Here is a 72,089-nt window from a genome sequence, read left to right as displayed (position 1 = left end):
TCTTTAGTCCTGCAGTGGACGTATCTAGGCTGACGATAATGCTGCTGGTGAGGACTGTGGTCAGGGGCCAGTTTGGGCTTACTGGTTTTACTGTTTTCTAATTATTTAGTTCATTATTTCGAAAAGGTATTAATTCCAACTAGGACCAGATATATAATAAGAAACTAAACCCAAAATCTTCGAAAATATTGTTGCGGGAAAGAATATATTTACAGATATTTACAAATAGACAAGTACAGCTGCGAGCGGCACCGAGAACACAGTCCGAACTTCGTTGTCGTGTTCTACTCTTCCCACTCGTGCCATCGCTCTTTGTCGTCGTCGTCTACGCGCATCAGGACCCCCGGCTGCTGAAACGCCGTCTCGGCGTTAGGGCGGCGACGTATGAGCGTCGTGATAAGGTTTAAGGCGACACACGTGGACGATGTCGGTGGTGGCGCCAGAGGACGATGGCGAGGTTTCAAGGGGAGCAATTTCATAGTTCACGTCGGTAACACGGCGCACGACACGGTAAGGGCCACGGTAGTGCGAAAGGAGCTTCTCGGAGAGACCGACGCTGCGAGAGGGCGTCCAGAGAAGGACGAGTGATCCTGGGGTAAATTCGACGGCCTGGTGACGGCGGTCGTAGGCTGACTTCTCGGAAACTTGAGATGCTTGGAGCCTACTACGCGCTATTTGGCGCGCCAGCGTGACCTGGGAGATGGCGTCCCGAGCGTACGCAGTGGTGGGGGCTGAAGAAGGCGGCAAGAGTGTGTCCAAAGGCAAGGTGGGATGCCTACAAAACAAAAGGTAGAAAGGAGAATAGCCTGTTCTGTCATGAAGGGAAGAGTTATATGCAAATGTCACATAAGGCAAGGCTGCGTCCCAATCTCGGTGGTCTGGCGATACGTACATGGCTAACATGTCGGTGAGCGTGCGGTTGAACCTTTCCGTAAGCCGATTGGTTTGTGGGTGGTAAGCTGTCGCGAGCTGGTGCTGCGTGTCACACGAACGAAGAATGTCGTGAACTACTCTGGATAGAAAATAACGACCGCGGTCGGTGAGCAGTTGACGAGGGGCGCCGTGGTGAAGGATGACGTCTTGCAGAAGAAAATCGGCAACATCGGTAGCGCAGCTGGACGGCAAAGCACGCGTGATGGCGTACCGAGTCGTATAATCAGTTGCGACAGCGATCCACTTATTGCCGGAGAGGGACGTCGGAAAAGGGCCAAGAAGGTCGAGGCCAACACGGTGAAAAAGTTCCGGAGGTATGTCGATGGGTTGCAGAAGACCGGCAGGCAAAGTGGAGGGCCTTTTCCGACGTTGACACAGGTCGCAAGCGGCCACGTAACGCTTGACGGAACGATAGAGACCAGGCCAAAAGAAGCGATGCCGCACCCGAGCGTACGTGCGGGACACGCCAAGGTGACCGGCTGTCGGCAGATCGTGCAGTTCTTCAAGGACAGAAGAGCGTAGACGTTGGGGTATCACGAGCAGGAGCGGAGGGCCATCGGAGCGTAGGTTTCGGCGATACAAAATGCCGTTCTGGAGCACATAAAGGTTCAGAGACGGAGATAGGTTTGCAGAACGGATGTCATCAAAGATAGGACGTAAAGATGAGTCGTGGCGCTGTTCGTTGGCAATATCGGCAAGATCGGAGATAGCTAAGAGGCAGGGCAGGGTCTCAGCGTCATCTAGGTCAGGCAGTTCCACAGGGTATCGGGATAAAGAGTCAGCGTCCTGGTGACGGCGCCCTGACTTGTACACGACGGAGTATGAGTATTCTTGGAGGCGCTATGCCCAGCGACCAAGGCGACCGGTGGGATCTTTTAGTGAAGACAGCCAACAGAGAGCGTGGTGGTCAGTGACAACAGCGAATGAACGGCCGAACAGGTAGGGTCTGAATTTAGCTACTGCCCAGACACTCGCGCTCAGTAATGGTGTAATTTTGCTCTGCGGCTGAAAGTAGGCGGCTAGCATAAGCGATGACTCGATCTTGACCCTGTTGACGTTGGCTAGGACGGCGCCGATGCCATATCCGGAGGCGTCCGTGCGAACCTGTGTGGGAGACGACGGGTCAAAATGTGCTAAGATGGGCGGAGTGGTCAGCAAATAGACGAGGGATGAAAATGAGTTGTCTTGAGCAGGGCCCCAGGTAAAGGGGGTGTCGTTCTTCAGAAGATCGGTGAGGAGACGAGCGATGCCGGCGAAATCTTTGATAAAACGGCGAAAATACGAGCACAAGCCGACAAAGCTGCGCACATCTTTCGACGACCTTGGAAGAGGAAAGTCCTTCACAGCTTGAATTTTGATGGGATCTGGGCGTACACCAGAAGCGTCAACGAGGTGTCCGAGAATAGTGAGTTGGCGACGACCGAACTTGCATTTCGATGAGTTCAGCTGAAGTCCGGCGTTACGAAACACTGTCAGAATATTGGAGAGGCGCTCGAGGTGCGTGGCAAAAGTAGGCGAGAAAACCACAACATCGTTTAGGTAACAGAGGCAAGTGGACCATTTAAAGCCACGAAGAAGGGAGTCCATCATTCGTTCGAAGGTAGCCGGGGCGTTACAGAGGCCGAACTGCATGACTTTAAACTGTTATAAGCCATCAGGCGTCACGAAGGCGGTCTTCTCGCGGTCCTTTTCATCAACGGCAATTTGCCAGTACCCCGATCGAAGATCAATTGAAGAGAAATATTTGGCGCCGTGGAGGCAATCTAATGCATCATCGATCCTTGGGAGTGGATATACGTCTTTTTTCGTGATGCGGTTGAGGTGCTGATAATCAACGCAGAAGCGCCAGCTGCCGTCCTTCTTTTTCAGCAGGACGACTGGTGAAGCCCAAGGACTTGACGAGGGCTCGATGATGTCTTTTGCGAGCATCTTGTCCACCTCTTGATTTATGACGGTGCGTTCGGCGCTGGAAACTCGGTACGGACGTCTGCGGAGAGGAGCGGAATCACCGGTGTTTATGTGATGCGTCACCACAGAGGTCCGAGCCAAAACACGGCTATCAAAGTCGAAGATGTCGCGGAAAGATGATAAGAGGCACCTAAGATCGCGAGCTTGCATCGGCGGTAGGTCAGAAGCGATCACGTCGGCGTAGTCGTCCATTGGGTTCACTGTTGATGGGGCCGCAGGCAGCCGGCATTGCTGAGTGGAAGGTAAGCAGCTGTCCACCACTGATATCACACATTCGGCAGCAGGGCACAGCGTGGCGAGTGAGATGCCTTGCGGGAGCGGTTGGACGGATGAACCAAAGTTCAGGACCGGAAGGTACGCTCGGTTGGCCGACATTGTAAATACAATGTGTGGAAGCGCAATGCTGCGCGTCAGGGCGACGTCAAGTTCCGGAGTGACTACGTAGTGACCATCAGGTACAGGGGGAACAGGTGAGAAAGAAATGTAAGTTGCGGCTTGAGGCGGTAGACGGACAAAGTCGACAGCACAAAGACGGTGTATAACTGGGGACGGCGACTCAGCAGAAAGAGGAAGGTCAAGCTGAACAACATTAGTGGCGCAGTCAATGAGGGCAGAATGCTCAGACAGGAAGTCGAGGCCAAGAATGACTTCATGAGGGCACTGGTCCAGAACAGAGAACAGAACGGATGTATGGCGGCCGGATATGGTCAAAAGGGGTCTGCATAGTCCAACAACATGAGGCGTTCCGCCGTCGGCAACGCGGAGAACGGCTTTGGGTGCAGTGGTCAGTACTTTTCGTAGGCGGCGTCGTAGGGCTGAACTCATGACGGATACGTGCGCGCCTGTATCGATCAGGGCTCGCACAGGCACTCCATCGACATGAATGGCGAGCAAATTATGGTGTGCGCGAATGGCTAATCGAGGATTTTGGGACCGGGGCTGTACTGCAGCATCACCTCCAGACACTGCAGCGTCTAGTTTTCCGCTGGCGAGCGTCCGTAGGGGCCAGGAGAGGAGCGACGGCGGTGGGGCGAACGAGACTGTCGACGCAGGGGGGACGGGGAGCGGCTGGAGCGGGGAATCTGGCCATCGACTGTAGCACTGTGCTGGGCTGGAGGGGGCGTGTAGTGGCTGGGCTGTTCGTCGTCGCGGTGGGAGCTGAGAGGACGGTATGTGCTGCGACGGGACCAATAATTTCGACAGTGGCGGGAGATGTGGCCAATGCGCTGGCAATGGATACAAATGGGCCTGTCGTCGGTTGTCCGCCAATCGTTAGGGTTTCGGCGACGTGGAGAGAAGTACGAAGGTCGTCCAGGAGCAATCGCAGTGATTTCGGGTGGTGGTGAAGACCGTACAGGGCTGACGGGCTGGAAACCAAGGTTTGCAAGCTCTTGGCGGACGACAGCTTGTACCAGAGAGATGGTAGGCAAGCGGTTGTCGCCATCATGTAGATGCAGGGGGGCAGGGGACATAGCTTCGAGCTCGCGTCGGATGATGCGGGTCACATTTTCTGGGGGCGCTGGAGTTTCCCGGTGTCGCAGGTCTTCACATGAAGAAGTCGCAGCCGTGTTGGGGAGGCGTGTGTACGGCTGGCTAATACGCCTGCTTTTGGCTTCCTCGAAGCGTCGACATTCCTTAATAATTCCGTCGACTGTAGTGCAGTTCTTGTATACGAGCAAGTTGAAAGCATCGTCGGCGATTCCCTTCAACACGTGGCCGACTTTGTCAGACTCGGGCATGTTGGCGTCAACTTTGTGACAGAGGGCCAGCACATCTTGAATGTACGACACATAGGACTCCGTAGATGTTTGAGCTCGGGAGGCGAGGTCCTTCTTAGCGGCAAGCGTTCGGCCGAGCGGCCGTCCAAACAATTCGCGGAGTTTCTCTTTGCACACGTCCCAGCTGGTCAGATGGTCTTCGTGCGTCTCATACCAGACCCAGGCGGTGTCTTTTAGATAGAATATTACACTTGTGAGCATAAGGGTCGGATCCCAGCGGTTGTAGGTACTCACTCGCTCGTACATGTTGATCCAGTCATCGACGTCAGTGTTGTCGGTACCAGAAAATGTCCCAGGGTCACGAGGGGGAGAAAGAACGAGTAATGTCATGGCCGGGGCTGAGGTTTGCTGGGCGGCGTCTTGGGTCATGATGAGTGAAGGCAACTGGCGGCCGCTGCGGAGCTCCGTCGTCGGTAGACGTAGGGGAAATCCGCACCTCCACCAAATATGTTGCGGGAAAGAATATATTTACAGATATTTACAAATAGACAAGTACAGCTGCGAGCGGCACCGAGAACACAGTCCGAACTTCGTTGTCGTCTTCTACTCTTCCCACTCGTGCCATCGCTCTTTGTCGTCGTCGTCTACCCGCATCAATATTAAGGCGCTTTGCGGTCCATATTGCGTTGTAGTTATGACGTGTGTGTTCTAAATAAATAAAAAACGAAACAAAGGCCCGCGCTTGTTTCGTTTTCATTTTTCTGACTCAAGCTTGAAAATTTTGAATTTGAAGTCCACGAACAATAAACTGTTGACTTAAATGACGTACCGATGTTCATTATAACTATGTTCTTGCAATTGCAGACAAACAAAGGAAGTAAAGAGAGATGAAGACAACAAGAGAGAAAGTGAAAAATAAAAATTTTGAAAAGAAACTCCGAGCAGTTGAAAGAAATGCAATTCTTGGAAATGGCCGCACCGGTAGCCAGTGGTCTGAGCACACGCCTCGCAAACGCTACGTTCACGGTTCGGTCCCCAGTCCATTGGGTTTCCACCGTTGACAAAGGGGTACAAGCGCTCCTCTCGCCCGGTGCTTTGCTTCTTAGCAAGGAAATGCTAGGAAAACGGGCCTTTGACCCTATCTTGATTGAAGACAAATAGTTTGTGCCATGATACTATCTGACCGAAGCTGCCATTGCGCAGTTGAAATCTAACGTCATTATCATCATTCATTGAAATGATGTCCTTGAACAAAAAACTGCACAATTTTCGTCGCTGGAAAAACCAATAAAATGGTCTCTTCTTTTTCAGCAGCAAGCGAGAAGTCATAAGCCTGCGTAATACTTTCGTGCATTCTAAAATTAGTAATTCAAGTCAAAGCGGTCTTTAAGCCTATGGTAGAAAAAAAAAAACGTATGAGACGGAAAGTCTGTCTGAAAGCCAGAGACAAACAACAGTAACCAAATTACCGCGATGCACCACATTTTTCTGCGAAGGCACTGCTACTGACCCCCACTACCCCTTTCTTCCCCCTGACTCTTGCATCCGTTGAAGTGAAGCACGAACCCGCAATACCAGCCACAGCGGGCTCCGCACGACGCAGCTGCTCCGAGGCGCGGTGAGTCACCTTGTGTGACGTCACAGCACCCCCCCCCTCCCCCCCGCTCAGCCGCTTGAAGGTCATTCTTCGGAGCGACATGACCTTGAGGTTTTGCATGCGAGGAGTGCTCTAAAAGAAGGGAGAGGAGCGACAATGGCTCCAACCGAGAGAGGCTGCCAGGTTGATATGGACGCTCGCGACAAGACGAGAGGTAAGAAACGAGCAAGGAAGCGGCGCCAGAGGAGAGAAGCCGGGCAGCACGTTTTATTTCCAGCAATTACAGCCGCCATTTCAGCGTCACAAACACGAAGCTATGCTAATTTCTGGCATGTTTGCAGTCACGTACGGATGTCGCACTTGCTTTCTTCAACAGTGCCACAAGACCAACTCGCATTTCAGGCGCCAACAAGACATTATAAGCCTTTAACATCTTTTAACTCTTCTGCACTGCCACGTACTATGAGGGGCTGGAATATTCTTCTGGAGCACATTGCTAACATACGCGGTCAATTGAAGTTTAAAAAAAGAGTGGAGCACGTTCTTGCAGTCACATGCGTTCACCAGGTGGATGTTCAGTCCGCGCATTACCGCTAACTATTGTATAGGGTTATATTTTTTGTGTCCAAATGTCACGTTTCTATCCCACGCTTTATTAATTCGTGGCATTCCAGATTGTGTAGTAATTTTTCTGAAGTATTTTTAGAGTGTGCGCCATTTTTTGTCTCCAGATTACTGTAACCTCTCCCACTCACATACTGTTCTAAGTTTAGAACCTGTGAGGTGCTTTATTAAATAAATAAATAAATAAATAAATAAATAAATAAATAAATAAATTGCCCTGTAAAGGACGCTTTACGTCATGTAACTGCTCACAAAATTTAGCGCATAAAGACAATTGCTGTGGGGTTTCTATAAGGATATTGTAAGGTATGCCCAATTCCTCATCCTCACTTGACTAGAAATAAAAAATTGACAGACTTCTTTTGAAGAGCGCAAAAAAAATCTACGATTCATATTTTTTTGAACGAAACTCGAGTGGTCCTTCAAAGTGCAGAATTACATTACAACAACTCTCGCAATTATCGTCAACTGAAGGTACAGTCGGGGACAAAAGTCTCCGGACCACGTGTTCCGGTAACGAAGCCGATAACTCTGCTATTAGTCGGCGAGATGTGTTATCCGGACTCTGCAGCTGCGGTGGCGCTGGGGCTTCGTTGGCCGTGCTCGAGCATATCGGCGACCGTTGGCTTGGTATGGGCCGTTGTCCCGCACTTCTAACGCGATACATCGTGAGAGGGGACAGTCGGGGAAGGCCCCGGGGGGTCACGACGAAATTCCTCGCTGGTCGACTGCGATGTGCCGTTCCAACTAAATCACCTATCGAGGGTGATTTAGTTGGAACGGCACGCCACAACAATCACAGAGTACAATAGTGATGAGGTACGTCTTCAAGAAAATTCCTCGTTGTTCTGCACCGGTCATGAGATCATTCCACCACCACTGCTTAGTGCATCTGAAGAAAGCAAAGCAGTTGCTCTGAAAAGAAAGATGGTCGAGTCGGGATTCGAACCGCTGCCACTTGAGTTTTGGGCCGGAAGTGCTTTCCCTTGGCCAGGTAGGAACGGCTGTTCACTGCTATAGTACATAGTTCAGGGGCTTATACGACCATATCGTACAGCGTAGCAACTCTAGGGCATTAAACGGTTAAGGCTACCTAAGCCCTCCAGAAATCTTACTTCTTGTTACGATGCTGTCTGGCGTCTGGAGGTGACCAGCTGCATTCTAAACGCATTTACACCTGTATGTGAGTACAAAGGGTTTAAGCCGCCTTAAAGCGTACTTCCTTACAGGGTCAGGGTATGCTGCCCATGTTCTGGAGCTGATGTCGATCGCTAAATATGCGGAATGCTTACTCTTGGCAGCGGAGGCATATTACCACCGGAAAGCACTTGATGCAATTAGCAATGGCGGGAGGCTTCCAAATGCGGTACCGACGGTCTTGAGGTTTTCAAACGGAGGAGGTTGAAACATCTTTGAAAATCTTCGTAACTGCTAGATCTTCTCATGTTTTGAAGAGGGAATTTATTTCCGTTGCCAACCAAAGGTACAGGGCTGTTCAAAAGTTGCCGAAGCCACAGGGTCTGCCTTTCATCTTCATATCCTTGCACTTAAGATGGCGATAAACCTATCAAGGATCTCAGAGGTTAGAACTGTACTTCTTCTATCTTCTGCGGATACTTTGAGCTTCGGAGGTGTCGTGACCACCCAGCTACACTACTCAATAGCAGACTCTGTGGCCTGGAAACTTTTGAACGTCCCATGTTTTGAAGAGGGAATTTATTTCCGTTGCCAACCGCAGGCACAGGGCTGTTCAAAAGTTGCCAAAGCCACAGGGTCTGCCTTTCATCTTTATATCCTTGCAATTAAGATGACGATAAACCTATCAAGGATCTCAGAGGTTAGAACGGTACTTCTTCTATCTTCTGCGGATACTTTGAGGTTAAGAGGTGTCGTGACTACCCAGCTATACTGCTCAATAGCAGACTCTGTGGCCTGGAAACTTTTGAACGTCCCTGTACGTATCGCGCAATTTTAGTGGTGGAAATCTACCCCGTTGTTCTGGAAGTATACACTGCCCGTACAGGGAGTGCGCGAGAGGAGAGCATACTCACTTTTTGCTCCTTTCGTACTGAGAGTGTGCACAGTTTACATTTCTCTTTGGCTTGAATAATTGCATGATAAAATCAACCCACTGCTACTGTAGAGTGCCAAGCGCATGTTTTGAGGAATATCCTCCGGATGACGAATATTCACACCTGATTAGCCACATTTGTCTACATTTTAAATCGGAAATTATTGCTCCTGTGCTGACCATGAATGCTTTTTTGATATCATCACATTGACAAGGTTCTCCGAAGAGCAAGGCTTCGGGCTAGTTGGTAATGCATTTAAAAGGAAGAAACAGCGCTAAGAATCACGGACACACGAAGAAACAACAGACACACGAGCGCTCGTGTGTGTGTCGTTTCTTCGTGTGTCCGTGTTTCTACACGCTGTTCCGTCCTTTTAAGCTTCTCCGGCTGGATAGATGTATGCATGAGCCAACACTATTTTTTGCTTCCAAGCTTCTGCTTAAAATTCAAGAACCGTCCTCTGCGCTTCCCCTCACTTTCATTTCTGAGCAACAATAGCATTCTCCCAGCCTCAAACAAGATTTTAATCTTTAAACCGCACATTCGCCTTCTTACTTTTAAATGTAAATATACTGTTTTGCACTGCAGGAGAAATTTTACCCTTGTGCGGAGCAAGCACTGACATTCTATTTCTGAATACTTAAGCTATGGTATGTGACATGGTATACGGGCTGTGAATATGCGCTTCCGCAAGTGAGCCATGGCCGATGACACGGTGTAGGTCTCCGTATTTTGACCCCCTGGTGGAGTTTATGATTCACTAGTGTCATAAAAAAGAAATCACAACCGTTTTCTGGATTCGCCCGCATTTAAATGACGCTTGCGCAATTGCGATCAGATTTCGCGATCTCAGGCTGAGTAGGAGCTCCTAAAAGATGGTATCTTACCAAAGTATGGAACAAAACATTTTGCGCTTCAGGCTCATTAGGGGCTCCCAGATATCCTACAAAAATATGGAGCAAAACATTTTTCAGAAGTACAGATGACTAAGCGAGTTGTTATTTATTTTATTTTGCAGTACTGTCGGCCCCATTTTAGCGACGAAAGCAGGACTGGCCAGAGTACAAGCGGCTACACAAAGACGCGCGTGTGTGGTATACACCGAGTTGTGGCGCAAAATAAACGGAAGAAAAGGTAAAACCAAATAAATCAAAAGTGATGCGCCTCTGCGAAGTTCTGGGAAGCCTTGTGCTTCTGCCAAAAGAGATAAGAGATTGCCGCCAAGATTCGCACGACAGAACGCAAGATCATGCACACTGCAATGACGGAAAGCAAGCAAAATGTTTCGACAGATGCCAATTGGCTACCTCGAAAGGCAGCCGTTCCAGTGAAAAATTTTTCGCGGCAAAAGAGAACGTCGAAAAGCGTTCGTTCTGCATTTGAACATGAAATCTAGTCTGCTCAGTTTTCCAGTTATTTATAGAACTGTTTTCGTTCTGGCTTCAGTACTTTTACCAAACTGACAAAATTCATTATCTGGCGACCTATACTGGCGACCTACATTGTACTGAAGAAATCATCCACGGCTAACTGGATATCGAACATTCTTCTCCAGTGTTCTCAATACGTACAGTTGAACTTCACTAATCCATGCGTTGATAATGTTTCATCTGGGGCTTCACGCTTCGGTAAAGATACGCCTTAACGTTTGTGAGTGTGTTTTATATCACACTATAAAATCACTGTGAAAGAAGCCAACAGCCACAGAAACCAAGTAGCACAGGGGATTTTTAATTAATTTATTTATTTTGTGGTGTTGGTCAATTTAGAATATTACTGAATATGTTATCGCTTAAAGCTAATTGATTAGAAAAGCAGAAGAAAAAACAACCACATGCCGCCGGTGGGATCCGAACCCACGACCTCCGAATTACGCGTCCGGTGCTCTACCTCTGAGCTACGGCGACGGCTGTCAAACCTTCTGCTTTCGGGGGTATTTATGTTTACAAGTAACCTAACCTTGAGAGTGTTCATCAGCGCCACCCACGTTCATAAGCAGCGGACGTAGAACGTCCTGAGTTACCGCAGGTGTGACGTAGAACGTCATCGAACGGAGAGGGTGGAAGCTGCGTGAGAACCCTCTTATGCTTCCTATGGCGTCAAGGCTGCCAGAATCGAGGCCTTCGCTAAGCAATTAAGCAATCAAGGGAAGGGGAATGAGGGGCTCATTATAAATATGAAAGAAGCCAACAGCCACAGAAACCAAGTAGCACAGGGGATTTTTCACTGGTTGATCATGATCACTGGTTGATCACTGGTTGATCAAAATCACTGGTTGATCATGATGTCGTTAGTAATGCATTCGCTGATTTGTTCAGTTGCTCCGAGATATGAAAAATTAACATCCTCTTCTAAAGCCACCTTTAGGTGATTGTCAAGACGTTCGTGCCTTCTTGAATATTAATTTAACGCTACACAGATACAAGTATTTCGGTATCCAGCTAACACACGACGCGTCGTGGCGAAAACATATCTGTGTGATGTGTAACAAGTTCTTTAAACCACTTAGGATGCACACATTGCACCCTATAGGTTGGGCCTAAAGAAAGTAAGCTTTTAACTCGCCAGATCTCATTCGCCCCAATTTCGTATGCGGTAGTGTTGTTTGAAATTCATTTAAGTAGCGTGATATTAACTAACTTGAATCAGTGCAGAAAAAAAAACAGTACGTTTTGCTGCAGTAGACTCGACATTGATTTTTCGCTTTCTTCAGTTCTTCCTCAACTAGGCCTCACTACTTTTTCCAGACATCGTCGCCTGGAATGCCTGAATTTCATCTACACTTTAACGAATTCATTTCGCTTCTCTTTGCAAGATAACTGCCTGACATTTTCCACGCTGTCATCTCCAAGGAGTCACTGTGGCACAAACATATCGCCCTTTAATGGCCGCACTATTTTCTTTCAGTACAGTTTTTTCCGTCACACCATTTAAGTTTGGAATTCTTTAGCACAGGGCATCCGTTCCTTGTCGCCAGAAGAATTCTTGCCAGAATCTCTTTTTTTCTATTCCTTTGTTTGTTTGTATTGTACCTCACCCCAGAAACAGCACTGACGAGGTTGCAGCATGTATTCGCTGTCAGAGACCTCCGAGGTATTATAAATAAATAAATAAATATAAATTCGAAACGAAAAATATTCAAACAATTCAAATCAGGTTTGTGAAGTAAAAATAACAAATGCTTCTCGAGATTTTAGGCGGCGCAGTATTGGCATGGTTAGCCCTTCGCACATGATACATGATGTTTCGCTAGTTAAAAGAACTGTGGAGAAGGTTCAGTATTGAGAGACTTTCTGGTGCGTTTTCCGTCGCATTACAACCGGTTTCTTTCGTGGAAGAGCTCTGTGGTGAGGACACACTCTGTACGCCGCCTGCTCCGCGTGACGTCATGAGCACGCTCTTATTATGTGCCGCATGATGATGTGGGATGTCGTTTCTGCCGAAGGACGGATCCCAGCATAAAAACGTAACAACTGTTTATTCCGTTAGCGGTGGCGGCGGGAGCATACCAAAGCTACGCTCGTCTCGGTAGCGGAAGGAAAAAAATCGCTGTGGCTTAGCCCGGTAATTGCGAAAGCAATATCCGTACCTACGCCATGGTACAGCTGGTAGTGTAGCTGGTGGTGGTGCTTGTGGTTAGACTTGTGGTGATGCATCGGTTACGCAATCCAATCCAATCCAATTCAATCCAATCAAATGTAATCTAATCTAAACTAATCCAATCCAATTCAATCCAGTCCAGTCCAATCCAATCCAATCCAATCTAATGCAATCAAGGTCAAATGAAGGTCGATGGTGGTCACCGCCGCGGCACGGCAAAGGCGTGAAAGTGCAAGTAGTATTGCTTTCGCAATAAAAAGCCGCCCTTCCCAGCCGGGCAGCCTGTTTTTGTAGCCACCGTCGTCGACGCATGCGTCGGGTGACGCAGCGGTGGCGCTGTGTTTGATCGCTAACGCAGTCCAGCGTGTAGCCGTGTTACGCTCGGCCGGATGATAACAAGGCGGAGGCTGCGCGGAAATATGCGCAGAGTGTGTCGCCACAATGCTTACGGAAACTGGAAGATGCGACTTAGACAGGGAGCTGAGCCACCTGTTAAATCCCACCTGCAGCGAAGCATGGAAGCTTTTCTTTAATGCGTTAGCATTAGAACGCAGCACAAAAAGCGTCTGGCGTTGGCTTGGAGTGTGAAGCCTCGGTTGGCAGGTGGCAAAGTGAAAAGAGCAAAATCCTCCTCTCCACTTTAAGGGGAGTTCAGTTAATGATTGGTCGCCAAAGGTTGTTCAGAAAGAGAAGCCTGGGCCTCACAAGCCCCACAGGTGGCAGCACCTGTCATCTTAGGGCAGTGGCGCACCGCTTAACCGCTGCACCACTGCGCCAGGAGAGGTACGAGGAAGGAGATAGAGAATGACAAATTCCGCATATATGGGCATTAACCAATTAACGCTCTCGTCTCATACCATTAATGCGGAGCTTATGTGTACCCTGCAGTTTTTTAGCGTGATAGCAATGGGAAGGCCATGAAGGCGAAAACTTGCCGGCGGCGTCGGCCTCTGTGCGAAGCCCCCACACGCTAGGTGGTGCTTAGGGAGATTTACCTTTCGAGACCTGCAACCTGTCAACCGTGCACATGACCTCTTGATCCTCACTCCTACCCCCTTTCCACCTGTAGAGGAGTAGAGGAGACGCCGTACGAAGAGTGACTGAGGAAACATGAAAATAACTAAGAAGAAAATGGCTCGGACAGCAGCAGGCCTACGTGAAAAATATACAGCCTCCCAAAGAACTAAAAATTATTGTAACCCCTTCCCCTCACACAGTGCTCCAAGTTCATAACCTGTGAGAAGCCTTAATAAATAAATAAATAAATAAATAAATTACCTATATCGGACGCGTTACATCAAGTAAGTGTATACGAAATTATGCGCATAAAGACTATTGCTGTGAGGTTTTTACATGGATAATGGAAAGTATGATCAATTCCTCATTATCACTAAAGTAGAAACAGATCACCGCTAGACTTCTTTTGAAGAACGCCGAAAAAGTGCACGACTCAGATTATTTGACATTTATTTCACCGAAACTGGAGTTTGCCTTCAAGGTGTTGTGCCAGATTATAACAAATCTCACAATTATCATAAACTGAAGATACGTAAAAATTATTACCGCAGAGAATTGTTTAAACACCCATTTTCTCGCGGACAATTTCTGAGTGCAACCTGCATATTGCCACCATACTACGGAACTGTTTCTCCATGGTTTGTGCCCCGCACTGTAATTCTCCGATGGCGCTCCTGGCTGCGGTGGTACGATGCCGAAACACAGCATCAGAAACAAAGTCGGAGATACAAAAGGCGGAAGTCAGTGAAGAGAACCACTGCTGGTCGTGTGAAGGACCACGCGGGCGTTTATCATTTCGATTAAAAATAAATATTTTTCGCCTAAACATCGCATCCAGGCTTCATGAAAGCAGTGCGGTAGAGTAATGAACAGCGCGAAAGGACCAGGATGAGGAAACAAACAAACACATGAAGCAGCTGCCACGTTGTCTCAGTGGTTGCGGCGCTCGGCTGCTGACCCGAAGGACGCGGGTTCGATTCGGCCCGCGGCTGCCGCATTTCGATGGAGGCGAAATGCTAGAGCATCGTAGACATCATTTGGGGAACCAGCCAAAGCTGACTCATACTTTACCAGTGGAGTAACTATATTTCAGATTTTTGTCTCATACATCTTGAATTAGGGCTCATTAATTTTTTTGTTATTTTTTTGCGGGGGGCGGGGGATGGGTGTGGGATTATGAGAAATATTTCATGCAAGATTTTTTTCAATTACCACGTAACTCCTATAAAGCTCTCACCAAGGGAGGCGCGCTGTGTACTTTGATTCATTGCGCTTCATCTCCTTTTTCAAATTAGGCAAAATTATATAACCCGACTCACGTTACTTCCTTGATATCCGTGTGGTATTTGAATGCTTTAAACTTCCGCGGGGCCACCCCTCAAAAACTGCTCAAGAGATTTCAGTAAACATTGGCTGAGTTGCGTAAACAGTTTTTTCTGCTTCTTCAGTCTCGTCGACTTTGCTCCGGATATGTCTTCCGTCAAGTGCCAGCCAGAAATTATTGAACAAATGTAGTGGGGAACCCACGCATGTACTACAGGTACAACATCTTGCGCACTGAAGGGGAGGCTACCGATACTTTTACGCGTAGAGGCGGACAGTTGTGGTATGAACGCGAGCACACCTCATACCTTAAAGACGGAGCTAAAGTGTCCACCTTTAAGTACCTTTGAGTATTTCTACGACGACTTCCTAAATTTAATGTCCCATAAATTTGTACTTCGATCATTTACAACAGTATGTAAGACACTTGAGAGCAGACATCACATAGTTATAGCAACAGTTTCATACCTCGAACATAATTTTTCTATCCAGTTCATTGTATTTATATCTCCGTTGTTGGCATTCTTTTTACAAATCTGCGAAAGGTCGAATGATATTTCCAGAGCTGCTAGCACTTATGAATGCTGCTCGACCCTAGCATTTGTACACACGAGGTCAAGTAAAACTCGTCTATTTGAATTAAAATGTCCGACGGTCGACAAACTTTCACGACGCGTTTTGAAAAAAGTGGAAACCGAAACCGTTCTCACTATTTTTTCACAGTCACAAGTATATAAGAACTGGGCGCCAACAGGAAAGTTACTAAACACTTGGGACTTTAGCGGTGCTAAGTGAAGTTAGGAAATAAAATGATCCTTTATTTTCTTGCTCTGAGTCTCGTCGTGGCTGGTAAGTGCTTCTGTCCAATCTTTTTCATTTGAATGGTTGCTAATTAATGTAGAGGTAGCTTCGGAGTATGCTTAATTTTTACGCTTCTGGCAATAGGCACAATGTGGCCACTATGGTTAAAGGCTTTGCATTATTCACATGTAGCCTAATTTCTTCAAATAGAGGATACCACTTGAAGCAGTCGTTTGCGATAGATGCTTTATACGGATTTGGATTGTCGGTTTAAAATACCATCGCTTGCCTTCCTACTTCATCCGGCAATATTAGGCGAACTTTTGAAGAAATGACATCACGCGACAAGTTTTGAGGCAAAGAACAAATGAATAAGGCTGATATGATAGCATGTGGATTTTGAGTATTCCGTCCCGAATTAATGTCGGTCATCTTCGTGCACGTTGACTGCTGCTGGTCCGCCAAGCCGTGCAATCCATGGTTTGTCCGGGACCAAGCAGTTAATAAGTTTATGTCCAGCAGCCGTCTGCGCATTTTGAGGTCTTATCGTTCTAAGGACAAGCGATAATGAAGTACGCTAAGTTTAACTGCCACTGGATCCTTGCGGTGGTTTTACCGCGTTGTGGTTCAGAATTCGGGCTGTACGTCGCAGGGGGAAGATTTCAGCGAGCTTCATAACGTTCCCATTCAACGTACGCTGCTTTTATAGATCATGAACAAGAATTGGTACATTGTAAATAAGCAAGCTTCTTCAACATTGAACACTGCGAAGCCGTTATTTCTTGTTTTTATAGAAAAGAACTTAGATGTTTCCCGCTTCAAGTGTTTTTAAAATATTAAACTTGGCGGAAGCAGGAAGACTCCATACTCTCCTTGTTTTGGTGTGTTCTAGATTTGCTACACATTTCGCGTTAAGCACAGTCAAAGGCGGATGACGCCTCGTCGCTTGCTCTTTGTTTCCGCTCTTTTTCGTGGCGCTGTAGTTCTCAAACATGTACCAAAAATGAAGCATTTTAATTACTTGCCCTTTTCTATGTCTGTGCGCTGCTTTGGCTACCATGCCGTTCCAGTATCGTTTCCTTTGCTCATTTATTCATATTTTATTGATCCTGTTGCCCTCGCAAGTTGCGTCTCTTCACCAATCTCCTCGCCCGTTTGAGTCCTCCATCCCCTACACTGATAATCGTATTTCGCATATAGTGCAATGCTCCCCCATGTGCAGTTGTGAGACAAGGGTGTAGCGGGGTACGCTTGCAAGCGCCGCAGTAAATGTGCTAATTATAGGAAGAGGAAATACAAAACCCGGGTAGACGGGGATGACATTTGACGTAGTCGCCCTGCTTTTGAATCCCTGTAAAATCAAAAGAACAAGGTAAATAGTTGATACGAAGGATTCTTCCCCGGACATAGAGAGAAACTGACTCGAAGAGGGCATCGTAAAGAGAATTGCTGCAAAATTACTTGATTGCAACGGCTTTAACTCTAAAGGCTGAACTCCATGTACGCGAAAACTCACGCGAACGCGAACGCGACAGCGGCAAGCGACGAGCGGCACCGTCGCGCGAAGCGAAATGCCCGTGTCGCTTGTCGTGTCGCTCGGATCTGCACTCACAGAAAATTTCGCTCGTCGCCCGGAAGTTGCCAACGCGATTAGCCAATAGCAGCTAACCTGGCAGCGTACGTCACTACCGAGCCTCTTGCCGGCTCTGGCAAATATAGCGCTGGCTCTGGCCGGGAATCTTGCTTCACCACCGATTCGTCGTTGTCGCTACGCTGTGCCCCACGTTCACGGCAAACTAAATGCTCACGAAGCTTTCACTTTCTCTGAACTTGCGTCAACCACAAAATTTTAGCAATAAAACACCCCAGATTTTCAGATTGCTTGTGTTTACTGTGCTGCTAGGCTTAGCAAGTATGCGTCGTTTGGTCAGAAAGCGCGCGAGGTTCAAACAGGTGTGCGCCCCACGTTCAGGCAACATGGCGGCGCCCGTGACAATAACATAAAATGACATGCAATGACATACAATGACAAAGCTGTAAACACGTTTTATTTGACATTTTTCTGCCCAAAATTTTAATCCTTGCAAATAATGTGACTCTTGTTATAAACGCAAACAGCTTTGCGGTGTATTATGCCAGCAACACTGATTGTCGTCTCCGTTTCGCGTTCGCGTTGTCGCTATGCATGGAGCTTGGCCGGTGGGCGAAGGAGCGACAGCCAGCCGTCGTCGCCGCGCCGCCTCGTCGCGTCGCTTACTTTTTCGCGTACATGGAGCTCAGTCTTAATGATGTGCGTATCCAAAAAAATGTTTCAATAACTAGCGTCGTACAGCCTAACATGCAATACTCGTTGTGCGTAGTCGGCTTGCAAATAATTTTTGCGTCATGCAACTTGTAGATTAGTGAGCGGAAAGTGCAAAGCAGTATCAATTGCTTTAGAAAGTGAGCTAGTGAAAATGGATTTGGGTTCTGTCGGAAGAAATCCGTTTCACTTCATTTTTGATGCAAACGAGGTCTGCTTTGCAACCACTCCTTAACCTCAACAAGGAAAGCATCCCTGTGGAAGAACAAAAATTTCTTGAGTTCTGTTTACCTTTATTTTTAGCATTTCACAATGTTGACGGACTCCCTGAAAAAAAAAAAACTGTGAGGACAGCTTCAAGAGGTCAGGGAGCCAGCGACAGGCAACAGTGACGGCAATACTGAATTTTTTTAGGAGCATCTGTTGCTAATCTGAGGAAGGAGTCCTTTTTATCGCATGTTTACAAAAATAATAGACGACCCAAAGGTAGCAAATGTATGAATGATTTATGCAAAAAATACTGTTTCTGAACATGAAGTAACACAAAAAATGACGGGTTGTACACATGAATGACAGAAACTCGTATCTTCAGGTTTATTGCATGCGGTACTATTGCGCGATAAAACGAAAACACAGGTCGCTGTAGAAGTAGTGAGCGAAAAACTTTACACATTATTGTAAGATGACTAATATCGGAAAGATTAAGCTTATTTAGTTGAATTGGAACTGTATAGGTTAGGGACTGCAAAAGTTAATTTATTCAGTGGTGCGGAATGAACTATTTTTCAGAGGCACTTGTTTTACAATTAGAAGGTAGTGTTGCACCTGATAGAGTTCCTCAGAACTGCTGATATTTTTTATTAGCAAAGTGCAATTTGTAAAGAAGACGGTAACTATGAAGAGAACTGATAATGATGAATTAATTATAAACTCAAAGCTAACGCTCCAACCACACATTGAAAGTTTATTCTGAGCGCACAGAAAGCGACAAACATCCTAAATGTACGGCCCCACAAGGCATATATGATGTGCAATTGGGCTCTTACTCGGCTATACCAGGCATTTATTCGTCCCAAGGTGGACTGCAGGTGTATCGCCTGCAATTCAGCTCCACCCTTTAGGTTGAAGCGCTTGGACCCTGTCCATATCTCTGGCCTAAGGGACACATCAGATGCATACCGAACGTCGCCTATTCTGATCCTATATGCGGAATGCCATAAATTGTATTTGGAGTAGCGAAGAATTTTCGTAACGCTGGTGTAGCCAGAAAAGCACTTTCCCATCTTGATCATCAGAGTAGATTTGTTCTTATAAATTAGCACCTGAAGACCCTCTACCGTAATAAGTCAAACTGCATGAATAGCGACCTTAGATATCTGGGCAAAACAGATCGCTTAAAAATTCAAGTTCGATCTTGTCCTTAAACAGCTATGTCTCTGTGGACATGATATTGCGCCCTGAATTGAAAATTCAGACCAATGTTATTTCCTTGTGATTAAGTAGGATGAATAGGTTGCAGCACCCGCCCCAGTAAAAAGTTAGTTCTATAAACGCAACACTATGATAGTTTCGCAGCTTTTTAGACAGATGGCTTTAAGACATTTTATCGTTTTTGTCCATCTGCTATACAGAAAGGATAAATGTGTTGCACTTCTGTAGTCAATCTAAAAGAAAATGTGTGCAATTTCGGGTATGCCGGCTTTTTGTACGGCTCTTGGAACAATATGTAATTGCAATACTTAAAGGTGCACTAAAGAGTAATCTGAACTCGTCTTTTTACCCCGGGAACTCGATGCACACGTTCCGAGCATTCTTAGAAACTTCAAATCCCTGTCCAGTGCAGCGGATTTCCCTAACTTAAATCGGATCAAACGTCCCTGCTCTTGCCTTTTTTTGAGCTCACCAGTGAAGGTAGGAGTCCACTAACGCGTGGATTGTTTTTCAGGCAGTCGCGTGGTAGCTTCGCTTTCGCTTTTATTGTGTTTTTTATGTTCCCATGAATAAATAGAGCCAGTCAGAGACTGCATAGCTGCAAATTAGGCCCACGGAAATAAAAATTTGCGTGGACTCTGTCTTCGCCGATCGCTACGTATCACTCCGCTGGTGGCAGAGCGGCAAGCCACCATGGGACTGGCTGAAAGGTTGGTTGACTCCTCATACCGTTAGCGGCGAAATTAAAAACAGGCGGGAGCCAGGACTTCTAATCCAACTTAAATTAAGGAAATCGGCCACACAGGACCATAATTTCAATGCTTGGAACGTGTAGGTCGAGTTCCCGTGGTAAAAAGACGAGCTCAGATTCCTCTTCAGTGCACCTTTAAAGTACAGTTTCTTCTACCACTTCAAAAAGAGCCGAGGTGGCAATTACATCGAAACAAAGAACTAAAACCCTTTCTTTACGGCACCTCGTTGAATAGCTTTGTGAGTTTGCGAGCGCCAATGCAGCACACAGTCCTGCTGGCTTCTCAGCCAGATAGTATATGCAAGAACGAGCTTGCTCATTCTGTAGTAATACAAACTGAGAACAATGGTACAAAATGAAAAGAATTTTCCACCACTACAAAAACCAATTAAGCGAGCTTTGCTCTCCAAGTAGGAGCACGGTTAAAAGAGCAAGCGAATAATGAGTTGCAACTCATCAAACCAACTCTATATAAATGGAAGGCTTGTCATAAAACTGATTCTACGAAGTTACACATTCCAGGCTACGAACGGGACACACACACTTTACACACAAATATTTTCTTTTGGGTGCACAACGGCCAGAACACGAGCGATGTGGCAACGGTATTTTAGTGATTCACCTCTTTTTATTCTATTCATTTTATAAAGACATCCTCGCACGCATTTTGCGGAATTTTGGACATATACACCATTACAGGCTTCACTTTCATTAGGTGATGGCCTCATGGGTGAGGTGTACCCATTTAGTAATGGCCTACAGACACATGGAAAAATGACTTCCTTTTCCACTCTTCCCCTTTCTATCTTTCCCTCCGTTTCCCTTCTCACATGTAGGTTAGCATACTGGTTTATTGGTTTATGAGGGGTTAACGTCCCAAAGCAACTCAGGCAATGAGGGACGCCGTAGTGAAGGGCTCCGGAAATTTCGACCACCTGGGGTTCTTTAACGTGCACTGACATCGCACAGTACACGGGCCTCAAGAATTTCGCCTCCATCGAAATTCGACCGCCGTGGCCAGAATCGAACCTGCATCTTTTGGACCAGCAGCCGAGCGCCATAACCACTGACCCACCGCGGCGGCAAACGGGCGTCGCCTAGTTAGCTTCCTTGCCTTTCCATTCATCTTTATTTCTCTCTCTTTTATTGTATTATTGCTCATGTTAGGTGTCATTTAAATTGCAATGAGAAGTAGAAGAAAATGTAATGCCTGTTTTTTTGGTCCGTGCGGCTTGATGGAAGGGTACCTCGGCAGACAAAAGGGACGCTAGGCCTGGCATGTTGGCAGGGTAACACCTAGCAAACAGTTTATGTGCCTTTGGTGTTTTCCAGCTATTTACACTGGGGTTTTAATATAGCTTAACATATCTCGTCACAAGCAACGTTTCACACCACTTCTTTTCATTTCACATAATCTCCGAGGAGCATCCCGATATACTCTTTTTGATTCATTTAACCACACGTTTCTTTCATCCATCATTACATGCCCTATTTTATGTCGTGAGGGAATAACCAGCGCTAAAATAATTGTCAGATTTTAATAAAACATCGCTTTCGCACTCCTTGGCATAAGTTAATCTAGAGCCATTAGACCCCCTGTGACCAAACTATCCAGCCGCAGGTTAGGAATTATACCGTCAGTTGCATTTTCTGCAAGCTCTCCCGTAAAAATTTTCCTAAAAATGGAATTTCGAGTCTGCAGCTGTTTTTTCCGGAAGACTGTTTATGACATAGCGAATCAATGGTGTAGTTATGTTGAGTAAAAATGTATACCTGCCACAAGAGTCGACGCTTAGTGTTTGTAGGTAGGCTACCAACTGTCCATTTGTTTGATTCGCTTCCATAGGAAGAAAGCGAATGAATGCGTATCGTTCTGCGTTGCCAGGTAACTATCTGGTTTCTTTCAGCGCTGGCCGACGACCGCTGCCAGCATTTTTATATCGATGATTACACCGACTGTGGCGAGGAGGATTACGACTTTGGTTATGGATACAACGCCCACACTAATAAATGCGTAGGTTACCACTACTGTGTTCACCAAGGCGCAGAGGCTAAACTCTTCACTACTTCAGAAGAATGCTTGGAAACCTGCAAGGGTAAGTCTCAAGCTTCAACAACATTCTCCCGTTTTTGCGATAGCTTCTCGCTAATGTGTAGCAGAATATCATAAAATAGTACACAAGGTTTGAAAAACACAAATCCTGGCAGACTGTCTATTAAAAAATAACACAATAAATTCAAATAAGACATCCGTTCGGAAATAGACGGCCCCAACTTGCTGGAGAGCAAATGGTATAAAGCGGCAGCGGGGGTTAAGCCAGTTTACATCGTCGCAAACCATTGTTATGCCGCGAAAAGAAGAACCATGAAAATTCTGCGCTGCATAATCTTAACGTATTATGTGCCGAGAAAGATAGCGTCTATGGGGCAAACCACATCATTACAGAACTTAAAAAACTGGTGAAAAGTTCCGTACCACTATCAAAGGTTTGACTGCAGCGCCATCCTCCATGCAGACGTCGATAGACTCCACTGAATATAAAAAGGCTTAGTGGAATTAGAGGTATCAGCGGATGAGAGTAAGCATAAATACGTACTGTCTGCTGTGATTCGTTTTTGGCGGTGGAGATAGCTCTGCGTTACGGATTTGTACGAACTCTACCTGTAGAATGCGTGAAATTAATCTATGCTCCTCCGTTACGATGTGAGGCAGGAACTTGAATACATGACCCTGATCTTTGGAAGTAACATTCTTGATAAAATATAAAGCTCCTGTTTTTGGGTGGGACAGTGGAGCGAAATTTTAAAAGGATATGCTGAGACTATTTAAGAACAGTCCTGTAGTTGTACAATGCTTTACTGTTACAAAGTGTGTGTTCACGGTGCGCTCATGTTTTTTCCCTTGGTATTCGCCATAGTGAGGTTTAAGAGCTGCAATGCTTAAGTTCATGCGAAATAAAAACGGTGGCTGCATGCAGGGTGTGGAAAAGAGAAGTAGAAAATAGAAATTACGCTTTACGGATTTAAAAAAAAATGTGAGCAGTACAGAAGATATTATTGTACATGGGTTATGCGGCCAGGAGGACAAAAACAGAGTAATTATCGTCATAACGTGAGTAATTAACTAATATTCATTAACTAACTTTTTATTCGCTGCTTTTAGCGTGCATGTTTCTACCAAAAACTTACAAGTAGTGGAATTGAAGGGGTATTCGGTTTTGTACAATATTAGTAACACACTTGTATACTGGGATATGCACGTTTACAATTTTAGCCCTATCCGTGTAACGCATCTGAGATCGCGACCTCCCTGATGTTACTCAGCTGTTGCGCATGGCGTTTCGCCGATAAAAAATGCGGATTTACAGGCGGCGGTTATAAATTTTCGCTCTTGGCCAACAGTGTGGTATCGCTGTGCTTGATCGCATTCCAAGTCTAAAGCGGCACTACGCCTTACCACCCACTTTAAAAGCAATCGCTCAAAAAAAAAAGGCAGCGGTTCAACTATGCGGAACCGAGGTTCCCGTAGTGCAAGCTACATAAGCAAGCGATGTTTGCCGGATGGTTAAAAACGACTCGCCGCATTATGCGAACATGTATTTCACTATACGTGCTCTCCTCAGGGCGCTCTCCTTACTCCATAGCGTTTAAGTCAAGCGCACAGCTCCGGTTACAGTATACCCTATACCTGACGTCACAACTGTGAATTGAATCACGTGACACAACGTGATTACCACGTGGCTTTCGTCCTTCCTCTGCCGACAACTTGCAAGGTCGGAATTCAATGCCAAAGGTCGAATTAAAAGTTCAAGGTCAAATTTCACGTGCCAAGGTCAAGGTCAAAGTTGGAGGTTGAAGGTAGCCCACTAAGTGGACTACACATCGGCAGGTATATGTGCATATCATCAGTATCCATGACATCTCACGGTCCTTTCAAGGTCGTTCGGACGCTCACGGCGAAATGCGTCCCAGCTATAGTAGTGTAGCTTTCGCTGCAAAAATTTCGAGGACACTTTGGCAACTAAAGTGTTGAGAGGCGAAAGCCCAGGACACTACGCCGTGACGACTTCCGGTGGATCTGACGTCACACCATTCCCATGGCTATATCGGTACCCAAATTATACACCTTTCGGGGATCTGAAGTGTTAATTACGCTTAACTACACATTTTCCCCTCTAATTTGACACAAATCCGACGTTTTTCCGACCATTCTGTGACAATTTTTAGTATGCCATGACGACTTCCCTTGGATGTGACGTCACACCGTTCCCGTGGCTATATCGGCGTCCTCGCTATTTCGACACAATTTCGACATTTTTTACTATAATTAATTAACTAATTATTCTAGAGTCATCAAACGTGGCTTGCAGGTTAATTTTTCCTCCTCTATCTGAAGCAACCATTCGTTTTCTCCTGTCTTTTATAGTTCCCGGGTTAACACGAGTTAAACGCTGCCAAAAGTGTGACACCCTCTGCTAACGGACGATATTATGAGCCATTAAAGGCTTTCGCCTTAAAAACATGCCAACCCTACGTCGCCGGCATAGTGACTTTTTCGGTTTCTCTGGCTGAGGACAAAAAGTTATCCCCGTAGCTAGCAAATCCATATTCTTGTGCGCTGGAGCGCCATACGCAACAGCTACGTCACACCAGCGAGGAGTCTCATGCTGAGGGCTGCGGTCTCGCAAGATTAATTGCACGGTTTCGGCTGAAATTTTAGGCGTGCATATCTCAGGAGAGTGGGGCGTGACATAATCTCAGGACACAGGCAGCGACACACAAAAACTGAAGTTTTTGAATGCCACTGCCTCAAAGTTTTTAATATATATATAGAGAGAGAGACTCTTTAATGAAGAGCAGAGAATTTAGCCGGCGTTTAAAAATCGCTGGCATGCTACTCTGCGTAGGGAGGGGAATTTGGGAGATAAAGACAGAAGGAGAGCAGAGTGGAAAAGGTAAAAAAACCGAAGATAGAATGCGGCCATGAAATGGGTACTAAGGATGCAATGGCGAGTATTGATGTAACCTATGGAATGATGGAGTGCATAGTCCGTCAAATGGGCTGACGAAGTTCACTGCATGAAGAATGCATGAAGGTAACGTGCAAGTGAATTTAAAGCTTATCGAGATGTCCAATGTCTTTTAAATATGTGAATAGAAAGTTCATTGCAAAAGTTAAACATCCACGCAAACATCCACGCGAAATGAATTTAGTTTATTACTCAGATTACGATTAGAATTTTTCTCGCTGTTCTTGTCCGCCTGGCCGCATTATCCATTTATAGTAACGACTTTTGGGTACTGCTCATGGCATTTTTTTTAATCCGTAAAGCCTAATACTGAACATCCTTTGTATGTTCTATTGTTCAGTGTACATGTTTTTCTTATGAATTTCGCAATGGCAGGAATCTGTGCGATTTAACTCGTGTACGTGTTAACATCGGCTTAGCCACGAATGCGTGAATCTGGTTTTTCTACGATGCCCCTTGCAATTTTTTAGTCACTTCTATTTCTAGGCGATGAGAAGTTTCCGTTCTTTCTTTCAAATTGTAGCTTTTGAGCATATTCAAAACCGATTTTCTGTTTGTTTTTTTCTTTACCACGGAATTTTTCATTTATCACAATGTGTTTTTCGGTAACTGACTTTGTAGCGATTTGTCGCGCGTTATTATTCTCATGTCTATAAATAAGTTACTCGAATAAACACAGAGTGAGTGGCGTCTACTAATGTGTCTACTTTTTGTGTTGTGTCCTTCGAGCCCTTCATATTGAGAACGTGTTCTTTCAATTGCAGCCAGTGGAATAGGAACTGACGAGTGACGAACATAGAAATACCGATGATCACACACAGGCCAAAACTTGTACAAGAATTGCTGGCCTCTGGAGAGCGGTGTTTTTCATTCAAATAAAGCATACTAAACAATACCCCAAGTTCATCGCTTTCTTTCAAAAGCCGCGAAAATTTGTTTAGATAAACAAAGCGGTTGTTATCTTCATACGCAAGCGCGAAGTTATCAGCCGAGGGCATCTTACGCATGCTGAACTTAATCTTTAAAAACAGAAAGTTTGAAGCAGTTTTGGTCAAATGTTTAGGGGAATCCTCCAAGGTGGAGTAGATTTGCAATAAGGGAGCAAGTACTTAGAGGCATCCACCAAGCGCAGCCATACGGCTACAAAGGAAAGCTAAACACCATTTTCATGAACTTCGGAGTTAAAGAAAGATTCGTCCTGGTGCGGGTTTCGAACCCGGGAAACCATTTCACCGCATCAGTCGCTCTACCAACTGAGAAATCCGCAACTCAAAACAGTGATGTCACACTGCCATATGCTAGGGGTCACCGAGAAAGATTGAATACATTGCATCTAAATAAGCGAAATGAGCTATTGAAGATGAATAAGATGGCATTCTCTCCATAAATCATTATTTATTTAGGAACACAAAGTAGAAAAATGTATGTAGCTGTATTAACCATTGCAAAATAAAAACCGATATCGCAGCGTTGCTTCCTAAAGGTTTACAAAACTCAAAATAAATTTCAGATTTCTTGCCAATGAGTTTTTCCGCTCCCAAATATTTAGACGGCATGGCCCCTTGACAAGCTGTTTTAAAAGGGTGGAGACTTAGTCGGCTGACGGTTTGCTTAGCCAAACAGCGTACCGAGTTGCTTTTAGGTCAGTGCTCTTAACTGAAACACACGCAGAGAATTCCGAAACTATAGACCTTGCTAGCGCTCCGACCAAAAAGCAGTGAAAGAATTGTCGCCGTAATGAACTTCTACGTTTTCTTGATGAGCACCATGCTTTAATTTTTTTTTTGCATTTTTGAAAAGCACCTTTATGTAATTAGCACAGGCTTACTATTTAATTTGAGCGTTGTTTAGCTAACAAAAAACGCCACTGGAACGGGATTTCGATAGCCGCTGAAATACCCCTTGTGTGAACTTTAGGGGACCTGTAGAGAATGCAGACTGACGTGAAGGTTCGTTCAACTTAAGTGTGAACGCGATGGCCTGTTTTCATACAATTGGATATTTGTCTTTGCTATAGTTTTTAAAATTCTTCATTTCTCACGGCTCAAAATTCAGCACATGAATTGTGTTCTTTGCACTCCTGATCAAATTAAATGACTGCCTGCAGAACGTTGACATTTAGTACCACATTACGGCGATTGCACAGTTTCATGACACGCGATTATTGTCTGCTTGCTGCTATGATTACAACTAATCGAAGTGCGCGCTAGCCAAGACAGTCTGTACAAGCCAACTGCGTAGCCATACACACCTCAAACAAAAAATGACATCACTCATTCTCGCTAGATTAAGGAGCCTAGTGATAAACTTCGCAACTTGCGCAGTTTTCGTGTTAGCGGGCATACTTTAACGGATGACAATTCTTGAGCACCGGCCTAATGTTTCATTCTGACCCGCAAGCGATACATTCGGCCTTGAGAACTTATCGTTGTGCTGAAAGTTGGAGAGTACTGGAACTGAGACTTGTTTTCTTTACATTTCGGTGGGAGATTTTTTTTTTAAAGTGTACTGCTAAGTTCGCATACTTGAAAAGCTTACATGGTATTTTGCGGGATACGAACATAAGAATGGCGAACATGCTGCATAGTTAAAAGTTCACGAACATTATCCTGAAAACATCAGCACACGACCCGCTTCTTTCCCTAAGGACCTTTAACATCGTGGTTTAAACCGCAGGAAAGAGTGCTGAATGCTCGTCCAACTAAAGAATCAGAAACTTCCAAACAACGTGAAAACACTCGACGCCCGCCTCTGAACACGCTCCTCATTAGTGCAATGCGGTGAACAAGGAACGCAGCAAAATTGGACACAAAAATCCGGCAACGACCTTTTGAGAAGATGGCCTATCGAGACGACTCGGCGGGAATTCGAAAAACGCGCCGCAGCATCGCGCACGCCAAGATTATCGAAACACAACAGCCACAAAAATATTCTCTAGCTGCAGTGCCCGGACACTTTTGCTGTGACTTAGCGGTGCACTATGCAGATAGCGCAGAGGTGGGTTGTCTGCATTGATGTCTGCACTGATCGGCTCCAACTATTTTATAAGCTTATGCATGACCTACACGAACGTTCACGCTCCACTTGAATGTCCACATGCGTCCACTGCATTTTCCTAAGCCCTTTAGTAAATAAACAGCGACCTCACCACCTGTAAAGAACAGATTTTATATTTCATCGCCCTCCTTGGCTTCCTCCTTTTAAATGTCACTAAACTGCGAAGTATTGGAATCTTAAATGAGCTGCTGGTAGGCTGCAAAAACACGTTTTATTTGAAAACAATATGACCTGGAACGTTGCGTTTCATGTGATATTTCACAGACGCCTGGAAGAAACGCTGTGGGCCTGGACAACTGCCAAGAGAAGCCTTAGAAAAAATTGTAGAACAAAATATGGATGCTATTATTAATTGGTGTGATTTGTGGAAAATGGATCTTAATACTTCTAAATATAAAGCCTTACGTGTCTCAAGAAATTCCTCCAGTCCTAGCCTCTATTACCTAAATAACAGTGCTCTCGAATCTGTCACTTCCTACCGTAATCTCGGCATCGAAATCTCTTCTAATCTTACTTGGTCCCTTTACATTAACACCATAAGCAACAATGCTAATCGCATGCTTAGTTATCTTTGTAAATTTTCTTCTGCCCCAAGCTCACTTAAAGTCCTCCTGTACAAGACGGTCATCCATAGCAAACTAGAATACGCTGCATCTATTTGGGACTCCAGTTGCGCTAACCTAACCTATGCCGTGGAGTTTGTCCAGATCTCCGTTCGTTTCATTCGGCGTAACTATCATCGCACTGCTAGTATATCATCAATAAAACGCATATTAAACCTACCCTGATAAGCTTCTTGTCGGACATTTTCACGCATTTGCTTATTCCGCAAAATTTTTCAGATTTGTCCTAAGATTCGTAGCGCACTCATTCCTTCGCCTTCGTTCATCTGATCTCGTTTGGACCGCTCACACATGGTTGGGTTTCTTTGAACTCATTATGCCACCACCAGTTTTGATTGTGCAACCTTTTGCTCTGCTCCCGCGAAAAAAATTAACGCCCTAAAATCTTTCTGACATATTTGAGACGTTTCAAACATTTTTTTCTGCATTTAGTATTACACAGATGAGTGATTTGCATGCTTTAGAGTGTTTTAATAAAGTAATTGGTACTTAAATGGGAGCGGCCAATAGACTACGCTCCTACAAGTAAGGCTTAAGGAAAGTAGAAAGATTCCAATTGAACAACAGGCATACGTTTGCGATGGGTGGTTTAATACGACTTTTTATAGTGACTTCAATTTTCTGCTACTCTCTTTTCTCTTTCTTTTTTCATCCCCTCACCCCGTTCCCCCCGTGCAGGGTAGCAAACCGATTATTTTTCCGGTTAACCTCCCTGCCTTTCCTCTTCTACCTCCTCCTCCTTAATACGTGTTTCTAGTAAAGAGTGAACGAGCCATCCTTAATAAAGCGTGCGTTTCTTTTTCGCATCACTATAAGCTTACGAGCTTACACGGTGTTCATCTTAACAAAATCAGCTACTTAGATAAAATATGCTGCGAAGCACCTTACAATATCAAATCAAATAAAATTTATTTTTCAACATTTGTACAATGTTGACGGCTGGTATAAGTTGATATATTCTGCTTCCGCTCTGAGGCGGCAGAATATTCGGGCAGCCGTTATTGTGCTCTGTATAAGGGTCTTACCAGACACCGGAAACTGGAAGTCTGAAACCTGTAGGGAACTGTGCGGGGACCACCACACAGTTGGACGAATTATGACGATTGTAACGCCGAATGATGTAAAATGGTGCGTCTTGAAGACGAAGAATGTAAAAATGTATAATATCACTGCATATGGAGTCGAAGGCAGTTGCCGTTAATTAAATGAGCAAGTGTCTCATTTTTCAGAGATTGTGACGTCGTGTACACGATGATATGTGAGGTTAGGCAACTTCATAATTTGGAGCCGTTCGGAGCATTCTCGGAACCACACAGACAGTCCCAAAGCGACTCAGGCTATGAGAGACGCCGTAGTGAAGGTCTCCGGAAATTTCGACCACCTAGGGTTCTTTAACGTGCACTGACATCGCACAGTGCACGGGCCTCTAGAATTTCGCCTCCACACAAATTCAACGGGTATAGATGGGCGTCTGTAACAGTAGCTTCTTTAAGAAATACGCGCGCCATTTGACCTAATGCCTTAAAAGAGGGTTTTTCGCAATGACTGTAGAAGTGTGATTGTTGGTTCACTATCCGAGGGAAATAAATGAACCAAGTCAGGTTATACAACGTTCTCCACACTGAACGGGCAGAATGTATTTTTTTTAGGGTAATTGTCATCAGAATGATCGAAGAAGTGGGATAAAAAGCAGCGATTACAGCTTGGATAAGTCTCCTCCTCAAAGACACAAACCGCACTGACACAACACGTTGACCTTTGTGAAGTTACATTCAAACACGAAGAGTAAAGAACAAGCTATGCAGCGACATCTTAAATCCGCATAAGAGTGCGTCATTAAAACATACAAAAAAAGTAAACTTCGTTCTAGCCAATAAAAAAAAATGTCAAATACACTGGCGCCAACTGTACTCTGGACGAAGACAACATTTTGAGAGCAATTAGAACCATGAGACTGCTCAGCAGTACCTGACGTTTAGCAAAAGTGTGAATACTTTAACGAGCATTCTAGCTTATAAACAACACAAGGCTTCTTAAGTGTTATTCTCTTACAAGACGAACAAAAAAGGATACCATGCAAACATATGTAAAAGTACACATTAACAGAAACAGAGAAGTAAAGTGGATGATTGCAAAGCAAAATGTTGTCCATCACGAAGAAGCGCAAACTTGTATCAACTCCCTAACATCAAGATTAACCATACAAATATTTTCGCTTAGTTAAGTCCATAACAGAATTGCTATACAATATTTGAAAGATTGTAGGAATGGGAGAAGTGACAGATTTTTGATTGGAAACCACAATGTTGTCCATCACGAAGAGAAAACTTCTATCAAATCTTTAACATCAATATTAACTATATAAATATTTTGGCTTAGGTAAGTCCATAGGATAATTGGTACAAAAATGCTTCAAAGCATGGAAGAATTCTCAGAAGTGATGTATTTTTATTCAGCATTCAAGTTTACGGAATATACTTCATCTGTCCGCATAAGCCATTGTACCCTGTGTACGTAATGAAGCAAGGAATAATTCTACAAGGCAGGTATTAACGTTCGCACTTCCAGCAGATCATATCAGAAAGCAGATTTCAGCATTCGTACCCACAGGTGGAAACACTGCCGCAGAAACTGAACTACGTTCATGCTAGTTCACTGTAAACATCTCATAGCATGCAAAAACAAGCTAACTGCGTGAGTTCAGTAATAGCTCGCAAACCAAGCAGAAGAGGCATTACGATGTTAAACATTTCCGAAGTGGAGACAAAAGCAAAACCGTCAGTATCTAGTCAAGTCCGATACTCCGAGTCGTAGTGCAGCTGAAGCCCGTTGGAGCTGTAGTTCCAGTTGCTCATCTTTGGCATGGCTTTCCTAACCTTAGCGTCCGAGCACATCGGCGCCAAGCCGAGAGAGAGAGAACAAGAAGGCAAGGCGGTGAGTCTTATTGGCTTTTTCTAGAATACTCACTTCACATCATAAAAACGCTGCCAGCAAAGTAAAAAAAAAAATTGGAAATTATCTGGTTTAACGTCCCGGACAGACACACAAGCTATGAAGCATTGTGGAGAACTCCGGGTTAATTTCGACCAACTCGAATTCTTTACATGCGCTTACATCGCACACCACAAGGTGCATTGCTAGGCAACAGCGCGAAAGGCGTGTACACAATTTCTCCCTTTTGCTGCAGGAGTATGAGGTCATGTGTCTATAGTGACCCAAGAGCCCAAATGATCGTTTTTTTTTCGTAGCGAGAGCTACACTATGCCAGCCGCTCCACCTCTTCAGCATGATCGCACTTTCGCCGTGCTCGCCCTTCGCCGTGGTTGCACCTCAGCCATGGTCGCCCCGACCTTGAGCCGCTGCCTAGCAACCGCCGCAGCTGGCGGGCTCGGCGCGCCATCTGGCATGACATCACTCCGCTGTTGCGCTCGTCGTGAGCAGACGGCGTTCGCCTCGCCAGTTGTCCGCATGCGTAGTAGAGGGAGAGGGGGTGTTGCAGTCTGTATATATATATATATACGGTTAGACGTAGCGGGAGGCGAGCCGTTATGGAGAGCGATGAGTCGGCTGGGCTGAAACAAGTCAGACTTCGGCGTCGAAACGAAACAAGGAGGAGACAGCGTGCCGAAGAGACCGTAGAAGAGCGTGTCAAACTTCTCGATAAGCGTCGTCATCACGACGCGGCTAGACGAGCTCGCTTAGCCTCCGACAGTGAATCCGTGACGGTCGAGAACGACTACTTTACAGACCAGCGAAGCGTATTCATTGGGATAAATAAAGTTGCAGCCATTGCTTAACCATGTGTCTTTCTCCAAGAATAGACAGAGATTAACGAAGTGAATCATCAGTAGCATTGCATCGCTTAACCACAGCGAAGCCTAAGCGTAGTCATGGGTTGTAGCTCTCGCTACCTACCAGGTTTAACCAGAGCTAAACCACGGCCAATTTTTTTTTGCGTACTTGTTTGCCCGCGGTCGCCATATATTGTAAATGTTTCCTGGGATGAAATGTCAATGGTGAGTCAGCGTTCGTCCCGCGTAACTTTCCATTACGTCTAGCATTTCACGCTGTTGCCTAATAATACCTTCGCCTGCTTGAACATGACGTGCCTTCAGAGAGCCCTTTTAAAGCTGTGTGTTTAAACGCTTGTCTCTCATAATGCTGCTTACTATGTCGCCTTCGCCCTCTTGCATTTCTTATTTTGGCTTCAAAATGCCAACACCTGTGGCCTTTGTTCAGCTGGAAGAGCAGCTGCTCATATCGGTGGCTCTCCATGCCTCGGAAGACGCTAGGAAGGGCATGCGGGAAGCAAAGAACAGAAGCTGGTAAAAGCGCAGGCCTGTCCGCCAGCCTGGCCAATACAAAACTACGGCTACAATCATATACGAGGCGTCCTAGAATGTGTCATGCGTTTCCTGCTGCTACGGCGCAAGCGCGTTCAGTAAAAAAAAAAGGCGTGTATGCGAGAGCATACTAACCCGAGGCACACCGGCCTCTCGGTGCGAAGGGTAGACGTCAAGTCAATGTGGGTCCGCTCGCAGATGGCTGAGCCAAAGGGATGGGTTACACAGCTTGGTTCGGTTTATGGGTTTTAACGACCCAAAACGACTCAGGCTATGAGAGACGCCGTTGTGAAGGGCTCCGAAATTTCGACCACCGACATCGCACAGCACATGGGCCTCTAGAATTTCGCCTCCATCGAAATTCGGCCGCCGCGGTCGGGATCGAACCGGCGTCTTTCGGGACAGCAGCGAAGTGCCATAACCACTGAGCTAGGATCACACAGTGTGTTCCCGGTTCGCTTTTTGGCGCTTCCATTATAACATTATACAACTCCTTGCAAAATGGTGCTGTCTTTGTTCGTTTTGCTGCTGTCGAGAGCGCGGGAAAATGGCGTTTCCATTCGCTGTAGTGCTGTTTTGATTTGCTCTTATTCGTATGGCTGTACATCCCTAATATAGAGAAAGCCCAGTGAATCGGCTTTTGATAGGGAGTAAATTTTTCTGTAATGGAGTTGAATGGGTGCATGCGAGACGAAGCGAGGGGATGTTTGTTTTGCGGTAGCTGGATAAGTCTCATATGACCTGTGGTGATCAGGGGCCTCAGAGTCCGGACTGAGCCTTCTGCAACGGCTTGACGGGTCGGACGTATGTGTGGCCGGCAGAGTTCCGGTGTCAGAAGTTTTTGACAGATTTTCAATGTTCTCAAGTAACAGTCATGCCAGGAAGTTTCAAGTGCATTTCTGTAAATGAAAATGTAAACCAGGTTTGCATATACCGTATTAAACAACCTCTCTATAAAACATCCTTTACTTCCTCCCCTCCGAAATACGTGTGCATTGTTTCTGAAGCCATCAGAGGCTAAGTACGCCCAAAGGATTTGTCGCGAGAACCACTCTTTACCGATACACCTCAATGACAACAGCATCATAGAGGTTGAGAGATCATTATCGCTTATGGACTATCAAAGTGAAGGACAAATTGTGTCTGGCGTAGCTGTGCAGCATAGAGTTTTGGGGGAGACGATTGCAACTAGAGGAAGTTTTGGCGAACGTGCACGTTTTTGCACCTCACCTTTGCTCTGAGAGGGGACTGAGGATAACGCGGCGAAAGGTTACTCATGGGAGAAGGCGTCGAGCGAGCGAGTTAATTCTGAGGAAACGTCTGTCCTTAGGTGGCAAAGAAAAGATGAGGAACGGACACCGAGAAGGGAGAACTGGATCATGCAGTGGGAAGAATTACCACGTGGAAACAAGAGATGGATGGTCTGCAATCATCGTGGCATTGTGTACACAACGAAATAGTTAGGGGCTGGAAATTTACGAACGTGTCGTATAACTGGAAATAAATAAATCAAGGACAGCCTGTAATTGAATAGGACTTATGATTTCAGCGGACATGTGAACCAAAACTAGTGGCACGTCGGAATGGACATTGCTGGAAGCAACGTCCGAGCGGTACAGCCCCTAGTTATGCTTGAATGGGACGGACGCAATGAAAGAAAAACGGAGAGATTATAACACTGTTCTTAGTCCTCGTTTTTTCATGCTAAGAAGGGAAAAAATTCTAGTCAGATAAGAAATGGAGGAAAACGTTATCGAGGTAAAAGGAACGGCAAGCTCAGAAACTGGGTGACTTGAAACCAAAATTCGTAATAGATTGAAAAGATAAGGTCCTAGAAGGCGAACATTTAGCTAGAGACAGATATTAAGTGCAGGGGAAAGACCAACAGCTTAAGGTTGTAAGGGGAAAGAAGACGTGAGCAAATTCTCTACACGTATGAGCAATATACTTCCTTGCATGACAAGTGACTAAACTCTTCTGCCTAGCCGGGTCTACTCAATGGAGATGCTTGTTCACTCTTTTGCAGTTCCTGAAAGTATAGAGGCCATGAATTTGATGTCGTGTTCCTAACCACATGCGGTCGATTGCGATGGTAAATTGGACAAAGGAGATACTGTCCTATACAAGCAGCTGAAGTAAGTGATTTTGAAAGCGCTGAGATTAAGCCGAGCCATGCACAAAGAATGTTTGAAGAAGCGAACAAGGTGCCCCAAAAGCAAGGCACCAGTTGTGCTGTCGGCTGCCAAGCCATTTTTTAGTCTATGCGAGTAACCGGAATGTCGCCAAAATGAATTAATTTATGGAGCTCGGGATAGTGGACAGAACTAAAGAGGTCTTGCCGTAGGATGCACTTAGTCAGGTCAGACAGGATAGGAATAAGTGGCTTCGGAATGATGAACTGACAGATGCAGCGCAGGTGATGTAGAGTAGTCAGGGATGGTCACGTGGTGTTCAGAGATGGTCACCTGGTTCAAGGCGTAGGAACGTGCTACTTTCTCTTCAGACGTATTTTTTTTTCGTATTCCTGTCCACTGTCCCAGATAATGATAGGCAGGAACATCAGCTACTCGCTTGCGGGAGAATTAGCGAGAATGTGACGGAATGGATGGGCACATAGGAGTGAGGGTGCGGTTCGTCGTGTCGGGCAGCCGCGCGGGTTGGTCATGTGTGGCTTCCGGCGATCTACGTTTGTAGAGTTCGTAACTGAGAGACTTTTGCCTGCGACTCTTTAAGTCGGCCGTGATTGTGGCTGACTATACGGCTCAGAGTCGGAAGTTTCTGCGAGAGTTAGAAGCTGTCAAAGTATAGCCAATGCAGGAAGTTTCAGTATGAGCTGCTGTGAAATGCAAACGCTAACCAGTTTCTTATATATCAGGTGTTGCAGGGAAGCTAGCCACAACATTTAAAAAATAGGTTTTTGGAGGTAAAACGAATATTTTTGAGGCATAAAAAACCAGTGTTGGGTGACATCAGAAAAGAGGACAATTACGTAATCTAGCAAAACTAAAAACTTAGTTATAATATTTAACCTTTTAACTATCACAAATAGACGCCTGGATTCAATTAGACATTTGTAGCTGGCCAGCAACTATTGTATTTGTTTACATAATTTTTTTAAACGCGATTACGCTCAGTGCAGTAGTGAACAAATTATAACCACTTCGCGCGCGACGCGAAAATCCCGTGCCTATGGTGCGACCACAGAGACGTCCACCGAACCACAGCACGGACTACCACGTAAGCTTCACTGCCCTGCCTCGGCTGGAGCAGCGAGAAGCGGTGAATCTCGCAGAGCAGGCGAGCACGAGCATATCAGGTAGCAAGTGCGTCATGGGGCGACGCGTTTGATGGGCATCGCTATGCGCTGACTGACCACAGACGCACGGTTGTCAAATTGTGCGAGACATTAACAAACTTTGTTGAGCCACAGCAATGTCGGTTTCTGTGTTTTTGAAGTTCTAGAAACAAATATGATAAATATTCAATTGCAATCAGGCACCTAATTTTATTAGTTAAAACCTCCACTATTATAATTCGGTTCATCGGTTTACTACTTAACATGATTCGCCTTTTCTCTGTTGTCCCCCAACGCTGGTATTATTATGCCGAAAAAAATGCCTCTCTACCTCAGAAAATCTATTTTTAAATTACTTACGCGCCTCCATATAAAAAAAAAACTCTTATAAACAACCTCTGAATAAAACGCTTTGAAGTGCTGCCCTTGCGAAAGACCAGCGCAGCTCTTCTGAAGCTGTCAGTCGTAAAGTCCTCCTCGCAAGTTCCCAAGCGTGGACTCTGCAACGAGTGCCTCCGCTTGCTGTGCTGCTTAACTCTTCCGATGTGTGCCTCGTGTTGAATTGGCCACCGCTTTGTGAAGGGGCGGAGCCTTAGGGTATTTAACAAGCCTCCTAAGTGGGAACGAATGCTCTGGGCCCTGGCGACCAGGCTCATCCAGTCGCTCGACGCTATGGACTTTCAATTCTTGACTGTTTGCTCCTTTATACAATATGTAAATAAGTCTCTTCAAAGTGTCATTTTCATTCCCAAATATCAACTTCCATCCTTTCTCGTCCTTTCTCCGGCCCAACAGCGCTACCCTGCATCACAGCAACTGGCCATGCCACCCGACTCCTAACAACTGGTGGCAGCGGTGGGGTGCTGCTACCCGGCCCATAACAATCCCTAGGGTTGCCCTAACACCCCTCATCTACCCCGTCCCCCTCAGCCTCTAGTGACATTGTGGAAGCATCGTGAAGAATCAAAGTAATAGAAGAATCGTTACGGATTCGTGATAGGGGCATTTAGTGCTTGGTTCTTTAGCTGTATCCGGCTATAGCTGCATGGCTTTCAAACATTTGGTGGGCCCGTTAACTTCAGGCACCAGACCCTCGGCCGTGAACGGCCGGCACCATGGTGAGAACCGCACGTACCAAACCTGCCGCATGGAAATCACGTTAAATAGCATTGCTTCGGTAAGGCTGATGCAGCCTATGCAGTGTCAATACTTGGCTCATATGTCAGCACTGATTGCCTTCAGTGGTTGGAGATCTTTAGCGGCGGTCTACAGTAGCGTTGATCTTCCATTTTAGAGCTCTCCTTCGTTTTCTGCGTTGTCCGTTAAACTGTAGTGAAAACACAAGAAGCTAGCAGAATATAAAAAAAGTGTGAAATTTATGCAGTTTCTCGGGTTTCTTGGTAAATATCAATAAATACTGCCATATATTCAAACACGATAACAGCCTCCGCTAAGAGCAAACACTGACATTTGAATCAGCAAATAACGATGGTAATGTATGTGGGATTTGACGTCCGTCCCGCAGCTGCAAGTGGGAGCGGCAGTTTACGCCTCTGAAAAAATGTCAACCACGTGGGGTTGTTTACCGCGCACTCACACCGCAAAACCCAGAAGACTTTTTTTTTTTTACATTCCTCCAACATCGAACTGCACCCAGAGCGGCCGAGATCTAATCGGCGACAATGGGTTCATCAACTTGCTTAAGCGACCTGCAAGAATTGAAATAAAATATGGAGAAGGAATATTTATACTTCAAACAAAGCCCTTTAAACGAAAAGTGAAGAGTTTCATGTCCTCACAAGACATGATTTCGATGACAATCTTACTCTTCTAAGCGCACATGAAGAAAATTCTTTGACGCAGGCCCAGCCCAAAGCGCTTAACACTGTTTCACGCGAATTTCTACAACAATTTTATGACGAAAATTTTGCTGCTTAGCGCAATTAATCTCACCAATGGTTGGCAAGTCATGATTTAGAGGGGTGCTTAGGGAAGCAAGGGCATGAGAGGGACACAGGACGACCACTAAGTTACAATACAATACAATACAATACAATACAATACAATACATCTTTATTTTCCAGAAAACTACTGGATGGTCTCTTGGCCAAAAAGCTACACAAAAGCTTGACGAGGCCCAAGAGACCATTACAAGGCAGCAGCGTAATGAATGGATTGGAAAGTAAATAAGTAGACAGTAATAAAGGAAATAATAAAACAGTTACTGTGACAAGTAATAATTATGTCAATCACATAAAGCAGCCAGTAATCAACTGAAACCAAAATAAAACAACTGAAAAGCACATACGCGGAAACATTAAACAAAAATTAATGGATCACAACTGCACGAAGTAGGAATGTAATTGTTTTTTTGTTCAAGCCCTCAGTGTGACCATATTTGTTTAGTATTGTAGGGAGGTTATGGGTAAGTGACTGTTATTTTTAAAATGTACGAAAATGAGGAACTGCCCACGCATCAACATTTCTTGTTTGCACGCTAATATTTCGTCGCTCTAAGGATCCCAGGGACGTTAGAAGGTTAGTAACTTCAGGGGAGGAAAAGTAGATTTACTGTAATAGGCGAAATTCATACAGCTTGTCTACACTTATAATATTGAATGGTTCAAATGCACCTTTTGTAGTTGCCATGGGCTCAATATTTGCAATGTAACGGACGATTTTTTTCTGTAAAAGCAGGAGTTTATTTAAATTGGTTTTTGTGGTTGTACACCAAACTAGACTAGAGCATCTTAAATGGGAGTTAAACAAAGCATGATATACTTGAAGTTTTATCCTGGGTGGCAGTACTGTACGACAGCGCAATATAACTCCTGTAATCGAGGAAAGTTTTTTACGAAGGTGATCAATGTGAGCATCCCAGGTTAGATGCGAGGAAAAATGTACACCTAATATTTTATGGTTGTCAACGATTTCAATTTCTTGGTGCTCATAGGTTATAGTGTGATTTATATCAACCAATTTGTTTTTAGCGCGGAATATAATAGCTTTAGTTTTAGCGCAATTTATTTGAAGTCTGTTTAACTTGCACCATGTAGATAGCTTAGCTAAAAATTCATTACATTGCATAATTAAGCCATCAGCATTAGGGCCAGAAATAAGAATAGTACTATCATCAGCATATACCACTAGTTTTACTGTATTATCAATATTCACCAAGTCATTAACGTATGTATTGAACAACAGCAGTCCTAACACACTGTCTTGGGGTACGCCACTCTTTATAGGAAAAAGGGATGAGCTGCAGTTTCTGATAAACACTCTCTGAAACCTGTTGCTGAGGTAGGACCTCAGCAAAGCTAGACACGTGCCGCGGATCCCGTAAGCTTGTATTTTGGATAGAAGAATGCTATGGTCCAGGCAGTCAAAAGCCTTGCTGAAATCTATGAAAACAGCCAACGAAAACAAATTACTTTCTCTGTTTCGTAAAATATTTTCTTTTAACGTTAGTAAAGCAGTTTCCGTCGATCTGTCCTTCCTGAAACCGAACTGCGCATTTGTTATTATGTTTTCTTTGTCAAAGAAGTTAGTTATACGAGCAAAAATGATTTTTTCTAGTGCCTTAGAAAATACAGGGAGGACTGAAATTGGGCGATAGTTTGTTGCCAAGTTTGGGTTGCCGCCCTTGAAGATTACAGAAACCCTGGCACATTTCATTCTTTCAGGAAAGACGACCGAATCCTGTATTAAATTAAATATGTAAGCAAGTACGGATGTAAGTAAGGTCAATATATACTTTATCGGAATTATTTGAATGTTTTCAATATCAAGCGCCTTACTGCTTCGGAGCAACATGAAAGTGTAATAAATCTCCTGCTCATCAGTAGGCTGAAGGTATATCGTTTTCATTGTACTAGTGGAGATTCGAGTTGTATCTGGAGGATAGTCATAAGGATTTGCAATACTCACAAAATGATTGTTAAGGTAATCCGCAAGCGCTTTACCGCTCAATTCACCACCTTCATGTGTTAAAACATCCGGAAGGGAACTGTTACTTTTACGACCCAAAACAGTGTTTATGTTGCAACTGAAAGAACTGGAAGCGAAATGACCTGCTCGAGGAATGAAATGTGCATGCCCGACTATCCATTGACTTGAGGAGACGGCTACATACCAAGCTAAACTGAACTATGATAACCTTGGGGGCAAAAAAAACAATGAAAGTCAGTCCCTGCCGTAGAGATAAATGTTTAATTGCGAACCCCGCTACCATGACGCCAGTTGATCTATAGCAACGGAATTTCTTCTTGTCGAAACCAGAAATCGTGCAGAGTACGTACGCAGCACAGGAACTACGCATTTGTCTAGTTTGCAGTTTCACCTCTTATGGCTGAACGAATAACACATACAATGAAATGGTTTCACAAAACGAGACGCAGATAAAAGTAGCACCCTTGGGCAAAGATTTACGTTAACGTGGACAAATGCGCCTGTTTCGTCTGGCGAGTACATGCTTTCGACGATATCCGCGTGACAAGTGTTCACTCAGCGTATTGGGCAAGTACGTCGTATAAACAACTTTCCACCCCGCGTCCTTTTCACTAGTTCGTGAGGGCTCCAGGCAGCTGCTTACCCTTTTTGTGGAAAATGTTTGTTTATTAACGCAGGTCTGCATACCTCAGAGAACACAATAAAATCCGGTGATATCCGGAAAGGTCATGCTTTCTTCAGGTCGGCATTTCGTGTCCAACGACGGGTCAAATGAACAATCACATTCTTTGCTTTGCTTTTCGGCACGTCCACTTCGCGGCATATGTCAATGTCGTTGACATCGACCCGTTCGCACAGCTGTACGCGATACTAATTTATTTAAAGTGTTTCATAGCAATGGCCTCGGTAATACCTGATCTCAAGGTTGTTTACCCTTTGGCGTTGTTCCAACTCATCCACAAGCGGTAATGCGGATGATGAGCTCTTGTTTAAGGACACAATCAGGTTTCAATACCATTTATTCATTCTTCATACCATTTATGACACAAAGCTTGCACATACATCGGACTTGCTGCAAGTTTCCCTCCTCAGAGCAGCAAAGTTTCGAAGTCATCTGCCCGCCAGGTCTAGATCAAGATAGAAGGACAACAACCTTGTGCTGGAGACCATCTTGCGAACGTCATTTTTTAATGCACCCCTCACCCTCCCAGCCCCCCGTAGGGGCGCCTGGTCGCGTTTCCGGACGGCCCGTCACGATCAGCGGCAGGGTCGCTCCCTCGGAGCTGTATGGTGGCGACCCCTTCGAAGAGTAGGCCGCTTGGTGACGAAGACCGATGCTCGCAGCTTGGTCGCTGCTCATTAAGTTTGTCACAGCCTTCATCGGCGTTCCTCCGGCAAGAGTGCGGGGCTGTTGTACTACTGGGGCTCTCGCTTCTTCGCCGTTTCTTCTAGTGATATTCGTTTACCTTCGAAGCCTCTCAATGAAGTTTGCCCGCCGTTTCTTTCTTCCAGTTTTTTTTACAAGACGGGCGTAGCAGTGGGCAAATACTCCGTCTTTTCCAGTGCTGTCACGGGCACTTCTGACGAAGAATACTACTACTGGCCCTGCTGTCAACGTTAAACTGAAATTTAGCAAGCATGCTGAATTTAGGACGTTTCAGAACTATAATTTATGCTGCTTTACGGAACCATGCGACATGTTTGGCATTTGTTTTAAAATTTCGATGGTTAATCCACTCTTCCTGCAAAAGGAGTTTGAAACATTGGGTACAAGTTCCTGTCAGCGGACACGCACAAAAATGTTATGGCTAATTCGCCATCGTAGCGATCAAAATAAACCATTCCAGTTAGTAAATTCCCTGCAGTGAACAAACATACTTAAATTTTGTATACCAGTACTAAAACATTTCCTTGGAACAGCCTGTGGCATACCTGAGATCACAAGATTGAATTCTGCTTCAAGAACAACTGAAGCCTGCGACATTTCATAGTGTCTGTTTAACAAAACCTTTCAGGAGGCTGACATTTAACAGCGGAAGGTCAAGCGGAATTCGTTTAGGATAACGAAAATTTACAGCGGTCAGTAAACTTTGTGGTAAAAGCTGCAAGGGCAGAACAAAACAAAGTCTTTTTACCACCCCAAGTATATAAACACCTCACGGAAAAAAAAGTGTTCCTGTAAGCTTTGAAGTTTTCACTGATGAGTGAAGGAGGAAAAAATGATTCGTTTTTTTCTCGTTTACCTTGTGTACGTGGCTGGTAAGTACTTTTGTTTATTCTGCTTTCTTTGCAACATTTCCTAAAGTATTTTGTTGTAACTTCGTATTTTGCTTAATTGCTAGGACAGCATACAACAGTGTCGCCATGAAGAATAATGTCGTTTAAATTTAATCGCTATGGTGTTTAAGAGAAACGGAGTGGATTCTGAGAGAACGCTAGCGTAGCAGGGGGAAAAAAATTAGTTGGTCGGCGGAGGTTATGAAGTTTGAGAGATAAGGATGGCCGTAGCTGGCGCAGGAGAGGATTAGCTGCAGATGTAGGGGAAAGATTTACTCCGGTAGAGGACGTAGTTATGCTTACGATGATATTGATGAAGTATTAATAGTTGGTTTAAGCAATTTTTTTCAAAAGCCCTCTTTTTAACAAAAGGAGGAGGGGTGCGAAGTTTCTTACAAAAGTTGTATTTGATGGCTGATGTGTTCCGCCACTAAGGGTACGAAAAAGTACGAAAACGTTCTTTAAACGTATGAACACTACCGAATTTCAATAGAATTTTTTTTCTTTTCTCTGAGCACCGTCTGCAACGATCTCGGTGGAAAGAGAGTAACTAACCCCCGGCGAAATTTTCTTTTGCTGTGCGCGTTAATTCGCAGTAAGTGAAAAGTTAGCATTTGAACATTCTGCGGCCAGTGCCTGTGTCATGTCTTGAATTTATTAGTGTCATTTAGGTGTTGACTTCACGCACCTTACAACCAGGAATTTCGATTACGTTGTCACTATGTCTGAGCTTGTGTCGGTACTTGTGTTGTATATATGCTTACAAAAGCCAATTAAAGGCTAGTGTAGTTTTCTGTATTTTTCGCCTGCCGAAACAGTGCTCGGAATGATCTCTGCGGCTATTAGTCGCTGTTGGTGACATCCTAGCTACAAGCTGACGGCAACCTACAGCTTTGTAGTTGGCGTATGAACATTGACGAATACAGCCGCACTGTGAGTAGAAGGGAGGGGCTCTCAGATCCTTAAATGGATGTCAAAAATGAAGATAGATGGCCGTCATTTCTTGCATGCACCGGGTCGCACACAATCTGAAAAATGTTTTCCGTCTACAGATTACCGCAGCACTATGGAACACGGGCACAAGAAGAAGACAGGCAAGACAGGACGGGCGCTGACTACCAACTATTAATACATCGAAAGAACCAGCCCGTTTTGTACTATTTGGATTGGACCATGTGATACCGTCTGTAACTGATCGTTCAGCCACTGATCGTCTGCATGGATCAGTGGCTGACGGTATCACGTGACCCACTGTAAACAGTATAGAACGTGCTTGTTCTTCCTATGCAATAAATAGTTCGCAGTCAGCGCCCCTACTGTCTTGCATGTCTTCTCGTGTCCGTGTTCCATAGTGCTGTTGTAATCTGCGGACGAAAAACAATGAACTAACTAGCCCAGACCAAAATCCTCACTGAAAAATGTGGCGGCACGTTTCGATGTGAACGCGGCTTCCTCTGCGCCACGCAAGCTGTAGAGGTTTTGCCGTATTACTAGATACCGCCGTGAGAAAACAAAAATCAAACGCCCGTTTCGTATCCCAGCATCGCACACATCAATGTTTGTGGAAAGCGCATGTTCAATGGCTTCAGGGACCCCTTTATGATGAAAAAAATGTGTACATAGGGCAGACCGGCCACTGCGCAAACATCCGTCCACGCGAACTTCTTTGATCAGTTTAAAAATCAAATTATTCGCTCCTAAAAGAACTCCTGCGATTTTGAAAATAGAACCATAGTGCAAGTCATTCTTAACCACCGCAATTATTTCATTTCCTCACAGCGATCAGACAGAGAGGGAGTTAATGGAGGCGTGTTTCATTCGAAAAAGACAACATGAATGCGTCAGCCAGCCGACCTTATTTCTTGTCATTAAAAAGGTTTCCTTTCAATAGTAGGTTAAAACTTAAAAAAAAAACAGCAGTTGCTAACGCTTGGCCACGGTCCACGGCGTCCTGTATTACTCCGCTGGCCAATCGCAAAAGTAAACGAAATCAGCTTTTCAATGTTTGACTCTATTAAACAAGCCAGGTATCAAAATGCTAGTGCTAATAATTTTTTTCTTGTGATTATCTTCTTGCCTATAACGGACTACTTTTCTGTCGTGGAGCAATTGTGTGCGGCGGACCTGAATGTGGGCGGAGGTTCACTGCAGACTTAAGTTATATCTGACTATAGACAATTCTTGATTCCGAAGGTCGGAAGGATGCCTAACAAAAGGAGGGAGGGGTGCGGGGGGGGGGGGGGGGAGGAGAGTGATGTGTTGGTGGTGCCATTTTAGGATTTCGCCACGTCAATGATGATTTCGCTATGACTGTGCTCTAAGCATTTGCACCTGGCTGTTGGGCCATATGACTTTACGTATAAATGTACGTTTTTTTTTGTTTAACAAAAATGTTCATAGGGAGTCAGCAGTCGTCTATGTATGTGCCGATTTTTCTTCGTCGCTTGTCTTTTCTTCCGCTGTTTCTTCCGAAATAAGCTTATCACTGTATGAAATAGACCACCCGGACGGACGAATTCTCAGCAGTATTTTCAAGTCTCGCTCCACTTATCCACTGTTCTTTCTATAAGGAGTAAAATTTTCATCGGCGGCTAGACACTTGCCCCCTAAAGGTGCACAGAAGACGCGGGGCATAATTTACTTATAATGACACATTTTAGAAACGTGGACATGGTTTGGGAATTATTTCTAATTATTTTGCGCCTGAAAAAAAAAGAAAGATGCCTAATATAAAGGGGGGGGGGGGGGGGGGGGTAGGCACTCCTACACACCCAGGGCACTCAAACGCAAACTCAAAATGAAATGTCTTTATATTATGTACTCGAAAACAAAACTACAGCGTATCGAAAAGAGGACCCCTTTCATCATTTTATGGTCCTTTGTGGTGGTCTTCACAATGTTTATCCTCCATTAATTACCACCTAACTTCACTGATGAACCGGCTAAACATCACTGGCCCTCGTAACATAAAAACTTAATTAGTCCGACTTTTTTTAGTTAGGAAATAAACCTGGGGTACAATAACGATTACCGAAAAAATTTTGACACAAACGTAACAATCAATGATGAATGTAATTATTACAGTAATAATCTGATATTCACTGTCATTTCAGTAAATCCTGATTTCATCATTGATAACCTAACTATTTACTGTTAAAATCAGCTAGTGCATGATTCATAAAATATCTATTGCTTGCGTTTTCCAGGAACAATTGAAAGTATATACCCTTACACGGTTGAAGGAAACAACCTGACTGAAGTATCATCAAGAAGTAAGCTGTGTGACTGCGCTTTGTCTGTTTTAATGTCACATTATATTGTATCTGATTCCCTAAAGTTTCCTTAATAAGTTTATGAGAACTTGATCTCCGTTTATTGTAGCTAAGGTATGGAATTCAGTACAATATCTCGGGTTTGAGTCATTTTCCTCTTTACTGGTATTCTCATGTGTTTGTATGATGCTTCCTTATGTGCATCTAATAGTTAAAAACCGATTCTTACTGACTGCTGGCAGTTTGTGCAACAGTGCAGGACGCTGATGTTCACTTAGGACCTGAATATATTGACACCGTCCATTCATCGTCGTCGTTCTACTAGACCCACGACAGCTCGGAATGCGCGCGCGAGCTGGCCTTAGGAAGAAGCCGAAGTGTCTGGCTGCGAATGCTCCGCTTTTGGGACCGCTACTGACGTCCGCTGCAGTCACCTACTTTGAAGTGTCCAACCGAGCCGGACGTACTGTACCACCCGTGACATCTGGTGGAGGTGCTGGGTAACGCATTCCATGCCTCGGACTCCCCCAGCAAGCAGGGATTCAAGTCCTCGAGGGTCATCTGCCATCGAGGTGACGCCTGTACACCACGGTAGCCGCCGGCTCCAAGGCCTTCAACCCGAGTTTGGGCTTCTGGAGTCTCGCTCAACACAAGCGGTTCGTTCAGCGCCATCGTCGACGACCGTCCAGCCCGAAATAGGCATGCAGACGACGATTAGTTCACCTTCTGTTGTGCTGCAGCAGCCTCGGGAGCCACCAATCTTCCAAGGTTCTCCAGGCGAAGACCCGGAAGACTGGCTGGAGAAATTTGAACGCGTAGCCCGGTACAACAGATGGGCGGAAGACTCGAAGCTTCAACACGTGTTCTTTTCGCTGGAGGGCGCAGCTCGTACGTGGTTCGAGAACCGGGAGTCGTCCATAACGACATGGAACGTATTTAAAGACCAGTTCCTGAAGGATTTCACTGCGGTGATTCGAAGAGAACGGGCCGATCTGCTCCTTCAGTCCCGAACCCAGCTACCAAATGAAAGCATACTGGTATACTTCGAAGAGATGGCAAAGTTATTTCGTCGAGCTGACCCGGACATGACAGAGCAGAAGAAACTCCGGTACCTTATGCGAGGTGTCAAGGAGCAAATCTTTGCCGGACTGGTTCGCAATCCACCGAGCACGGTCGCAGAGTTTCTGTCGGAGGCAACCACCATGGAAAAGACACTCGATATGCGGTTGCGGCAATACGAGCGTCAGCCTTTGGCCATGACTGCGGTAGCCACGGACATCAGTAACACCCACATGCTTCGCGAAACCGTACGAGCTATCATTCGCGAGGAGCTCCAGATGCTGTTCCCGGCTACGCCGCCTGCGCCAACGGTTTCTGCTCTATCCGAGGTTATTCGGGAAGAGGTGCAGCAGGCGCTTACAACACCAGCTCCCTTCCAGCTGTCCACAGCCCCACCGCGAATGACATACGCCGCTGTTGCTCGTCGCGCACAACCGCCGCCGAGTCGTCTTCAGGAAACCCCGGCCTCTTTTCGGCCGCCACCACCTGCTCGTCCTGCTCCATCGTATCCCCGTAAAAGTGACATCTGGCGCACTCCCAACTACCGTCCTCTCTGCTATCACTGCGGTGAGCCGGGTCACCTGTACCGCAACTGCCGGTATCGCCAGATGGGCCTGCCGGGGTTCCCTGCAGATGCACCACGTCCGCAGCCTGGGCAGCGACCCAGAGAAATCAACGATTATCTGGCCGAATCTGCCGGTGGGAGACGCAGGTCGCCATCTCCACGTCGTCGGTCTTACGGTGACTTTCCTCGGGGAAGGTCGCCAAGCCCCCGCCAGGAAAACTAAAAGCAGCAACCTTTGAGGGGGAGGTTGCTCACCGACGAAATGTAACAGACCCTCCTACGCCGCAACTAGGTGGCCACCCGATGCCACGACCGAATGCCGTCCAACACCGTGAACCGCCGACTCTACGTGAATGCCACCTGACGTATCGAAATGAACCCGCACCGCACCGCAGCCGTGACCGAACACCGCGCCGTACCTCTCACACGACGTCTACGACAGCAAACCTGAGCATTTCCCTCGACGGAACAGACGTCACTGCACTCGTCGACACAGGGGCGGATTACTCTATCCTCAGTGGAACTTTCGCCGCCACTCTGAAAAAGGTCACCACTCCGTGGATGGGCCCACAGATTCGTACAGCCGGGGGTCACTTAGTTACACTGACCGGAACTTGCACATCAAGAGTAGCAGTTCAAGGCGCAACCTACCTGGCAACGTTCGTTATACTTGAACATTGTTCACGTGACGTCACTCTCGGGATGGATTTCTTGACCGAGAATGGAGCGGTCATCGACCTCCAGTCAAAGGCCGTGTGTTTCTCCACAGAGAATGCAATTCACAGAGATCCAGACCATCCGACCGCACTTTGCATCCTGGATGACCACGTCACCATCCCACCTCGTTCGACTATTATGGTTTCTGTCGGCGCCAAGACTGCGGAATTTCGAAGGCGTCGCGGAAGGCAACCAGACCTTGCTTTTTGCCAGGAGCCTTGCTGTCGCCAGAGGAGTCGTTAATCTCGTCGACGGAGAAACAGAAGTGCTGATAACCAATTTCGGTGGTGCACACCAAGATGTGAACGTGGGAACCGTTGTGGCTCACGTTGATGCCATCGCCCATGTCAGCAGCACACCCAGTATTTCCACAATGTCGTTGTCGCAACAGCAGAGCCCAGTCATTGGTTTCACGTTCGACGTCAATCCAGCACTCTCCCCGACGCAGCAACAACAAGTTAAAGATCTTCTTCTGCGCTACGGCGACACCTTCTCGGTATCATCGCGTGTTGGACGAACTCACCTAACGAAGCATCGCATTATTACGGACGATAACGTGCACCCTCTCCGACAGTCCCCCTACCGAGTGTCTCCCGCTGAACGCGACGCTATTGGCCGCCAAGTGAAAGAAATGCTCCGCGACGACGTAATTCGTCGTTCCCGGAGTCCCTGGGCAGCGCCAGTCGTCCTTGTGAAGAAGAAAGACGGAACATTGCGGTTCTGTGTAGACTACCGTCGCTTAAACAAAATCACCAAAAAGGATGTCTATCCTCTCCCCCGGATCGACGACGCTCTGGATCGCCTTTGTAGCGCGAAATACTTTTCTTCGATGGACCTCAAGTCAGGTTACTGGCAAATTGAGGTCGATGAGCGGGACCGTGAAAAAACAGCTTTTATTACTCCAGATGGCCTGTACGAATTTACGGCCATGCCCTTTGGACTGTGCTCTGCACCGGCAACTTTCCAACGCCTTATGGATACCGTCCTTGCCGATTTAAAATGGCAGACGTGTCTCGTCTATCTTGACGATGTTGTCGTCTTCGCCCCGACTTTCCAGGAGCATCTTCACCGCCTCGAATTGGTCCTACAAGCAATAAGGTCTTCTGGACTCACGCTCAAAAATGAGAAATGCCACTTTGCGTATACAGAGCTGAAGTTCTTAGGGCACGTTGTGAATCAAGCCGGTGTTCAGCCTGATCCTGAAAAAACAACAGCTATTGTCCATTTTCCGCCGCCGCAAGACCTGAAAGCTGTCCGCCGTTTTCTTGGATTGTGCGCGTATTACCGTCGCTTCGTGAAAGATTTTGCTCGCATTGCCGAGCCGCTGACGCACCTAACACGGTCGGACACACCTTTCAGATGGGAAGCAGCGCAAGAAAATGCATTCCGCAGCCTTCAAAGCCTCCTGCAGGCGCCTCCCGTTCTGGCTCACTTCGACGTCAACGCCGACACGGAGCTCCATACTGATGCCAGCAACATCGGCTTAGGCGCTGTCCTGGTCCAGATCCAAGCGGGTCAAGAACGGGTCATCGCTTACGCAAGTCGATGTTTGTCACCAGCCGAATCAAACTATTCCGCTACCGAGAAAGAATGCCTTGCCATTGTATGGGCCACTTCGAAATTCCGACCGTACCTTTACGGCAAAAATTTTAAGGTGGTGACCGATCATCATGCCTTATGCCGGCTCGCAAGCCTTAAAGACCCGTCCGCTCGCCTCGTCCGATGGAGTCTGCGGCTCCAAGAATACGACATGACTGTCGTGTACAAATCCGGGCGCAAGCACTCTGACGCCGATTGTCTGTCCCGCGCCCCAGTAGATCCTTCTACCGACGCCTGTAATGATGACGACATATTACTGAGTGCTCTCAGCGCCTCCTGCCTCGCTGACCAACAATGCGCCGACCTCGAACTTCGAGATGTAATGGAATTTCTCAACGGCAGCAACACGACCGCCCCACGCGCTTTCAGGCGCGTGTTGCCATCTTTATGCATCCGCAATGGTCTTCTGGTCAAGAAAAATTTCGCTCCAAACAATACGCAATACCTAATCGTCGTACCGGCTAGCCTGCGCAATGAAATCCTCCAGGCCTCCCATGACGAACCCACTTCTGGACATTTGGGCATAGCCCGTACGCTAGCCCGAATCCAAGAGAATTACTACTGGCCTCGCCTCCGTGCTCATGTCACTCACTACGTCAGAACGTGCCGAGCCTGTCAGCGTCGCAAGGTACCGTCAAGGTATCATCCACACCTAAAAGTAGCTTTCACTTGCCGTATTTTAATTCCAACGCGTACGGCTCGCTGAATCATTATAATGAGCTGTAAGCTCTGTCCACTTCAACATCTTTCTGCACTCTATGAGAAGTAAATGGCGCACGTCAGCCTGCCGTACTAAGCTGAGGCAGAAATGCTCATGGTATACTATTCATAGCAGCGTCTGTTGTAATTCAGCAATCAATTTTACGTCTAGATCTTCGCCTCCCCATGATCACGCACTTTTCTCTGTGAGTCCATCCGTACACGTCTCCAAAAAACTCGCGAAAAACAAACACGATGGTGAAAGGTGTAGCCCTCAGTAGGGTTCGAAGCCTTGACTTTTTTGGTGTGGAACCTGCAGCTTGCATGGCTGACGCCTGGAACCGCTTCGTTATTGCACTCTTTTTACCAATGAATAAACGATTATATCCTTAAGTGAGTACAAAGCTGCTACTCGGCTATAGCAGTGAGCAATGGAAACCATGGTAATATCTCTTGTCAGAACAAGGCTTACACACCAACTTAAATAAATGTTTTAAGGAAAAGTAAAACTTGAGTGTGCGTATCGTGGAGAAAGAAAATCTGTTAAATCCTTTAAATTAAATTCACACTACAGGCTAAAGGAGAAAAGACATAAAGAGAAATCGAGTACTATGGGAGGATTACCGACCGTAAATTCTGACCGCTTTGCTACGTTACGTGTGTACATGTATGTAAAAATTACAAGTTATAAGAGCGGCCCCAGCTATGCTGCTTGATGGTCGGTTACCTGGAACGAAACTCAATTTAGTTGCTTTAACGAGTCAGTGATTCACGACCGATCAATCCTCTAAAAGGCCCTAAGCTTTTGCCACGGAGGCTTTAACGAAAATTCTCACTCAGTCTAAATTTTATGCGAAGCAGCGGCTTAGAGGTAAGCTCTGAGAATTAGCTATTGGTGACTAGATACGACACCGAAAACTTCTTTAGCAAGGAATGTGCACTGACATCGCACAGTGCACGGGCCTCCAACATTTAGCCTCCGTCTAAATGCGGCCATCGCGGTCGGGATCGAACCCGCGTCTTTGGGGTCAGCAGCCGAGCACCATAACCACTGAACCACCAAAGCGGTTGCAACCCTAATAGAATCAGAACACAGCAGACCTTCATGTAGATCTATAAAATAATAAGGAATATGAAAATGCCTTCTCATTTTCCAATAAATCGCAAACTTTCGGGACGTTATAAAGCGTTTTTCTGGTTTCTCTTCTCGATGTTTGAGCTAATTGCAAAATAGTTTCTGTTCAGGAAGAGGTTTGGTTTGGTTTGGTTTGGTTAGTGAGGTTTAACGTCCCAAAGCAACTAAGGCATGAGAGACGCCGTAGTGGAGGGCTCCGGAAATTTCGACCACCTGAGGTTCTTTAACGTGCACTGACATCGCACAGTACACGGGCCTCCAGAATTTCTCCTCCAAAGAAATTCTAGCCGCCGCGGCCGGGATCGAACCCGCGTCTTTCGGGTCAGCAGCCGAGCACCATAACCACTGAGCCACCGCGGCGGCGTTCAGGAAGAGGGAAGTACAGGTCACGAAAATTATTAACTTCTGCTTAAGTTACTTTAATAATGTCATCTCACTTCTACTGCCATGCTGTATACAAAAAACTGCGAATATTCTGCAAAAAAAAAATAATCTGCAAACCTTCTTGTGCTTAAAAGGCGCAGATAAACCGTGTCTTACCTCAAGATGTGTTGGTTAAATGGTAAATAAAATGGAATGGACATCTAAGCTACATTAATATTTTAGCGTCGTTTGACACTAGATCCGCTAATTTTTACCGAAAAAGAGCTCTGATAAGCCAGAAAAGTGTGTAAAGTAAAGCCAACGTGTCTACGCCACTTGAAAATCCCTTCAACTTCAGCCGGTGGCGTAGTTCTCCCACTGGTTACATTTGGTTTATAGTTTTCTCGCACAAAACTTGCACAATGGACAAGTATTGTCGAAGAAGCACTAACTCAATACCAACGCGTCTTATCGGCAGTGAGCCTGTAAAATTTTTACTTCGCATGGGGCAAGGGCTTGGTGTGGAGACGTTGAGGAAGCATGGTACAAAATGCTGTTTCTCAGGAAGCAACGACACGTGTACTGCGTCCCAAGAAAATAGTGCATCAGCCCAGTAAATGACCGTATGATAAAAAGGGTTTTTTTTTTCTGAACGAATTTGGTAACTTGAACAGGCCTCAGGGTGACGAGTCACGATAAAATAATACTGTTGCTACACCAACTCAGAAGCCGCTGCATTTTACCATCCTTGGACTTCACCACCAATTCATCTTTACATGCAGCACCAATCCATATCAAGGAATCAATGTTTTCGTTATTGTCTAAAGATTTTTATGCTCAGTGTAAAAAGTACATTAGCATGGCCACAAAAAAGACAAACCAACGTTAAGTCCTCTCCATGATGTACAGACCAAGGAACAGACACAAGCAAAGAAGCGTCAACCGGAAAAAAATGCAGTGGCGAAATTTATTCACCTTTCACACTTCAGGAGAGCGAAAGATTCTACTCCGCAAACATTGCAAGAACTTCGCGCCCTTAAGGAACGGACAAGCACGGTGTACGCTTATTATACCTCGTTGTATAGTTAACATTACTCTCACGTTGGTTTGAAAGTACAAGCGCATCCGAAAATGCAGTCGGACGGGGTACACACAAAACAGTATTCGAGCCGCCGCGATGGCTCAGTGGTTATGGTGCTCGGTTATGGAGCCCGAAAAACGCGGGTTCGATCCCGGCCGTGGCGGTCGCATTTCGGGGGAGGTGCAATGTTAGAGGGCCGTGTGCTGTGCGATAACAGTGCACGTTAAAGAACCCCAGGAGGCCGGAATTATCCGGAGCCCTCCACTTAGGCGTCCCTCATAGCTATGGTCCCTTTGGGATGTTAAACCTTATTAACAAACCAACAAAACAGCATTCATAATTTCATAATTCGATCTTGCTTTGGTACATTACTTATCAAGGATATATGGCACACGGGTACAAGATAAAGGATGGACGCCGACATGCTGCATTTTTTTTTAGTCAGGTTGCGAACTAACAGGAGACATAGCCCTAAGACAAAAATGACGAAAAAAGGTTTCTGAATGCATGGTATTACAGCTGTCCTTTTACGTATGAAAAAAGTCAGTGTTATCCTACCGCACCATGGAACTATCAGGAACGCAACCTTTCATTTGTGCTGGGATCTGATCACACAAAATATTTTCATGATGTCCACTAGGTGCCGGAGCTGTATGTTGTTATATTGGCTATACCAGTTATAGCTACTATAATAACACGGCTAGAGGTAGCCATTCTATAAACAAGGAAGAATTGGAGAAAGATAACAAAGATAGCAATACCTCTCAAAGACGATATGAAGCAGTTTTGAGATGGTGACGAGATAATTATAATCGGAAATGTGAATGGCCTCAACGATGATATGGACGAATACACAGTTAAAGAAGTTGACCTGAGAACTTCTTCAGCAGGACAATTTCGTTTCCGTAAACAGCAAATCTAAATGTGAAGGATAGCTCCCATGGGAATTCAGGAATGGGCAGTCGACCATTGATAACTGCCTTATGTCGCAGGGATTCTATAGCAAGCTCGCAAAAAATTGAAATAGACGAAGATGGGAATCACCATTTGGGAAGTGATAATAAGCGTATTAGTGTGCAGATGGGACACCTGATCAAAACAGCAATGAAGGGAACACGTAAAGGAAACGCACATACAAAGAACGGTGTGGAAAACATGGATTATAATCAATAATACGGACTCATCCGTTCGATAATCAAACAAGTAAAAGTGACAAACCATTGAAAGGAAAAAGTAAGCCATGAGGCTGGTGAATATGGAAATTGAGGACATAGGAAAGTGAAGGGGGTAAAGAAGGCTGAGCTTTCTCAATTCGAAATGGACCAGAAATGGGATATCTTATAGGTAGAACAGACTGGAAGTACATGTACTCGTCCAGTGTAAAATAAAGCAGGTCCATTAATCGATGGGTGGCTCAAGTTCGCGATACAACCTTAAGTGGGCCACGGAAATCCTGGATCCATATAAGTTGTGCAGGTGAAAAGAATCAAACAAAGCAAGAATTGATTCAAGATGCTGAAGTAAACTGTTCATAAGGGAACGACGTTGTAAAATATATTATGCGAAGCATATTACTAGAGCTACACTACAGCCCGTCGAGCGCGGCGGTGGAGCTACCATTGACCTTTAGCGTGACCACGTGACACCACGTGACAACATGACGTCACAGCAGAGGAGAGATGGGCTGCCGGCTCGCGCGGTCGGCCGCGGCGGTGGAGGCTCCACATCAGAGGCGCTGCAGCTGACCACGTGACGCTACAGCAGCGGTATAAAACTGAGCTTGCCTGGCTCTCCGGGCACTTACGAGGCGGCCAGGTGTTGGGATGCCGCCTAGAAGCAGGGCTGATTTGAACGAGAAGCGAAAGCTTCAGCGTGCCACAGAGACCGATGAAGAGCGGGATGAACGTCAATCAAGGAAAGCCATGTATTACCAAGCCTAGCCATCAAATGCTTCGCATCTGACTAGGCTTAACCTTAGCTAAGCCTCAGCCATTTTTTAATCAGTTGTGGCTTAGTCTTTTAGGGGAGACGAAAAAAATTATCTCCCTGAATGGAGAAGCAACAGAGGAAAACATAACGAAAAGGAGTTCGGAATAAAACAGTTATAACAGAAAAAACTCGAAGGCAAATATTCCTAAATATAAAACCGCAGGAATTGACGAAGTTCCAATAAAGCTAATTAATCAACTTGTTCACATCAGCAAGTAAACGTGGCTAAGAGCATTGGAAGCCGCATATCAAATCAACAAATTTCACACAGCAGGAGACTGAGTAGAATGACTTTCATCTACAAACGGTAAGGAGACAGGACAAACATGAAATCTGTCAGAATGATAACATTGACTTCGGATACATACAGCTGCAAAGTACAGGCAGTGAAATTAAAATGCAGACATAGACAGAAAGTATACCACACTGGGAGAATTTCAGAACGGGTTCAGAAGTGGTAGGCGCTTAGATGTAAACCTGCTCGTCCTTACCGAATTTTGAAAAATAGCAAAGCCGGAAAACAGGCCTCCGTATTTAGCCTCTCTGGACGTACGCAGTGCATACGGCAACGCAAATATATAGCCCCTCTGGAGCGGACTGAAAGACTGAGGCATTGGTCATGATGTAATAGAACTGCTAAAGGAAATATAACCAAATAACGTTCGATTGCATGGAAAAGGATAAGTAGTGCGAGAGCAGTCGAGCAATCAACAAAAAAAGTAAAGTCAGGGTTGTCCATTGTCACCGCTGCTGCTCATGATTTATGTGATAATTATGATGAGAAGGTTACAAAACTCTATTCTAGGTTGTAATCTGTCGTACAGAAAAAGCGGAAAGGTCTTAGAGCAGCAGCTCCTTGGTTTGATGTACGCGGACCCTATTGTACTACTAGATGATAGCCAGGAAGATTTGAAGACTGTGGTTAAAAATTGTGATGAAGGAGATGAAGGAGACGCTCTAAGCTTTACTTTGAGCACAGTGAAGTCCGTTTTGGTGAACTAAGCGTTTCTACTGTCAGATGCTTACAAAGCAAGCCCACAAGATACCTAGGCTGGCAAAATCTAAATATTTTGTTATGGGTAAACGACGGCTATATACAAAAGGAAGAGCATGAAAACACTGCTGGGACAAAACAGCCAAGAGATGTCGCGGTAATTAAGCATAAAGAATTTGGGGGTACAACCAGTATGCAGTACTGAGAAGTATTTGGAAAGGAATAATGATGCCCGGGATTACGTTTTGAAACGCGCATTTGTGTCTTAAGCCGGAGGCCCATGCTGGCTTCGAAATTAATCAAAGAAATGTTGGTCTATTAGCCCTAAACCGCAAACAAGGTAGCACAGAGGGACATTGGATGCAGATAATTTGTAGCATAGGAAGCTCAGAGTATATTCGGTGGCGAAAATCTGGGAACATTGGGCGATAAAAAGAGAGCAGCTAAGGTATTTGAAGAGTTTTAAAGACGAAGCGTTGATTCACAGTGGCGGAAAAGGAGTTAAGTATGCAGAAAACCAGTTCGAAGAAATAAAGAGCGTTCAGGGAGAGGTAAGAAATGCAATGGTAAAAACTGGACAAATTCAACGGAAAAAATTTAGACTTTGAACTTGTATAAAATATGCGAAAGCCAAATAAAGGAGGAGTCACTTTTTGATAACTGAAAAGGCAGAGACCTACTCTTTGAAGTGAGATCAGGGTGTCTGTGGACGTTAAGTTAGAAAAAGAAATTTAACCATGAGGATAACATATGGGCAGTGTGGGATAAATTCGTACAAACAATTGAACATATTTTACTAAAATTTGTCAGTGTTCATCTAGCTGTCAATATAGGCACAGTCACTCTCTGCGAGGCCCTAGGGTTTATAAATAACAAACGTAATGTAATGAATCTGCTGTAGACGCTGGCCAGAATCGGTTAAAAAGATTGGTGGCTGAAATGCAGGGTGGTGACATTAGGATACAAGATAATTAAGGATTAAAAATTGGCCAAACGTATAAGTCAATAAAGTTTGCATTCAAACAAAAATGGCGAATTTATATAGAGTACAATTATAGTTTACAGATTTGTTTATAGGTACGTAAAGAAAACGAAATAGAGAGCATGGTGGCAGCTACCACCATTCTGTTTCAAAGGAAACTCTCATAACATCCATTGTCTGTTCATCTATTCATACGCAATTTCTGGCGCAGCGGCTATGGCAGTTCGAAAACACGCGCCTGCGCCTCAGTGCAAGTCATGGATGCAAAAAACTGATGTTCCCTTTTCTAGATCTGCGCTCAGCGCCTTGCTCGAAACCAAAAACGGAGTTGTGCTTGCATGGATCCCAGGTACAACGCTATTATTACGATCAGAAATCAACACAATGCGTGTGGTTCTTTACGAACAACTGCCAAGACGGATACGGCAGTGTATTTTACTCACGTTTGGAGTGCCTGCAGAAATGCAACGGTAAGTCTCTAAGTGAATACCTTTTAAGCGGAGTATATTTACTTCTCGGCAATCTTTTGCTTGTGAATGCCACACAGCTGCGCTAGTCTTAAGCGAAAATGCCATATTGCCCTCAGCCCCATTTGTTGACTGTGCCATACAATTCATTTCATTGGTTATTATTCAAGGGTACAATAGATTTAATTACTAACTATGTATATTAGCGACGCCGTATATGAAGCGTTTTATGACATGCAATTACTCGCTGTACAAGCGCGCGAAAAAAAGGATCCTTCAGTTTCTGCACCTGGGTTTGGAACCCTCGGAGTGTTCAAAGCGCACAGATAACATACCTAGTAGAGCAACTAGGGATAGACTCAAAATTCCACCGCTGCCAAAGAACATTCATCCGGTATTTCAAGAAGGCAGACGCAAAGATAGGGCGGTGGCCCTGCAGGGCCAATTCGAAAGCATATCTGATGTGCTGTAGACGGACGCTGCCCAATAAGGTAGCAGAGCATCACACACAGCGATAGTGGTCCGTGAGAGTGGATACTCTGTCTCGTGCTGCACCGTTAAAAACACAACTGCAACTGAGGCTGAAGAAGTTGGGACTGCTCTAGCAATAAGACATAACGATACAAGGTTGAAGGTAGCCAATAAGAATTATGATATGCGCAGAACCTCTGCTACAACAGCCAAAAGTCCGAGAGACGAACAAATCTCACTGATCTGGTCCCCGCCTCATCAGGGCCTGGGGGGAAACGAGAAGGCGCACGCGGTCGCCGAAGGCTCACTTTCCGGTCGATCGCCGAGGAACCCATCCCTTTGGGTGACGAACTAAGAACATTCCACGAAGTCTTAACCAGCAGTGGATTAACTGCTCAATAGAAGAGAGGAAATCATGGGGAGGAAATTGCAAACCGGGGTGTTTCCAAACCCTCGACTTTACAGTAGATGGCATCCAGAAATCTTTGATCCTATAGATGTCCGCGCTGCAATAGCATAGCAAACCTAGTCCACATGATCAGGACCTGCCCTGCCTATAACCACCCGAATAGAAATGTAGAATCCCGGGAGACCTTGTTACTCAACCACGAAGGCGTAGAGCAACGTAAAGTCATCGGTCTCGCCCTGACCGCAGCCGAGTCCCAAGGGATTTCCGCCGACGGTTAGCGGGAAGAATGGAGGTTTCGGCTAAAGCCTTCTTCCCCCTAATTTTTGACGGGTGCAAATAAAAGCTAATTCTGTCGCTCCCTCTCTCCATCTGTCATCCTCCTGAAGAATGAGGTAGTAAGAACCGTGTCGGAGTCGCACCCCCCAAACTACACCGTCTGAGAGCGCCCGCTCAAAGACCCATTTAGTTCACAAGGCGGCCTAGATCAGAAGTGATTTTCTATGAGCCAGCTGGAACATATCGTATACGCTCGCGCGATACAAATGGGACGGAGTCCTTGCACGGAAGCGACATTTTTTTTGATAATTTTTTCCGCATCCGTAACCTCGACTCTCCGTTCTGTTTATGCTATGACGTGTGACTTACACCGAATTACTGAACTAACCCCCCCCCCCCCCCCCTTAACCCACTGAAGTAACGCTTTAAATGTCTTTAGTATACGGAGAAAGATTTCAGGGTTTGCATGCTTAATGAATGCAATTTTTTCCTAAAATATCTCCGAGCATTTTGTAGGCCCATTCACTGCCGAGGAAAAATGGGCTGATTTTGTCCATTTTGTACGGGTTTTGAATTCGAACGGAACAAAAAGTATTCTAGTATAATAAAGTCAACCTCCGGTACAAATTTCCTTTTAAATAGATCAAAATAACCCTCAAAACGGTTTTTTTTTTCATTCGTGAACATAGTCCGCAACTTTTACCTTAAACCCGCACGTATAATTCACGTAGCGGATAGCAATTCTTCCCAAAGAGAGCCCAATTACAGTACACTCTTGCAAAACTCACACCATTCAGCGCCGAGCTAAACTGCAACAAGCTGAGACAATCTTCAACACGCCAGATAGAAAAAAGATGTCCTGTCTGACCCGGCTTGTTTTCCACGGGTTAACGGATTCCTTGCTGTAAGTGCTTATTGGCAGTGCATCTCTGGGGTGAGATAATGCAGTCTTGACAATCGAGCAATGACAATATGTGCTATTGCATGTCTCGGCATTCAATAAAGGCACCTGCTAGAAATCCCTGGTCATAAGCATAGTTCAGAATGAAAGAATGGAGAGCTTCTATTACGCGAGGGTCCCGCCGCGGTGGCTCAGTGGTTACGGCGCTCGGCTACTGACCCGAAAGACGCGGGTTCGGTCCCGGCCGCGGCGGTTGACTTTCTTTGGAGGAGAAATTCTAGAGGCCCGTGTACTGTGCGATGTCAGTGCACGTTAACGAACCCCAGGTGGTCTAAATCCCCGGAGCCCTTCACTACGGCGTCCCTCATAGCCTGAGTTGCTTTGGGACGTTAAACCCCAATACAGCAAAGCTATTACGCGAGGGAAAAAATGAAGTTTTTGGTACCCGAAGAAGACGGTGCGTTCAAGATACGAACCTGTTCATCGCGCGAATAAATGCAGTATGTTTATTCCGCATATCAGGGTGAGCAGCAGAAACGATTCTGAATAGACTCTTATAGAGTCCTTTACATATAGCCACAACGAAACCCAAAGCTACTCGGAGCAGAATTAAGTTGAAAACATCGGTGACATGGCGCATGACATACCGCAATCGCGGCTGCACCGATATTGCTAACTAATGCTTGTTCAGCAGTTAAATCTGTCCACTTTGATGTACCAGAAGGTAGCATAATGGGACCTTCCCTCTTTAATTTATTTGTACCTTAGTAGTACTATGAACATAAGCCCGATGTGGGGTTTATTATTTTGATGAAGCTTGTATCTTTTTTCCTGGTAAAGATATTTCTGAACTAATATCTGCATGTAATGGTGCAATAACAGCGTTAGGAAAATGGGCAACACCTAACGCTGTGCCTGTAAATGAACAGAAAACTAAAGCTGTCATTTTCCGGCCACAGAAGAAAATCATCCCTCAACACCAAGGCTATATACTGACCCTTAAAGCCTATATGCGACATTTAAAGGCGTAGCTTAAATCTGCCCCAAATGCTTTCTGCTCGCTTCAGTACCGAAGGCGTTGAGGCGATTTACATTATATCGAAACTCCAACAAGAGGTTCTCGTATTAATGCTAGGCTGCTAGCAAAATGTGGTATTTCTTGAGAAGCAGTAGCTAGTTGCAAAGAGAAAACTTGCTGCGGCTTCAGCTAGAAGCACGTGAGGCCTAGCGACACTGAGCGAGCGGTGAGCTACCAGTCCACTGTAACAGCCATGCCACCTGCCGCTGCATGAAGCTCGCCGCTTACGTGGTAGCACCCCGTTCATTACCGGTTTTTTGCAGAGGGTGATCCTCGCGGTACCACTTGCGCCATTTCTGCTGCTAGCGCCTAGCACACCTCAAATGGCTGCCAAGCGGAGTATGAACAACGTTCCGTGCAAGGGATATCGTACACATGGTCAACGTAGGTGCTCTTTGCCAACTTTAGCTTTTTGCTGCGAAAGCAACACTACGCGAGTCGCCGAGCCATTTCGCGGAGCTGACGAAAGGCCATACTGCGCATGCGCGAGGAGCAGTGACGTCACACGGCGCACAGCTGGCGCGCCGCCGCCGTCGCTGCGCGGGTGACTCAGAGGTTCCGCCGCCGCACTCGCCAGTTGCGCATGCGCAGTAGCGGCGCATAGCTAGCGTGCCGGGGCGGCCGCCGCTGCCGCGCGCTCTCCATCGCCTCTCTCTCTCTCCTCGTTGCTTTCGCAATCCTCCAGGCTTAACCAGAGCTAAACCATTGCCAATTTTTTCCCTTCCAATTAGTGGCTACAATGTTAGGCAGCGCAGCCCAACACCAAATTATGCAATAGTTCTAGCTGCAAACTGAAATAATGAGGTTAAAACAAATTACCCTGTATAAATAGTAGAGCGGTAATGTAATCTAAGTTGAAGTCAGTTGTGAACAAAAAACCACATTAAGAGCGAAAGAACTAACAGCAAGACCGAAGAACAAATCAAGACAAGTTGGCGGATTAGGGATAAGCTGTAATGGGCCTTTTTGTTGCAATGTATCAAAATATAAGATCAAAATTTAGAAGACTAACGCCTCATGAGATCGCAGCTAAAAAAACACTCAAGATACATTTTAATTTCAAGTACCGTAATTTCCGGTGTGCAGTCCGCATCCAATATGCAGTCGGCAGGGCAGAATTTTACATTGAACAAAATTTTGCAATTGCATATTACGCCCTCAGTACAAAGTAGACAGGTCTAAAGTGCACAATCCGCGCGTAAAAATATATGCACACGAAATGATAAGTGTGCCAAATGCTGTCAGAGCAAAAATTGACACGACGGTAAACGCGAGATTTAGCGACACCTGTTAAAATCTTTATACTTTGCATAATGCAGTGATGGAGAATATGAGGACGACTTCACTTCTTTATAGTTCTAGGGGGCTCTTTTTAGTTTTATACAAGGAGTCCGCTGCTCAAAAAAAGCAGCACCGCCGATAATCATTTTCTAGGGCGGAGCGTTTCTCATCAGTTGCCGCAGATGGACCGTCCTACATTCCTCACCTCACGTTGTAGCCTTCCTCCTCCTTTCACGGTAACCACGTTCAGGATGATTACTGTGATACACTTTTCTACACTCTCGCCATACTCTTCTTGTCTCGCCGTGCTATCTTTCCATGGCAAACATTGTTATAGGCTAACTATCTAACTGGTTGGTTCCCACGGCAACCACATACGGGTTGCGCGTTCTCACGCTCTCGCCATGCCCTCCTCTTTCCATGATAATCATCCTCTGGTACAAGATTTCTCCACTTCCGCCACATCTTCCTTCTTCCAGGGTAACTACATTCCGGACGGTTACCGTTGTAACCAACCTCAAAAAAAAATTCGCTGTGGCTTAGCTTGGTTAAGCCCGGTAATTGCGAAAGCAATATCCGTACCTACGCTATGGTTCAGCTGGTAGTGTAGCTGGTAGTGGTGCTTGTGGTTAGACTTGTGGTGATGCATCGGTTATACAATCCAATCCAATCCAATGCAATCCAATCTAATCTAATCTAATCTAATCTATTCCAATCTATTCCAATCCAATCCAATCCAGTGCAGTCAGGCTGCCGCTCGTGTGCACCGCCGTTACCACCGTCGCACACGGACGGCGCGAGATGGTCGCCCAGCTCTTCGGCGTGACGTCACAACACCTGTGGCGCTCCTGGCGGAGAGAGCGGGAGCTAGGCCGCCGTTCATGTGCACCGCCGTCGCACACGGACGGCGCGAGATGGTCGCCCAGCTCTTCGGCGTGACGTCACACAGAGGTCATGCGAAAGGTCATTTCATGTGCACCGCAAAGGCTTGAAAGTGAAAGTAGCATTGCTTTCGCAATAATAAGAAAGCAGCGAGTGCCCACGTCTACGATAGCCGTTGCGACTCGCAGCACGCATCGGTTAACATTTGGCTGCGGTGTGCCTCCAATGACGAGGTTCAGTCAGCAATGAGTGAATGGTCCGATCGCTTCCCGCGGACGCTTGAAAGCCGCGTCTACGTCACCAAACAGCAGCGACCAAAGCCAGGAGAACAACTGGATCCGATGTTCCTACGTTGGAACGACACTCATTATTATTGTGGTTATCTCCTCTGTTACTCTCTTCATCGAGCGCAGACGCCCGCAGGCTGATATTAGCGAAGCCCTTGATGGCTTAACAACGGATCGCACTCGAGGATTCCATCGCTCAATTGTAAACTTGTGCGTATGTTGATGTTCTTCGAAAGCGAGGTAGCAGGTAGCGCCAGAAAGCATGCGGGCAACGAGTGAGCCATGCATGAGAAGAGAAGCAGACCGTAAGTACCACGGAACGTCATAATCGATTCGCGTTGGGCACAATGCGCGACATTAACAACAAATATTGTTTAGTCCGCACTTGCAGATAGTCTGCAAGAGGCAGAATTTCAACTTTAAATTATGTATAGCATCCGAACTGTATACCAGAAATTAAAGCGCTTAACTTCGCACGCATCTTTGCCTTGTAGCGATGTACCTAGAGCTTGAAGGGGGTGTAGTACACAACGCCAGCAGTGCAGGATATAAAACAGTTCTAATATTTTATCGAACACTGGCCGGACTCTATTAGAGTACCACACTTTGATCCTGAAGACACCACCGTCATATAAAACGAAGGTTTTGTAATTTAGAAATAAAAAAAAAGAGAAAAGAAATCCTAGTGTCGCCACTAGCTGCCAATTCCCGAAAAAACTGCCTGTGTCACACCGAATTTTGGCGCCGATTTCATAAGCTAAGCTACTTTACCAATCGTTTGAAAGCAGTGGCAAACTGCAAGGTGTAGATGCCACGAATTCGAATCTAGTGGCAGGAAAATTTTTAATCTATTTCTTCATCCAAAACTCAGTCTCCAAAACTGCCGGATAAACATCAGCGTAGCCAAAAATAGCCAGAAAATCAATTTTTTACTGAGAACAAGAATGAAGTTTTCCTCAGTGTGCCATCGGCCTCACTTTATGCAATACACTGTGTAGGCAAGATACGACACCAATGATTTGATTTTTTTACGACAAGCGGGTCATTCACAGACTTCCTATTATTTAGTTTTCCGTATATTCCTTAAGCCACCGAGAATAAAGGTTGTTCTCGGTAACCTGTATATCTCTTGCTAATAATCCGTGACTGGTATTGAAAAGACAGGATTTCTTCAACGCATCGGTGAGACACAGGTTTGCTAGCTACTGTAATGTTTCAATAACATAAATTATGAACGAGTCGATGGGCCTCCCCTCGCTTACAATAATCACCTCACTGCCGCTTTCTCTCCCTCTTCAAACATCCCCTCCCTAGCTTTCATTGGCGTCCTTTGTTACTGCGCGTTTCCTTTCCACAGAGTTGAACTTTTACTCTCCCCTCTTCCCTCTGCTGCGTTCCTCTCACATCTAGAGAGAGTTGCGGGGAAGGCGGGGTTCTTGCAAAACGCAATATGAACAAGGAGAGGGAGGGACGGAATCATGATTAGGCTTTCCTTCGGCGCCACAAGCCGGCGCCACAAGCTGTGTTAAGCGATGTGTATACGTTTTCTCGCGTTCCTTTAGAGAGTCGCAGAAGCAGCTATCTTTTCAAAAGCTGAGCTTACGTGTGGCTGTATTAACGCGAGAACCAGGGAATAGTATAATCGTTGTACTCAGGATTTATATTATATAACTTCCTTACTGCATTCATTGATACAAGAACAAAACAGAATCAGTTGCTTTTTTTTTTGACGCAAAGACGGTTTTTTTTTTAATGAGCAAAGTGCGTTTCATGGTTTTTGGCTAAGTTAGTGTATAACTGAGGTTGGTCATTGCGTGTTCCATCTTTAAAGACAGAAGAATCGCGAGCTTACAACGTAGAATAAATCTGCTTCTTCAGTATCTTTAAAGGTATTAACTTCGTGCAATATTTTCGGCTTTATAATCTTTATGCCTTGCAGTGTTTGTACTTTATGCGATTTATCACCGTAGACAAGGTGCACATTAAGTTCCATTTCCTGAAATTTTTCGCCTGCGTAAGTGATATGTACAGGATTGGCCAAATTACTGGGGTAACTATGGCGCCTATAAAGCCATCACTGCCCATCAGATTGATGATGATGAGTTGATTCATCAACCGATGATTTGGAGCTGAGAGGGTTTAGAGGTATGAACCACAAATTGTACCATGCAGCTCGGCAACTTTTCACGAAGCCTGTGCGGCCGGCTGTTCCCTCAACAAGTGCAGATTGACATGAATATGAATTGCATTGATGCTTTGAAAAGATACTTCGATGAACAAAAACATGTTAGTTACAATGTGACGGAGTGGTCCAACGCTGTTTTGCAGCGGCATCTGTTTGCCTGCAAGAAACATACAAAATTGGCGGCGTATACGACCTGTACTACCGCTACGACGCCTCGAGAGATCGCTGCGTGGTAAAGACGGACGTCCTAGAAGATGGACAGCTTTGGCCCCAGGGGAATTTGTTCCCGAATGAGACTGCCTGCGAGAAAGCGTGCAGGCCTGTTTCCGGTCCTTTGTAATGGATAAGGCATTTGATAAAGTGCCGCATGATAAACTTCTCTATAAACTGGAGCGTATGAGTATTATTGCTGACACAACCCCATGGAGACGAGCCTGCACTAAAAGTAAAGAGCAGTATGTTGTTTCATATCTTATAATTTTATTTTCATAAAGGCCACTTGTGGGGACAAATACATAAGAGGTGGAATGATAAATGAAGAGGAAGAGTAACAGTGCTCTATGTGTTTTAGGTACACAGGAGGTAACTTAAATTATGGGCGAACTATGTTGGGTAAGTGATACCAGCGATATACAGTGGGGAAAGTCGTTCATTTCTTTAACGGCTCGTGGAAGGAAAGAGGCTGAAAAATGAACAGTCCGGGCACGTGGATGGAAACCTTCAGGTGAGTGGCTGATGCCGTGAGATGTGTACGTTTATGGCGCGATGTAAAATGCACAATTCGGCGATGAGTAATACAGTCGAATCTACACTTGTCAGGTAGAATGCCCAAGCACCAAGCTTTACAGCAGTCGGCGGCGACCTAATAAGCGCCACCCTCAGCCGCCGTGACGACGGTAGGTTCACATGCCCGCACTGATGCTTTCAGCAATGTGCACGTGAGTGTTTTTAAGGTGGCGGTTCCACTGCCGCCATCTTGCGAGTAGTTCATATTCTGCCACCAGGCTACGACACTGATCCATCACTGAGAAAGTGTGTACCCGTCTTGCCCCCAGCGACCCGAGACTGGTTTTGGTTGAGATGTTGAGATACGTGTCCGGTCCTTTCTTGACCCGTGCACCCGTGCTGCGCGAAGGCTTTTCTTTTGTTGCTGCGCCTGCCTTCAGAGGATTACAAACGAACCATGGCAAGCCCGGCTGCTAGTCCCCGTCGTGCGTGGGGGGAGGTGTTGGCTGGGGTGGTTCCGCATGCTTCTTTCTCTGCCTGTCCCTCGCCAAAGCCAAAGGCTTCGTTATTCGGTCTATGGTTCCGGAAGGGTGAAGGGGAAAAGTTGGAGAGTTGGGGCAAAGAGGGTACCGTCTTTGTCCAAACGGCGTCAGAGGTGAGGTGATCCTTGTTCGGGATAAGGATGCCAGCACGGGAACAGAGGACCGTTTCCTTCTCTCTCTTGTTTAGCCTTGGCTAAATAGCCGCAGAAAGCTGTACCGTCGATGTTACTATCTGGAGGGCCTCCTTTGAGGGAATGTGCCGTTTCGTTCTTGAGTTTTACGCGACTACAGACTTTCCTGTTTTCAATGTCGTGACATATATTAGTGGGAGCAAAGAAAAAGAAAAAAATAATGCTGCCCAGCCCGCATCGCAAAAGGCACAACGTCGACACAGTGGAAACTTGGGAGAGTTAGTGATAATTGTCGACATAATTGCACAGAGCAAATTAGTAAGTAAGCGAAAAGAGGAAGCTGACGCCAAAAATAAGGAAGGTGTGAAATAAAGAAAATTAATTATGTTTATGTCCCATGTATATATTTCTAGCGTTTTTTTTTTTTTCAATGAACCTTATAGTTGAAATCGGTGCCTTTCTTGTGTCCTTCCTTCTGCCCTCGTCTTTTGCGCGTTCAATCACTTCGTCACTGTTGATGCATAGTAATATTAGTAGTAGTCGGAACACTCCTGGTCTAGAGTGTAACCTGCTAACTATAGCGCTGAAAAAAAAATATTTTTTTATCAAATGATATTGCATCTATGATAAGAAAACTATAACAAAGACAGCTATACAATTTAGTCAACGCTCAGCGTATGCCTGTCCAACCTTATAAACTATGGTTGGTAAAGAAAAAGGCAGAGAGAAGTGGGCAATTGTCAATTTCTGTTTACCCTTGAGATGAATCGACATTGCGCAAGAGACGTGAAATTGCTATTGAGAGGGTTAGCACCGCAGGGTGTCGGAATGTGTTTTCCTCAGAAGCAAATATTCGTCGTACATGCGGCGGCACCTTGCAACCAATTCCGATCAACTTCGACGGAATTTTGCCAAGGCTCACAAAAATGCAGTATACAGATGCATACCATTCACGAGGCGGACTCGAGACTTTTTTATAGACATTGTACGAAGAAGAACGGGGGGGGGGGGGGGGGAGGTGTGCAGGAATGCTGCCAAAAAAAGGGGTCGGCTACAAAGCGATAGTTCTGTAGGCACTTAGGGCGACCCCCTCCCCTCTCTCGTTTGGACCCTCAACTGCGTGCTCTTATTCATTTTAGACGTACGTCTTTCTTGTATCCAGTTTGCATCATTAGGTTGCTTATTCCCTCCAGAATTTTCCATCGCGTGCTGAAATGTATATCTTTCTAACCTTGCGTCGATTTGCCTCGATTTGGTTGGATCAAAGATTGAAAAAGTGCGCCCGCGTATGTGTGTGTGTATGCGTGCGTGTCCATGCGCGCGTACCTGGAAACTGTAGGAACAGCTGCTATTTTCACACCGTCTATTGTCAGGAAACTATAGCCTCGTTTACATGAACCCGACTTCGGCGGGTCGAGCCAGGAGATTGAGTTGAGCAAGGTCAGCCCAACTTGACTGCATGTTTACATGAACTCGATTTTAGCGAGTCGCGCCCGGTTCAACAGCAGCGGCACCAAGCGTCGAGCGGCGCAGCGGGAAAGGGCAGTGGCAGCCTGGAAGATTGCGGCATGCACGGCTGCCTCGCAGGCGCTACGGCGCAAGCGAATAACAGGTTCGCATTTATCACCTCTCCTTCCACTAACCCGACTCAGACCGGTTTACGTGCTATCTGCTGTTGGGGTCGAGTGAGTCAACCCACCCCCTGCAGCGGAGTTGACTGGACTCGCTCCCTCGACTCCCGGATCCGACTCGTTTACATGAACCCAGTAACCAGTTTTCAGCTCAAATCCTCCACTCAACCCGTCATGTAAACACCGCTTATAACGTGCTTGTAATCATTTTCCGAGAATTCCTTTTCCTGCGGCGCTAGTCTACCCCGCCTGCAGGAGGGGCGCGCAGCAAGGGGAGGGGGCGGTCCTTTGTGCCAGTTCCCGAAAAGGGGACTTCTCAGCACTATAGTCGGTTACAACAAAAGAACGAAGCGGCACACGCAACTCAGACGGAACTCTCCAGCCAATCACGTCGATTTGTGTGGCTGTGCATGCAGCCAAGCCTGCGAAAGAGAACGAAGGAGTCGGCGCTTTGTCCCCGTGTCGCCGACGGTGGATGTCCTTTGTTCGGGATAAGGCTAAAAGAATAATAACGCAAAAAGAAAGGAAGAGATTTTGCTGCCCCGGCATCCGCCATCGTCTCTAGGAGCACCTGAGCAGGAGCAGGGGAAAAGACAGGGAGAACGGCGAAGGTATACTAGTAGGTGTGGTGCCCCCGTTTATTGTCTCAGCTGCACTGGCCACTAAAGGGGGAGGGGGGGAGAGGGCTGGGCTGCTCACCTTTCGCATAGATCCGCGCGAGAGCGTCTTTTTCGCAAAAGCGCTGAATGTTACAGGTGGGGTCATATTCGGCAACAGACGGTCGTGGCAGCTTCAGTCTCCACTGCTGTCGCGGCGCACCTGTGGAGACCGAACAGAACACTGTTCGGTCGACGCGCTTGGCTGGGCGGTCTCCTTTGATGGGCATGTGCTGCTTCATTCTTGAGTTGTACCCGACTTATATGCCACATGGATTCATTTCAGCGGTGGAACATGACGCCCTCTGAACCACGGCATTCGTTTGAAAGAAGTGCGAGTCTAGTTCAGGAAAACTGCACCTGCTCCATGGTTAGTGCTGAAATAGTGCAGCTGCAGCCGCCATGGAAGCAGATGATGGTTTGCGGGTTGTGATAAACGGCGGACTCAAGTAACTTTCACTCGTCGACAAGCTAGAACGCTGCTCGAGTTCTCCAAAGAAACGGATCGAGGCTGGTTCATGGCAACATGATATTGTGATGTGCGGTTTGCACATTTCTTCATGAGATACGAGAGGTTGGCTGCCGCTGATGTAGGCTGTAAACAGCTGGCTGCAATTCATTGGCATCGCAAAGGCTAGCGACGACCAGGCCTGCACTCGACCATCCGTTTGGAAGCAGACAGTGCCAAACTGCGCTCAAAGTGCCGGAACTAGCGGTACACACCCGCCGCACCGCCGCTGCCGCAGAACTTTGCCGAACTGGTGCATTGAGTGCAGGCGAATCGAGCGCTCTCCAACTTCCCCTCCACAGCGCTAGCCGGAACAACGAACAACCGGCAGCAAGAAGCGAAAGCCTGTCTCTTCCCTTTCCTGTCGCTTTAGCAATGCCAAAGCTGTCCTCGAAAAATAATACGACGCCCAGAATGCGTTTCGTAGCGTCAGGTGAAAAAAATTGGCAGTGGCTTAGCTCTGCTATGCCTGGATATACGTAGCGTAAAGTGATCCGGTGTTTCGGCCGCACGTTTCGCCTTGGCTGCTCGACGGCAAACTGCCAGGCGACAACCTCGGGATCGGAAGAATTTACATTTTCCAGTCTTCTGCGCCGTTTGGCAGCGGCTCGACTCTCTTTAGCTTACCAGAGCTTACATGTTGAGCGCGACCGTCATTTCTCCGCGCACCCTCCTCGCGCATGCGCAGTAGCGCGCGGCGCAACTGTCGTAAACACGAGGTCACGCGTCGGAGAGGAGCGCACGCGGCGCCGGCAGCGAGGAGCTCGCACCGGCTGTGGCGAGGAGGCGACGCACCGGCGGACCTGCGCCTCTCGTGACGTCACGCGGTTCTCGCGCATGCGCATAACAGGCGGCGCACACTCGCGCAAAACTCGGCTCTGACCCGCGTAGTGTGGCTTTACTAGCTTTACGCTACGAAACAATCCAGCAAAGCAATATGGCGGAAATCTGCTTGGAAGTTCGACACACTCTACATAGGGCAAAATCGAGGGAAACGTGCGAACATCGTAGAGGTATCGTTCCCTCTCGTGAACACCTCCTGATTGTAAATATTTAGCAGCGCCACACTCGTTATTTTTTTTAACTGTGATTATTTAGTACACGTGCATGTGTGTAGATGGCGCTACTTACTAAATTTATCTACATTTATCGCATGTCGCTGCGTTAAGCTATTATTGTTTGTATTCTGTGGACTTTGTTCTTCGCAATTGTTACAAGTTGATTAAAGGAATGAGAGACCGACATTTTAAGAGAATATTTGCCAGAAAAAAAGAAGCCGCGGAACGTTTCAAGAGCTTGTGTCCTTCATGAGGAGAACAAAAAAGGTAGCTAAAATCAACTAGACATTGCGCATTCCCCAAAAGCCGTAGAGTAAAGGCGATGCTTAGCCGCGTAGAGCGAAGTATTAAGTTTCTTCACGCAAAATCTCAAAACTGCCACGCGCTGGTTACCTGAACAATTTTGCATTCCGTTTTTAACTATTTCGAAAAAACGCTAATTTTGATCAGGAATAACTTTTAAACTAAACAAGGCAGACGGATGAAATTTTCAAAATGGAAGGGCGATTAGACGATCTCAAACTGTACAAAAAGGCGCCGCAGTGCAATGTATATCCCAAAAGTTATTGCAGATTACATTGTTCTGTTTTCTATGCTTTTCAAACATGCGTGGCTAATAAACTAATCTATACACGTACTTCTAAATGCTTAAATATGTTTATTAGCATCCGATCTCAAAGTATCTCGAAAGATATTTCTCTAGGTGCAAGAGGTTTTTCACAATTTTGCATTTCCTGAGACAAGTTGAGCTCAACTGCCAGTTTTCATCTTTGCGTTTTCTTTTACAGTTGAAACAAATTTGCAGCTACCGTTAAACAAAATGCATCTTTTGAAAGCAGAGAAAAGTAGCTTTTCGGAGATATCTGAACCATATTTATGAAGCGAACGAGCGAGGTACAGTCGACGTACAAATATCACCAAAAATGGTTCCCGCTCACCGTCAGAGTGGGACCGCCACCTTAATAAAAGTTCATTTTTAGCCTTTTAAACGGCAGCATACCTGGCTATGGTTGAGGGAGGGAGGGAGGGAGGGAGGGAGGGAGGGAGGGAGGGAGGGAGGGAGGGTGGGAGGAAGGGAGGGAGGGAGGTGGCTATTTCAAGTTCTTGTCACTTGCATAAATTAACAAGCATGGCAGTTTCTGAGATGGCCAACTGAGAACCATGGCGGGCGCTGATGACGAACGCTACATACTGCTACACAGCCTTCAAAGTCATCTAGGATAAGCATATAAGAAATCGTTGAAGCGCTTTCACCGAAACATACGATCAGTATAGTATATATAACCCTAACTCAGACTCTTTCTTCAGCAACTCGATAACATATTTGACGTCGTAATGCTCACAGAAACAAGGAGCACAGATGACGCAAGTGTTTTTCGTTTACCTTCCTACCAGACTGGTCGCGGTGGTTGGGTGTACCTCTTGATAAAAAGTA

The 72,089-nt window shown here is 45.8% G+C and overlaps 2 protein-coding genes across 2 annotated transcripts; both read left to right on the top strand.

Annotated features, from left to right (window-relative positions):
• The first annotated feature begins 42,624 nt into the window (after positions 1-42,624).
• LOC149332442 (hemaphysalin-like) lies at positions 42,625-65,742 on the top strand. The gene is made up of 4 exons (XM_089557516.1): positions 42,625-42,692; positions 45,917-45,982; positions 57,456-57,635; positions 65,546-65,742. The coding sequence occupies exons 1-4, from the start codon at positions 42,653-42,655 to the stop codon at positions 65,740-65,742; spliced, it is 483 nt and encodes a 160-aa protein (XP_089413642.1). The 5' UTR covers positions 42,625-42,652.
• Positions 46,466-48,177, top strand: LOC149332443 (uncharacterized). The gene has a single exon (XM_089555753.1). The coding sequence runs from the start codon at positions 46,495-46,497 to the stop codon at positions 47,827-47,829; it is 1,335 nt and encodes a 444-aa protein (XP_089411879.1). The 5' UTR covers positions 46,466-46,494; the 3' UTR covers positions 47,830-48,177.
• Positions 65,743-72,089: the final 6,347 nt, after the last annotated feature.

Source organism: Amblyomma mixtum, chromosome 8, assembly GCF_055824585.1.
Source record: "Amblyomma mixtum isolate Tamu chromosome 8, ASM5582458v1, whole genome shotgun sequence".
Taxonomy (NCBI): domain Eukaryota; kingdom Metazoa; phylum Arthropoda; class Arachnida; order Ixodida; family Ixodidae; genus Amblyomma; species Amblyomma mixtum.
Note: the sequence above shows the minus strand (reverse complement) of the source record. Positions and strands in the feature narration are given on the sequence as shown.

Excerpts from the sequence above, each read along its gene's own strand:
- LOC149332442 (XM_089557516.1), top strand. The coding sequence starts at position 42,653 with ATGATTCGTTTTTTTCTCGTTTACCTTGTGTACGTGGCTG. Across the intron at positions 42,693-45,916 it reads TTACCTTGTGTACGTGGCTG|GAACAATTGAAAGTATATAC; the intron begins GTAAGTACTTTT and ends TGCGTTTTCCAG. Across the intron at positions 57,636-65,545 it reads GTGCCTGCAGAAATGCAACG|CGGCATCTGTTTGCCTGCAA; the intron begins GTAAGTCTCTAA and ends GCTGTTTTGCAG.
- LOC149332443 (XM_089555753.1), top strand. The coding sequence starts at position 46,495 with ATGCCTCGGACTCCCCCAGCAAGCAGGGATTCAAGTCCTCGAGGGTCA.